Below are 64,634 nucleotides of genomic sequence, written 5' to 3' on the forward strand. Positions count from 1 at the left end.
AGGGCATGAACAACTTTCTCAAGATCTTGAGGAGTAAGAAATCATTTCACTTTTGCAATCACCCGAAGATGATAAAAGCTGCTTTATCCACAAAATTAAATCTGGCTATTGAACCTAAAGTCTGGATTAAAAATTACCCCAAGGTTTCTTAGTTGGATCTTAATGTATCCAGACAAAACCCCACAGACTGCCCCTTAACAATTAGTAGGATTTCGGTGGACCAAAAAGCATGGGAGTGAACCATCCCTATGCCCATGAGCTCTTTCCTGAAGTCCAGTCTGCCTTTCAATGCCCAGATGAGGACAGAGCTGGAGAAATTTTGTACACGCACGTCTGTGGGGCCGTATCAGCACCAGGGTGATGAAAAGCTGTGCCACCTAATACTGTGGGTGGTACAGTACGTTCTCTCTCTCTCTCTCTCCCTACAACTACAGAAGGTCTTGAGGGTCAAGGACTCATGACCTGTTGATCACACCTCACAAATAATCAAAACCCTTTTGAGAGGCTGGTCATAAAACAGCTCAGACCTTTGGCCAGAGACCATCAGGACCCTCTACAGTTTAGATACAGAAGCCCAAAGGCATGGATGATGCTCTTTCATGATTTACAGAGCCCATGCAGAATTGGACGAGGCTGGAGCAGCAGTGAAGATCATGTTTTTTTATTTCTTGTGTGCTTTCAACACATTTCAAACTGTACAATGGGGGAAAACTGAGGGCAATATATATAGAAAGTCTCCTGGATCATGGACTACTTAAACAACAGGGCTTTGTGAGGTTCCAGATCTGTGTTAGAAATGGTGGTGAGTAGCACTGGGGCACAACAAGGAACTTTCCCCTTTTTCTCTTCATCCTATACATGTTGGGCTTCCAGTACAGTTCACGCTCAATCAGGAATGTCAATAAACTGATCAGGAAAATCGCAGGACTGAACATTCCTTACATGACAATATACCTAGTTTTAACCATAGAATGATTACACCCAGGTGTTCTAGGAAGCTCTACTGGAGATCTTTTGTAAGGTGGGCTCAAACCCAGGTCAGCTAGGTGATGACACCAACAGCCTACTGGGTGATCAACCACGTTCTAACAATGGTGGGCCTGTGTGCAGAAGAGTCGCGCATGGAAAAAGGGAGAATAAAGGATGCCACAGGAAGAAATGGCAACCCCGATGCACTGGGGAAAACAAAACTAAAACTCCCCAAACAAAACCGGGAGGAACTTGAATGGCTAAGGGAAGCCTTGGGAGAGAGACAGACTCGAGAGGGAAAACTGGAGAGGGGAGGGAACATGTAAAAACAAGAACACCCATACAGACAAGAAGTGAAGCTTAGCATAAGGGTTCACAGACCTCAATACTTGAAGTTACTGGCTAAGAGTTTTTGCACAGAACTTTGGCAAAGACACTGCACTGTCACCCAGAACGCCTGGGTCACTGGGCTTACAGAAGGGCTATATATCAGGTTATATAAGGTCTAGACCAGCTGTTGGGTGTTAAGCCTGATTAGTGGTGTGCCTGACTCGAGGCCTCCCTCTGGTGGCTGGAGGGGGCCTCGGCCTGGCACCAACCCTTACATCTTTTCTGTCCGCATCTATTTGGCTTCACAACAGCTCCCTTAAATTGTGCTGCTCTCTACCTCACAGAATGAAAAATATACAATAAATGTGCTATGATCAATATAAACAATAGAAATCGTTAATACACACAATACTACATAATTAGCTTTTTTGTGTGAATGCCTGATTAATGCTCTTTGCACTTTGCCTTGTGTCCTGCATTGTGTAAATGGATAACTACGTGCAGTGTGTAATTATGTGTAGTTTGAATGAATATAGTGTCTATTTGTTGACTGTAAATAATGTATTTGCTGCAATCCAATTTGTGAAAATGATACTTTTCAGTCTCCTATTATGCAATATTGGTTTGAATAATATAATCAGTGAAGGTTGGGGGAGTCATGTAATTTCTTGAAACAACATACTTCTTAAAATATCGTAATTACATTTATTACACAACTATCCTGACAGTTCTGAACTTCATTTAATTTAACTTGCTTTAAGTGTTTTAAATTTGGTCAACTATTTAAGACCAATTAGTGATTACACAAGAAGCTAAATAAAAAAATATATATATCTTATTGTGATGGAAAAGTGAGAGCACATCAAACAAACACAGACAGCTTTATGCATTGAGTAGTAAAAGTAAAAAGGTTTATTGAGTTCTGTCCCCTGTATAACAGAGTAAGAGAACTGACCTGCAGTACGGTGTCCCTCCCCTTATGCACAGAACAGAAGAAAGAGAAAAAAAGGAAGAAAAAAAAAGACTCCTACAGGGTATCTGCTAATTCATGTTTTGGTTAGCCTGAGCGCTGAAGGCTTCTTCTATCTCTATGGTTAGAACAGTATGTAAGCAGCTGGTGTCCCTGACTCACACGCTTATCTGCAGACTGTTATGCTGTGACTATAGAAACATAAAGCAAAGTAAAATAAAGCAAAGTAAATTTCCACAAAATGAAGCAAAGTAAATTTCCACGACATTCAAAGACATCTGGCCAATTGACCTTAGAAAGTAGGATAATGATCAGTTATATTATTAGACTATCTAGTCGAAAAATAAGAGTTTTTGTGAAACCAACCTGACAGTACTAAATTACTTAATTTCTCTGGCTAGTTTTGGCTAGTTAACTAATTCAGACCATTTACTGATATTGGTATTGACAATTTATTCCTATACCTCAACTAAAAATTAAATCAACTACCTAAACCACAGTAAATATGGGATTATCCTTATTAGCCAGTACCTTTCATGTTCTCACTTGTTTAACTCATATCTCAAATTATCAGTTTATCTAGGCAACTATAATCCTTATGACATTATATAAGTCGTTTCTTAATAAGCTGACATCTCCTAATTAAGATATAATGTGAGAACGGGCTAAGATTATTTGGTTTGAGTAACAATGCTACTCAGAACAATTCATTTATAAAGAGCACATTCTTTGTGGAGAGGTGCATTTTTTTAAAAACCTTTTCAGCACTTAGAGAATTAATTCATGAACATATCAAAAGTGAAAGCAAAATATTTCTGTACACAATTAATTGTAAGGTCAAATTTCATAGGTAATAGAAGATTTAGAAAATGGCGTGATTTAATCAATTTAACTTGAAACTTCCTGTTATGATTGCTGTGCTCTGTGTTGTGCAATTATATTGTGCTCTGTGTAGATGTGGTTTCTAAAGTTGTGGTTAGTGTAGGTGTGGTAGTTAAAGCAAATATATGTTGACAAACATCACATTACATTTTCTGCATTTTATATGATTTATTTAGAACTGGTCCATTTTAGTTTTGGGTGGTTCCAAAGTCAATATAAGAGTATATTTTGAATGATTGTTTGGTGAAGTATGCATTTGTTATTTATGTTAATACTTCAGAGCATAGGCTACAAAATACAATACTTCTGCTGGTCCCCTTAGAAACAAAGGCTGGAAACCAAGAAAGGACAGCTCAGATAGAAAGCAGCAAACTGCCACATCTCCAAAAGTGCATAAAGAATAAGGATGAAGCCTGACTTCAGAGCACATACAATGGGTGCACAGTAGTGTTCCTGTGCATAGAGAAGTAATTTTTTTATTGAATCCAGGAGAAAATAACCTGCTTAATATATATTATAATCAAACAGCTTAGAAGGCTGTACAAACAAGAAAGGCATCTTAATTTTAACATAAGTTAAAGCTAACATAAGACCATTAATGAAATTTCACAAAGGATACAAAGGTGGTGGAATAAATGCAATTTCTGAAAAGGACATGCTATGATTAATATGGATAAAAAACGGTTTTGTAACCATACCTGTTGTGGTCATCAGTGTGGATGTTGTTTCAGCTGTAGTGGGTGTTTCTGAATAAGTAGAAAAGTAAATTCAGTGCTTGAATCATGCAAACAAAAACCAAGACTCTGAAACAAGAAGAGCATATCTCAGTAGTCAGCTAATTTCCAGAATTGCTCAGGAAAGCAAATGCCCTATCTGGGGATCCACACATGTCTGAAACAGAAGATTACTGGAAGGGCTTTTTTAAGCATTTGGTTTCTACAGGGTTTTTTTGCGTAAATGTTGTGGTTGGCGAAGTCATTTTTGAGATTGAATCCAGGAGACAATAACTTGCTTAATATATCTAGTATTCAAATAGCTTAGAATGTTGTGTACACAAGAAAGCGCTCTGAATTTTTTTGACAAGGTAAGATGAATACAATAATGAAATTTTGCAAAGAATTTAAAGGTTGATGTAAAAAAGCCATTTCTCAAAAGGATGTGTTTAATTAACTCTGACATCGACAAAAGGCTTTTATAACGATACCTGTTGTGGTCATCAGTCTGGATGTTGTTTCAGTTGTAGTGGGGGTTTCTGAATATGTAGAAAAGTAAATTCATTGGTTGAATCATGAAAAACAAAAACCTTTTTCAAGACTCTGAAACAGGAAGAGCATATCTCAGTAGTCAGGCTATTTCCAGAATTGCTCAGGAAAGCAAATGCCCTGTCTGTGGATCCACACATATCTGAAACAGAAGATTACTGGAAGGGCTTTTTTAAGCATTTGGTTTCTACAGTTTTTTTGCGTAAATGTTGTGGTTTGCGAAGTCATTTTTGTGAATGAATCCAGGAGACAATAACATGCTTAATATATCTAATATTCAAATAGCTTAGAATGTTGTGTATACAAGAAAGCGCTCTGAATTTTTTGACAAGGTAAGATGAATGCAATAATGAAATTTCGCAAAGAATTTAAAGGTTGATATAAAAATGCCATTTCTCAAATGGATGTGTTTGATTAACTCTGACATTGATAAAAGGCTTTTGTAACCATACCTGTTGTGGTCATCAGTCTGGATGTTGTTTCAGTTGTAGTGGGTGTTTCTGAATAAGTAGAAAAGTAAATTCAGTGGTTGAATCATGCAAACAAAAACCTTTTTCAAGACTCTGAAACAGGAAGAGCATATCTCAGGTGTCAGGTTATTTCCAAAATTGCTCAGGAAAACAAATGCCCTGTCTGTGGATCCACACATATCTGAAACAGAACATCACTGGAAAGGCTTTTTTCAAGCATTTGGTTTCTACAGTTTGTTTGGGCTAAATGTTGTGGTTAGCGAAGGCATTTTTGTGATTGAATCCAGGAGACAATAACATGCTTAATATAACTAATATTCAGAAAGATCTCTAAATTTTTGTGACAAACTAAGATGAATACAATAATGAATTTTCGCAAAGAATTTAAAGGTTGATGTAAAAAAGCCATTTCTCAAATGGATGTGTTTGATTAACTCTGACATGGATAAAAGGCTTTTGTAACCATACCTGTTGTGCTCATCAGTCTGGATGTTGTTTGAGTTGTAGTGGGTATTTCTGAATAAGTAGAGAAATAAATTCAGTGGTTGAATCATGCAAACAAAAACCTTTTGCAAGACTCTAAAACAGGAAGAGCATATCTCAGGTGTCAGGTTATTTCCAAAATTGCTCAGGAAAGCAAATGCCCTGTCTGTGGATCCACACATATCTGAAACAGAAGATTACTGGAAGGGCTTTTTTAAGCATTTGGTTTCTACAGTTTTTTTGGGGGTAAATGTTGTGCTTGGCGAAGTCATTTTTGTGATTGAATCCAGGAGACAATAACATGCTTAATATATCTAGTCTTCAGAAAGGTCTTTACATTTTTGTGACAAGGTAAGACGAAAACAATAATGAATTTTCGCAAATAATTTAAAGGTTGATATAAAAATGCCATTTCTCAAATGGATGTGTTTGATTAACTCTGACATGGATAAAAAGGTTTTGTAACCATACCTCTTGTGGTCATCAGTGTGGATGTTGATTCAGTTGTAGTGGGTGTTTCTGAATAAGTAGAAAAGTAAATTCAGTGGTTGAATCAACAAAAACCAAGACTCTGAAACAGGAAGAGCATATCTCAGTAGTCAGGTTATTTCCAGAATTGCTCATGAAAGCAAATGTCCTGTCTGTGGATCCACACATATCTGAAACAGAACATCACTGGAAAGGCTTTTTTCAAGCATTTGGTTTCTACACTTTGTTTTGGCTAAATTTTGTGGTTGGCGAAGTCATTTTTGTGATTTAATCCAGGAGACAATAACATGCTTAATATTTCTCGTATTCAGAAAGGTCTCAATTTTTGTGACAAGCTAAGATGAATACAAAATTGAATTTTCGCAAAGAATTTAAAGGTTGATATAAAAATGCCATTTCTCAAATGGATGTGTTTGATTAACTCTGACATGGATAAAAGGCTTTTGTAACCATACCTGTTGTGGTCATCAGTCTGGATGTTGTTTGAGTTGTATCGGGTATTTCTGAATAAGTAGAAAAGTAAATTCAGTGGTTGTATCATGCAAACAAAAACCTTTTTCAAGACTCTGAAACAGGAAGAGCATATCTCAGTAGTCAGGCTATTTCCAGAATTGCTCAGGAAAGCAAATGCCCTGTCTGTGGATCCACACATATCTGAAACAGAAGATTACTGGAAGGGCTTTTTTAAGCATTTGGTTTCTACAGTTTTTTTGCGTAAATGTTGTGGTTTGCGAAGTCATTTTTGTGAATGAATCCAGGAGACAATAACATGCTTAATATATCTAATATTCAAATAGCTTAGAATGTTGTGTATACAAGAAAGCGCTCTGAATTTTTTGACAAGGTAAGATGAATGCAATAATGAAATTTCGCAAAGAATTTAAAGGTTGATGTAAAAAAGCCATTTCTCAAAAGGATGTGTTTAATTAACTCTGACATTGATAAAAGGCTTTTGTAACCATACCTGTTGTGGTCATCAGTCTGGATGTTGTTTCAGTTGTAGTGGGTGTTTCTGAATAAGTAGAAAAGTAAATTCAGTGCTTGAATCATGCAAACAAAAACCAAGACTCTGAAACAAGAAGAGCATATCTCAGTAGTCAGCTAATTTCCAGAATTGCTCAGGAAAGCAAATGCCCTATCTGGGGATCCACACATGTCTGAAACAGAAGATTACTGGAAGGGCTTTTTTAAGCATTTGGTTTCTACAGGTTTTTTTTTGCGTAAATGTTGTGGTTGGCGAAGTCATTTTTGAGATTGAATCCAGGAGACAATAACTCGCTTAATATATCTAGTATTCAAATAGCTTAGAATGTTGTGTACACAAGAAAGCGCTCTGAATTTTTTTGACAAGGTAAGATGAATACAATAATGAAATTTCGCAAAGAATTTAAAGGTTGATGTAAAAAAGCCATTTCTCAAAAGGATGTGTTTAATTAACTCTGACATCGACAAAAGAATTTTGTAACCATACCTGTTGTGGTCATCAGTCTGGATGTTGTTTCAGTTGTAGTGGGGGTTTCTGAATATGTAGAAAAGTAAATTCATTGGTTGAATCATGAAAAACAAAAACCTTTTTCAAGACTCTGAAACAGGAAGAGCATATCTCAGTAGTCAGGCTATTTCCAGAATTGCTCAGGAAAGCAAATGCCCTGTCTGTGGATCCACACATATCTGAAACAGAAGATTACTGGAAGGGCTTTTTTAAGCATTTGGTTTCTACAGTTTTTTTGCGTAAATGTTGTGGTTTGCGAAGTCATTTTTGTGAATGAATCCAGGAGACAATAACATGCTTAATATATCTAATATTCAAATAGCTTAGAATGTTGTGTATACAAGAAAGCGCTCTGAATTTTTTGACAAGGTAAGATGAATGCAATAATGAAATTTCGCAAAGAATTTAAAGGTTGATGTAAAAAAGCCATTTCTCAAAAGGATGTGTTTAATTAACTCTGACATTGATAAAAGGCTTTTGTAACCATACCTGTTGTGGTCATCAGTCTGGATGTTGTTTCAGTTGTAGTGGGTGTTTCTGAATAAGTAGAAAAGTAAATTCAGTGGTTGAATCATGCAAAGAAAAACCAAGACACTGAAACAGGAAGAGCATATATCAGTAGTCATTTATTTCCAGAATTGCTCAGGAAAGCAAATGCCCTGTCTGTGGATCCACACATATCTGAAACAGAACATCACTGGAAAGGCTTTTTTCAAGCATTTGGTTTCTACAGTTTGTTTGGGCTAAATGTTGTGGTTAGCGAAGGCATTTTTGTGATTGAATCCAGGAGACAATAACATGCTTAATATACTTAATATTCAGAAAGGTCTCTAAATTTTTGTGACAAGCTAAGATGAATACAATAATGAAATTTCGCAAAGAATTTAAAGGTTGATGTAAAAAAGCCATTTCTCAAATGGATGTGTTTGATTAACTCTGACATGGATAAAAGGCTTTTGTAACCATACCTGTTGTGCTCATCAGTCTGGATGTTGTTTGAGTTGTAGTGGGTATTTCTGAATAAGTAGAGAAATAAATTCAGTGGTTGAATCATGCAAACAAAAACCTTTTGCAAGACTCTAAAACAGGAAGAGCATATCTCAGGTGTCAGGTTATTTCCAAAATTGCTCAGGAAAGCAAATGCCCTGTCTGTGGATCCACACATATCTGAAACAGAAGATTACTGGAAGGGCTTTTTTAAGCATTTGGTTTCTACAGTTTTTTGGGGGGTAAATGTTGTGCTTGGCGAAGTCATTTTTGTGATTGAATCCAGGAGACAATAACATGCTTAATATATCTAGTCTTCAGAAAGGTCTTTACATTTTTGTGACAAGGTAAGACGAAAACAATAATGAATTTTCGCAAATAATTTAAAGGTTGATATAAAAATGCCATTTCTCAAATGGATGTGTTTGATTAACTCTGACATGGATAAAAAGGTTTTGTAACCATACCTCTTGTGGTCATCAGTGTGGATGTTGATTCAGTTGTAGTGGGTGTTTCTGAATAAGTAGAAAAGTAAATTCAGTGGTTGAATCAACAAAAACCAAGACTCTGAAACAGGAAGATCATATCTCAGTAGTCAGGTTATTTCCAGAATTGCTCATGAAAGCAAATGTCCTGTCTGTGGATCCACACATATCTGAAACAGAACATCACTGGAAAGGCTTTTTTCAAGCATTTGGTTTCTACACTTTGTTTTGGCTAAATTTTGTGGTTGGCGAAGTCATTTTTGTGATTTAATCCAGTAGACAATAACATGCTTAATATTTCTCGTATTCAGAAAGGTCTCAATTTTTGTGACAAGCTAAGATGAATACAATATTGAATTTTTGCAAAGAATTTAAAGGTTGATGTAAAAAAGCCATTTCTCAAATGGATGTGTTTGATTAACTCTGACATGGATAAAAGGCTTTTATAACCATACCTGTTGTGCTCATCAGTCTGGATGTTGTTTGAGTTGTAGCGGGTATTTCTGAATAAGTAGAAAAGTAAATTCAGTGGTTGTATCATGCAAACAAAAACCTTTTTCAAGACTCTGAAACAGGAAGAGCATATCTCAGGTGTCAGGCTATTTCCAGAATTGCTCAGGAAAGCAAATGCCCTGTCTGTGGATCCACACATATCTGAAACAGAACATCACTGGAAAGGCTTTTTTCAAGCATTTGGTTTCTACAGTTTGTTTGGGCTAAATGTTGTGGTTAGCGAAGGCATTTTTGTGATTGAATCCAGGAGACAATAACATGCTTAATATACGTAATATTCAGAAAGGTCTCTAAATTTTTGTGACAAGCTAAGATGAATACAATAATGAAATTTCGCAAAGAATTTAAAGGTTGATGTAAAAAAGCCATTTCTCAAATGGATGTGTTTGATTAACTCTGACATGGATAAAAGGCTTTTGTAACCATACCTGTTGTGCTCATCAGTCTGGATGTTGTTTGAGTTGTAGTGGGTATTTCTGAATAAGTAGAGAAATAAATTCAGTGGTTGAATCATGCAAACAAAAACCTTTTGCAAGACTCTAAAACAGGAAGAGCATATCTCAGGTGTCAGGTTATTTCCAAAATTGCTCAGGAAAGCAAATGCCCTGTCTGTGGATCCATACATATCTGAAACAGAAGATTACTGGAAGGGCTTTTTTAAGCATTTGGTTTCTACAGTTTTTTGGGGGGTAAATGTTGTGCTTGGCGAAGTCATTTTTGTGATTGAATCCAGGAGACAATAACATGCTTAATATATCTAGTATTCAGAAAGGTCTTTAATTTTTTGTGACAAGGTAAGACGAAAACAATAATTAATTTTTCAAATAATTTAAAGGTTGATATAAAAATGCCATTTCTCAAATGGATGTGTTTGATTAACTCTGACATGCATAAAAAGGTTTTGTAACCATACCTCTTGTGGTCATCAGTGTGGATGTTGATTCAGTTGTAGTGGGTGTTTCTGAATAAGTAGAAAAGTAAATTCAGTGGTTGAATCAACAAAAACCAAGACTCTGAAACAGGAAGATCATATCTCAGTAGTCAGGTTATTTCCAGAATTGCTCATGAAAGCAAATGTCCTGTCTGTGGATCCACACATATCTGAAACAGAACATCACTGGAAAGGCTTTTTTCAAGCATTTGGTTTCTACACTTTGTTTTGGCTAAATTATGTGGTTGGCGAAGTCATTTTTGTGATTTAATCCAGTAGACAATAACATGCTTAATATTTCTCGTATTCAGAAAGGTCTCAATTTTTCTGACAAGCTAAGATGAATACAATATTGAATTTTTGCAAAGAATTTAAAGGTTGATGTAAAAAAGCCATTTCTCAAATGGATGTGTTTGATTAACTCTGACATGGATAAAAGGCTTTTGTAACCATACCTGTTGTGCTCATTAGTCTGGATGTTGTTTGAGTTGTAGCGGGTATTTCTGAATAAGTAGAAAAGTAAATTCAGTGGTTGTATCATGCAAACAAAAACCTTTTGCAAGACTCTGAAACAGGAAGAGCATATCTCAGGTGTCAGGTTATTTCCAGAATTGCTCAGGAAAGCAAATGCCCTGTCTGTGGATCCACACATATCTGAAACAGAAGATTACTGGAAGGGCTTTTTAAACATCTGGTTTCTACACTTTTTTGGGGGTAAATGTTGTGGTTGGCAAAGTCCTTTTTGTGATTGAATCCAGGAGACAATAACATGCTTAATATACCTAATATTCAAATAGCTTAGAATGTTGTGTATACAAGAAAGCGCTCTGAATTTTTTGACAAGGTAAGATGAATACAATAATGAAATTTCGCAAAGAATTTAAAGGTTGATGTAAAAAAGCCATTTCTCAAATGGATGTGTTTGATTAACTCTGACATGGATAAAAAGCTTTTTTAACCATACCTATTGTGGTCATCAGTCTGGATGTTGTTTCAGTTGTAGTGAGTATTTCTGAATAAGTAGAAAAGTAAATTCAGTGGTTGAATCATGCAAACAAAACCTTTTGCAAGACTCTGAAACAGGAAGAGCATATCTCAGGTGTCAGGTTATTTCCAGAATTGCTCAGGAAAGCAAATGCCCTGTCTGTGGATCCACACATATCTGAAACAGAACATCACTGGAAAGGCTTTTTTCAAGCATTTGGTTTCTACACTTTGCTTTGGCTAAATTTTGTGGTTGGCAAAGTCCTTTTTGTGATTGAATCCAGAAGACAATAACATGCTTACCATATCTAATATTCAAATAGCTTAGAATGTTTTGTATACAAGAAAGAGCTCTGAATTTTTTGACAAGGTAAGATGAATACAATAATGAAATTTCACAAAGAATTTAAAGGTCTAAACTCTGACATGGATAAAAAGGTTTTGTAACCATACCTTTTGTGTCTAGCAGTGTGCTTGTGGTAGCCATAGTGGGTGGTGCTGCATAAGTAGACAAGTCATTTTAGTTGTTGATGTAAACAAACAACAAAATGTTCGGAAGACATTAAAACAGGAAGAGCATATCTCAGTAATAAGGTTTCTTCCAGAGTTGCACCGTAATGCCCATGCCCTGTCTGTGGATCCACACAGAACTTAAACAGAAACATAAAAAATACAATGTTTATCTGATGGGTCACCTTGAACTGATCGAGTTGACAAGTTTGACTCTGGTATAATAATTGCATTTGTAGTCATTGTAATTATTTATTACTTTGAATTGCAGTGATAAAAATAACAGAGAAGATGTTTTAAGAGTGGTTTAAGATTCATAGGCATGTTATTGCCAGTGATTTTTTTTATCAAGATAATCACGCTTACCAATGTCGAACAGAGAGCCACCAGTTGTTGAGGGGTATATGCTTGGAAAGGCAAATGACAATGACAAATCAATTTTCTAAGTCTCTCTGGATAAGAGTATCTGCCAAATGCTGTAAATCTAAAGGTGCAATTGGCTTTGGGGGCTAATATATATATATATATATATATATATATATATATGTATGTGTGTGTGTGTGTGTGTGTGTGTGTGTGTGTGTGTGTGTGTGTGTGTGTGTGTGTGTGAGACAATTCGAGGCTTAACAGGATGTGGAGAAGGGGCACGACACAGACAACACATCTAACATCGCACACCTCACTAAACACCTTTCAAAGAACAACAACACGTAGTACAACACAAGAGACATATATATACACACACAAGAGGCCAGAGGACCGTGCAGTCCGCCCTGGGCTAGCGCGAGCAGGAGCGCGGGGGGGAACACCAGGACTAACACAACAACAGACACACGAATGCACACACTGACAGGGACTGACATGCACACTGAGGAGAACAAAGGGACAGGCACATTTATGGTAATGGGGAGAGACATGGTGACAAAAACAAGCATAACACTACACAAATTAAGCAGTCCAGGGAAGAGTGGGGAAGCCCCAGCCGTTGGGCTGTAACGCGGGGCCGTAACGTGACTATATATATATATATATATTTTGTTGGACGACCTTTAGCTTTGATGCTGTGGCATTGTTTCCACAAATTTCTGCAATGTCACAACATTTATTTCTGTCTAGAGGTGCATACATTTTTCTCCAAGATCTTATATTGATGATGGGAGATTTGGACCACTGTGCAAAGTCTTCTCCAGCACATCCCAAAGATTCTCAATGGGGTTCAGGTCTGTGGTGGCCATTTTATGTTTGAAAATGATATCTCTTGCTCCCTGAATCATCACGCTTTCACAATTTGAGCCCGATGAATCCTGGCATTGTCATCTTGGAATATGCCCGTGCCATCAGGGAAGAAAAAATGCATTGATGGAATAACCATTCAGTATATTCAGGTAGTCAGCTGACTTCATTCTTTGGGCACATAACGTTATTTGAACCTAGACCTGACCAACTGCAGCAACCCCAGATCATAGTACTGCCACCACAGGCTTGTACCGTAGACACTAGGCATGTTGCGTGCATCACTTCAGCCGCCTCTCTTTTTACCCTGATGTGCCCATCACTCTGGAACAGGGTAAATCTGGATTCATCAGACCACATGACCTTCTTCCATTGCTCCAGAGTCCAATCTTTATGCTCCCTAGCAAAGCCGTTTTTGCCAGTTAGCCTCACTGACAAGCGGTTTTCTTAAGGCTACATAGCTGTTTAGTCCCAATCACTTGAGTTCCCTTTGCATTGTGCATGTGGAAATCACTTACTATCACTTACTTTCATTAAACACATCCCTGAGCTCTATTGTTGTTTTTCTATGATGTGATTTCACTACATGTTTAAGTGATTGCCGATCACGATCATTTAAGATTTTTTCCTGACCACATTCCTTACTCGAAGATAATGTTTCCCCACTATCCTTCTACTTTTTAATAATGCGCTGGACAGTTCTTAACCCGATTTTGGTAGTTTTAGCAATCTCCTTAGATGTTTTCTCTGCTTGATGCATGCTAATAATATGACCCTTCTAAAACAGATGAATATCTTTTCCATGACCACAGGATGTGTCTTTCGACAGGGTTGTTTAACAAATGACAAGCTACTCACTGTATCAATTTGGGTTAAATAACTTGTTGCCATCTGAAACATAATCACCCATGCAGTAATTATGCAATGGGAGGCTCTTACCTATTTGCTTAGTTAAATCCAGGTGGTGACCTTTCTTTTGGCCAGGCAATAATATATATATATGCGACATGCATGTGTGTGTGTGTGTGTGTGTGTGTGTGTGTGTGTGTGTGTGTGTGTGTGTGTGTGTGTGTGTGTGTGTGTCTATATATATACATATATATATATATATATATATATATATATATATATATATATATATATATATATATATATATATAGCTTGCTTACATATAAGGTTGGGCGATATGGCAAAAATATTTCCCCATATTGATCAATATCAATATTTATCACAATATATAATTTGACAAAGCTGCCAATTTGAAGAGTAAGCTGATACTGACTGAAGCCTAAGGAAACCAGAGGGTTCATTAGTTAAACTTTAGACTTGTCTATTTGCAAAAATAAAATAATATAATTTAACTGTGCAAACATGCTTTGTCTGCCTTAACAAAACTTTATTTTAACAAAATAGTAATAGTAATGGCAATAATATTAATTACATACTGGCTTTACATCTCTTAAATATGTGTAAAAAGTGCAAAATCTAAACACTATGAACCTACATCTGAGCTTGTTATATCAATGAAACTGTGTTTTTTGTATTTTTGTATCCTTCCTCATTCCTAATTGGTTTTCATGTGGGGTAATTGCGGCAGAATTACATAATTTATTGTTGTTTAATAATAACGCTTTGAGGTAGGAAATAAGCATGTACTTTGACATGCAAGCCAAAACTGACAGACTAGCTAATGGCATGTTTATTTCTGCTGTGAGATAGACTGTTATATCTTTCCTTATCCGTGTTATTGACAAAAATTTTCGATTATGATAATAATTTCTTTCGAGATCATTTCATCACCTAGCACCACTTATATATTTATAAATGTTGTTTTTTTATGAAAAAGTCCCTTTGAAATAATTTTAAACATTTTATTACTTTTGAATGTCTGAACCTTTCTCTTTGGACACTGTTTTAGTTGTAGTTAGAAGTATTTAGAAGTCTGTTAGAAATTTGTTATAGTAATGACTAAATAAAACTGAGGAGGATAATTATTTTATCACTCTATTATTTATGCTTCATAACATTTACCATTTAAAATATGGTAATCTTTATACCTGATAGCAGTTACAATTACAAGGCATGTTTTGTCCCATGTTTCAAGAATCAGTACATTGTATTCATTACCCATTTTGTATATGGGAATCTGTGGTGTTAGTTGGTGTGTAATTGTTGGAGATGTAATTTCAGTAGTTGAAACAAACATTTCAAGACCCTAAACCATATTGTCAAGGCAATATAACATTAATTAAAGGCAACTGTGTAAAGATTTAGGTAGATTTATGTTTAGTTAAGAAACAGTCTTCCAATAACTTTCAGTGTACGTGCTAGCTAGACTATCCATATAGCTTCAGCTTGAACAACAAACGTGTCTTGGCTTATCATCTACATATGGGGAAAAGATTCTTTGCCAAAGCATTGCTTTAACAACTTTCAAACTACTTGATTAAATAAGCAGCAACATTAAAATGTTACTATGCAAACTGGGACACCAGATTTTCACCGAAATAATCTCAATAACTATTTACTTCTATCTTATGGAGCAGTAATTACTCAACCAAGTCCATGTTGCTTATGTGCTAGCAGCTAATAAAGTAATGAAAATACATATTCACATGCCATAGTTTAAGACCAATTCCAGTTTCAAACTGGATTTCCTTAAAACATACAAAGTAAACTGGAAATTGATCATGTGTCTTGCAAAACCCTTGTATAGGTAAGACTGTCTAAACCAGTTCATTGGTATATTCTGAACCATGAAAACTCAGAAATGAGAGAATCAATTAATTATTTAGGCAAGATTCTTGCTTTCTCTCAAGAAGGCACATGCCATGTACATTACAAACAAGTACCCTGTGTTAAAAATTAATTTGAAAGTGTTTTATTTAATATACAGCAGGGCGTTTAAAGGAAAAAATAGACTTCTTTCTTACCATCTCTTTTTTGTCTTATGTGATGAAGCTGTCCATTCGTATAGCCAAACTGAAATGAAATTGTAAAGAAATTGTTAGAATACTGCACCAGTGTGATAGACACGTTGAACATGATGTGCATACGCACTTAGAGTCATGGTTTTAGAGGTGGGGTCCATAGACAGTTTTTGTGATGAAAAATGATGGACAAAGAACTGAATAAATGATCCCTTCTTTCTGTTTGTTTGCATAATTACCTCTTACCCTTATAAAGGTCTAACATAGCAGCTGAGTCATATGCTCACACACAAACTAAATAGGATTCTCTTAAAAACTATTTTGTCAACAAACAAAAGGATGATTGAAATAGGTCTTAGATGCATAGCAATCTAAGACTACTCATTTTTGCCCACGTATATTTTCTCTCAAATTGTATCTTGAACTGACTTTCAGAGATCTACCTACCTTTTCTTAAAAGATGAAAGTTCTCTGCACCATAATAGAGAGCCTGCTATACTGAAAGTTGAATTTACTAAGCCAGACATTTCTAGTTAAGCCATAATGTGGGTACAATTAAGTGAACTGAGGCTTTAGTCCTGTGCATCTATGTTTTGTTGGCACTTGCTACATATTTGTGATGTGTGAATACAAAAAAAGGCAGGATACAAGCAAGAGTCCCAGAAACACAAAGGCATTTAATTGAAAAATAAATTAAAGCACAAATGTTAGCACAAAGACAGCAATCTACACACATATTTATACATGCAGTGATAGCCATGGGGAAAGTCTGTCACACTGCTGAGAGAGTTGAGTCTTCTATCTTACTTCTGGATCATAAAGGCGAGCTGTGCTGTATGCTGCACAAATTTAAAAGGGGCTGTAATTCTGTGTTTATTGCTTTTAAATTTGCAATAATTTGTTGGATTTTCCAACTTAATTCATATTTATATGGAAAAAAAACACCTGGAGATGATGAAAGGAAAATATATTCTCTCTCTTTTTTCCCCCTGGCAGGTTCCCCTAGAATTAAGGGTGATATGTGTCTGTGTTAACAGGATTGTGTTCTGGGTGGTATGTGTCTGTGTTAATGGGATTATGTTCTGCGTGTTATGTATCTGTGTTAACAGGATTATGTTCTGGGTTTTATGTAACTGTGTTAACAGGATTACGTTCTGGGTGGTATGTATCTGGGGTAGCAAAGTTATGTTCTGGGTGGTATGTGTCTGTGTTAACAGGATTATATTCTGGGTGGTATGTATCTGTGTTAACAGGGTTATGTTCTGGGTGGTAAGTGTCTGTGTTAACAGGATTATATTCAGGATGGACTGTATCTGTTTTAACAGGATTATATTCTGGGTGGTATGTATCTGGGTTAACAGGGTTATGTTCTGAGTAGTATGTATCTGGGGTAACAGGGTTATGTTCTGGGTGTTATATATCTGGGGTAACAGGGTTATATTCTTGGTGGTATGTGTCTGTGTTAAAAGGATTATGTTCTTGGCAGTATACATCTGTGATAATGGGGTTATATTCTGGGCAGTATGTACAGGGGTGTATTTAAGTGTCGGAGACACTGGCAACCGGCGAGGACGGCATGTGGAGTCCACACACACAAAAAATTAGAATGATGATATTGGCACCATGTCATTGGTTGACCTGTGCATTTGCATTTTTTGTTAGAAATAGGGTAATGATTCCATTATTTTTTAAATTTGTATTTATATACTACAATTTGTATACTTTTATAAATATTTGTATCTTTCCAAATATATTAATAAAAATTACAAGGCTAATGTTCCAAACAGTTAAAATTCACTACAAAATGCACTATGCTGTTTCAAAGTGCTCACAGCAACCTCTAATATATGAAAGTATGAAAGTCAAATACTCATAGACAAATAGTTTCCAAGGCTCAGCGTATCAAGAAATTGCTAGACCACAATGGAGGCATCTTTATTCCTCAGAATGACACTGCGTTTTAGCAACGTCCTGCTCTATTAACTACACTCAAAACAACAACTAGGTGACAGTGTATGGAAAGGAAATAACAGCAAAACACCCATTTCTGCAATTGGCATAAATGAAAGACATCACATTAACCAATGTTATATTTTGCAAATATCTACCAAACATCACATTATTGTATTATTATTATTATTATTATTATTATTATTATTATTATTATTATTATTATTATCATTATTATTAATAATAATAATAATAATAATAAAAACAAAAATGATGACAACACCAACAATAATATTGCAGAAATCAATATAAGCTTTTCCTTTACCTCTGTAATGAATTCAGAAATATCAGGGAGTCCTTGTGAGTCCACCACACACATGTGAATGAGCAACAGGATAACTAATTTCATCATGAATTTTGATGTCTTCTCTGCAAAAGTAATGGTAATGAAGCATGTTTTTTTCTTTTTTCAAGTAACAGAATAAACATTGTATGTGCTAACCAACATAATCTAATTTTCTATACACTTTTAACCTTATCTGCAGCATATATTTGCTTAATAACTTTGGAAAATAATTAAATTGACAGGAAAAAATCTATATAAAAATGTTTAAAAATGAAAAACCTGTTGACTTGAAATATAGTTACAATTGTTCAACTTTTCACAACTGTTCATAGGCTTCCATTATAAGTAAAAAGAAAGGCATCAAAATTATAGATAATTATTGATAACCATACAGTATAGATGCAGATAGAGATTATGATGAAAAACACTGTAGTGTTCCTTTTAACACACAGGTAAATGCATTTTGAGTCTAACTGGTCCATACTCATGCTAATAACCTCTTGTCAAGTATTATTATTTTTTATTTACTTTTATTTACATGCTCCATCCAAATTATAAATAGCAAAGGTAATAATAATATTATTAGCATTAGTATTATTATTTTTACAGCTACATAAGAAAAATGTACTGTTGTGTAAATTCCTTCTGGGTTTATATGAACTACTCTCTACTCTCCAGCTTTAAATTAAATTTCCCTTTCCTTTTTTCCTTTTCCAGACCATTGTATGAATAAAGAGCATAATCTTAAAGAGCATAATTTTAAACATGCAGAAAATGCAGGTCTGTTAAGGAAGGGCAGAATCTAAGTGATCAGACACAAGTTAGCACTAGCAGTAGATGGGCGAAAGCATGAAACTGGAGTGGATTTAAGTAGGCATCTTCAGGTTTCACAGGGCACTGCAGTAACCATGCTGAGGCCAGACAACAATCAGGCATTAACAGTACCAGTGGGACCTGTTTCATCACCAGGTAGGCCATTGTGGATTAGTCACTGGGTAGGCCAATATGAATTCCTTTTTGTTATCATTTACATATTTAGTTAGTTATAAGTCCATGATTAATTAACTATATGGAACCGGTGACACAGCATGGTTTAATGGTGCCAGTGAGACTTGTTATGGCCTTAGTCACTGGGGAGGCCACTGTTGAATCACTTCTGGTATTATTATGAACTGAGTTGAAGAAGGTGGGTCTGGGACACTGGACCACAGTGTTGAGCCTTTTGAGGGTAATCCAACAAAACACTGTTATATGGTGGCTCCAAGGTGGTTAAACTGTTGGTAAATGGGAGGGAGAAAGTTTGCTAAGCCTTTATGTAATTATTAATGTCTTGGCGCATCTTAACATATGTATTAAATTATCTGCGGCTTTTTACTGTTGCCTATTTAGGAGTTCTGCTTTGGCTCCAACAAGTCCAAATAGATTTCACTAATAATAAGTGAACACGTTTGACATGGTCTTTTTTTTTTTTTCAACAGGCAGCTCTTTTGCAAGCATAGTGGAATAAAGTAGTTAACCCTAGTGAGTCACATACTTGCTGGACCAGATTTCTTGTTCTCTTCTTTCTTTATTCCAGTATGTGAGCATTCTGTTTTTCTTGGCATCCCCAGTTTTGGAACGCTATGTCAGTCTCTACGCATAACACCATAACATCAGTCACCTACTATCAAACACACACAAGTATTCGTACTTCTACATGACCTTGTCACCTGTTAAACAAATAGACATTTGGCTTACATCAGCTGCCTAAAATATTGAATCTTTTACTATAAACACAGGTATCTAAAAATTCTACAAAATTATACAGAATCACAATAAATATCTATATATTCACATTGATTTTGCCTCAGAAATACTTTTGTACTTTTAGTTGTTTAACCTTTTGTTACATTAGTTACCTATAATTGCAAATTTTGAAACTTTGTATTTTCATCTTTATCAGAAAATAGAACTAATTGAGTATGGCTTAAGTTAAGAATGTATGAGTCAAATTTATTCCCCAGCCTTCTCAGTTGCTACATGTGTTCTGCATTCTATTACACAACAAAACATAAAATAATAAAAACAAAAACCATATACTCACCAGTCAGATCGTCTTAAATAATAATCAGAAACGAATGTATTAGACCTTGTTTCAGGTTCATGCATGCTCACTGTAGTCCAACCCAGAGGCTCCTTGAACCAATTACATACTGGTTTATGGAATGCAGATTCAAAATTAGTCAGCTATAATTACCAGTTGTTCCTTTGTTTATGGAGTATTTACCAAAATTCAAACAAAGAAGCCTCTGTGACATCCATTATATAAGTGAGCTCTATGCTGTATGGAGAAGACTATACATGACTTAAGTGTAACTGTTTGTGTACTGTTTATTGAAAACATCCTCACATTTGGGGCAACTGTAAAAAATATTATGATATTTTATTATAACTGTGTAAAACATTATGTTCAGAGTAAATTTCCCTGTGACTACCCCAGAGAAAAAAAAGTGGTTGTATTTATTTGTTGGTTGCATTCCTCCAAAATCACAAAAGTTTTTAGCTTCTTAGCTTTTAGCTAATAGAGCTTAAGTTGATGTAATAAGTCATTGTGTTTGTTAATATTAATAACGCATTATTCCATGAAGCCTCTCTGTTTTTGTTTTGATGTATTTTCTATATATTAGTTTGGTCTAGAAGAGGCGTTTTTATTCTTTGCTGGTTTAGCACCTTTCTTCAAATGCTTGTAATTTTCTATCAACCAGTCATTTTCTCCTGTGAAACGACATTGGTCCAGCTCTATATTTTTGTCCATACATATTCCATACAGCAAGACTGATGGCCATTCACCTCCATCTTACACTGCTCATCGACCAAAATTAGATTTTTGAACATGGCTAAAACACAGACCATATAGTAGATTCAAATGGAAACTAAATGTAATAACTTACTGTGGAGGTGCCTAATTCTGGTTCTGGAGATCTACTTCCTGGCAGAACTGGTTTGACTTGTTCTTATAAAAAACATCTTAAGCCTTTAAAGCAAGTTACTTTTTATGTCTGTTCCACGGTTACTGACCCTCAGAGACCTATTTATTAATTATAGTACCAGAATGTTATTTACAAGTGTCTTTTAAAATAAATAGAATTATATGGACCTTTCCTACATGGTGATAGACAATTAGAGTATTCCCTGCTGTTCACTGGCCTTTCTATGGATACCAAATGTTCATGTCCAGGACATAAACTATACAACAGAGCTATTTTAACATAACATTAAATCAGATAATAAACTAAACAAATAGAACAACTGAAAAAGCACAGTAAGCCAGCACTCCAGGTGTATGTCCCTGGTGGAGAGCCAGACCATCTGACCTGTCCAATAGGCTGAATGAGAACTCTTGCAGTGGCCCTTCTGTGGTGGTCTCTGTTTTTTATCCACTGCATTAAATGAATTCTCCATCAGCCAGGACCTCAGAAGCCTACTGGGACCACGCAAAAAAGGAGGCACGTAACAACACGCACTGGAAAAGTGTCAGACCTGTGGAGGAGTGGGTCAGTGAGTTCTGAGTGTGCTCAGTCCATGGCAGGAAGTGGCTCTAGTTTTCTTGGTTCCTACATCAGTAGGATCTGAGGAACCACCCAAGCTTCTGATTCAACCTCTCCACCTAACCATGAAATTTTGTCCTTTGCATGAGTCTGACAGATTTTGGTAAGTCTTGGAGGATTGGAAGGTTCTGGCATTACCACTCTCTCCAGGGCATTTTCTCTCCTTCTTGAAAACATGACCTCTCCTTCTTGAGGACATGACCTCTTGTTGATCATCAGAGGACCATCAGCCAACTTTTATTATGTAAATATGTGACATAGAAGCACTGAGGTGGCAGCTGTATTCTGCATTTGGAAAGAGCATTGTATTTATTGGGTGTGACTGTATATATGCAAAATACATCTCTTTACAATCTCTCACTCTAAAAATAACACTGGTTGATGTTGGTATGTTCTGATGCTAGTACTTTCTATATATTGTATCTTCTCTTTTCTCAGACTCCTGAGAAAAAAATATCATATATAATATAATAATATAATAAATATCAGTTAAACTCAAAATGTTTTCTAAACACCAGCATAAACAAACTAAAATTGTGGCAGATTCAGAAAAAGACATTTGATGTCTATCTTCTCCCAAAGGGTACCATCTTATATTAGGGGTGGGACTTTAACGCGTTAATTTCGATTGATTAATTACAGGGAAAATAAAGAAATAAAACATTTAACGCATTGTAATCACACTTTTGCACCGTGGAACGTTTCTCACTGCATGAGCTCCAGGCATACAGATTATATTGATGCACAATGTGATGAGCATGATGGAGATGATGGAAGAGGCTACGCTGGTGGATAGGAAATTTAAATACAAGAAACTTCCAGATGGAAGTACAAACACAAATGTTGTTATTTGCACTTTATGCAGGAAGGAGTTTGCTTATCACAGGAGCACTTCCACCCTTCGTTACCACCTCAACGCAAAACATGTTGGGGCTAGTGCGCAGATCAGTAATGTTAACTTAGCTGCTAAATGTGATAGTATTCCTAGTACGAGCAAACAGTGTCGCCAGTCAACACTCGACCACATGTCAAAGTCCACGTCAGACAAATTGAGCAATTCACTGGCGAGATGGATTGCTGTGGACTGTAGACCGCTCTCTGTGGTTGAAGATAAAGGGTTACAAGAGACGCTGTTCTGAGCATGTACGGAGACAGAGTTGTTTTCAGTAAGTCAAATGCTGCTTTATTAGAGAACACATTTAGTCCACAATCAGAATCCAAATTACTTTCCCAAGGTCCTGATCCAGAAAAGCAGTCCATGATGCAAACAAAAATGGAACAAGCAAAGAGAGTAATTGAAAACACAGGCAGAGATTCCACAAACCAGAAGCACCAAATACAATAACAAACGGCTCAGAAATGTAACATAGGTTGATGAGACTCCTTCGCAAACATGGAGTTGAAATACAGAGACTAATGGGGACTAACACGATTCAGGTGGGTAATGAACTAGTTAGGGGCAGAACCAAAAGAAACCAGAAAAGGAAACAAAACCAGGAAGTAAATAAACGGCCGTTGCTGTGGGAACCGCGAATCCTGGGAGGGGCAAACCTGACAGAACCTCTCCTTAATGCACGGCTCCCAATCTACAAAACAAAAAAACACCAAAACCAAGAAAATAGGGAACAGAACCAAGCCTAGATGGGTACATGCACAGGAGACATGGGCAAACAGGATGCTGAACCATGGAACAGACTACATATTGCACAAAAGACGCTGGAATTGGAACAAAGACAGATATAGGCTTGGGAACAGATATAGTCAAGGGCACAGGTACAGACAATGGGATTGATACAGGTATAACCACAGGAATGTGGACCTGAATTACAATAGACATTAACATGGTGTCCTGAACAGGTGATGGGGGTAGTCATGGGTGCAGACTTGGCAGCCACAGAGGGTCAAGGAAACACTGGGGTCTGGGAAGCCAACAAAGAGGCCTCCAGAGTCACTGGCCAGCTGTGGTATTTGGCCTCAAGGGTCCTGAGCATCATGGGCGGCACCCATTAGGAGCACAGGAGAGCCTCGAGATGCGGCCAATGGAACTGGCCGGTGCGAGGTGCTGGGACAGGCCTGGTATGAGGCATAGAGACAAACAGAGCAGCTTCCTCCATAACAGAGACAGGAAGTGGCAGGGCATCCTCCACTACACCAGAGACAGGAACAAGCTGAGTGGCATCCTTCAAGCCAGAAACAGGAGCAGGAGCAAGGGTGGGTGATGAAGCCCCTGTGCAGTCCCTCAGGACCGTGGTCGTCCCATATATTCCATGGTGCAGGCCTGCTGGGTCTTGAAGGCTTGATGCAGTTACATCATTTGCTTTTACGACTTGACTTTGGCTTAATATCTATGGTGGCTGAGGCTGGAAGTCGAATGGAGGTTGGCTGACAGGTTCCACTGCGGATCATATTTTACCAATAATGTCCGAGCTTCAGTCATGATATAGTGAATCAGGCTCTCTGCCGACCCGGAAGTATCACTTTCATAGAGCCAGTCAAGTGTGTCCACCAGTCAATGTGCTGCCAGCCTCCAGAGACATTTCTCCTCCATAGACTGGTTGACAAAATTGCAAATCATTGGATGTTTCCATTTATTGCAGGGAAAATTTGTAATCCTACTGCAAATTGTACGTATAAATGAGAATGCATACTTCTTTACAGTATTACAGCATTTAGAGTATTACAGTATTTTCCCCAGCATAATCTTTTTAGCATAATAGCAATGAAACTAATATTCTTTATCCATTAACAATGAAGTTATAATGAAGTAAGTTGTAGTAAGTTGTTAAACATTGTTGTGATGTTTTAGTAAGAAAAGAATCTTGCACACTCAATAATACGTGAGTGATGACTGCATTGGGAGAAGTTTTTGGGCACTTTGGAGATGTTTAGGCCAGTGGAAGCTCAGTGGTTATGGTACTTGACTTGTGATCAAAAGACTGTAGATTCAAGACTCACCACTGCCAAGTTGCCACTGTTGGGCCCCTGAGTGAGGCCCTTAACCCTCAGTTGCTCAAAATTGTATTTAATCATAATTGTAAGTTGCTTTGGACAAAAGTGGATATGGTGTAGCACCTGAGTAATTTCATGTATACGCTCAAAATTGTTCACTTGTTCTGACAAGACCCTGGTGACTCAGGAAATGAATCTCCAGCATCCAAATACACAATATAAACCCTCAAAATAAAAGGCGCTTTTTGACATTTTCTTCTGTATTAATTGAGCACAAATGGAACCTAAATGACAGAAAAATAAATCTGGATGTGAATGGATGTCTAGGCCAAGCGTCTACTTCAATTTAAATTCTGAATGATCATTGTATTGTGTGTTACAGTTAACAAGAACAAATCATTCAAATAAGAGCTTAAAACTGGAGGTGGATTGTGGGGTTAAAGCTCCCTTATTTATTCATAAATTATTTAATGTTTTTTACATAAACAGTCATCATAAAACAACCAACCAAAAAATTTAGCTATATGACAAAATTAACTGTGGATATGTGTGCGTGTGTGTATGTGTGTGTGTGTGTGTGTGTGTGTGTGTGTGTGTGTGTGTGTGTGTGTGTGTGTGTGTGTGTGTGAAGCTTACAATTCATTTAATTCTTAATTAATAATTGTTCAAAATGGGTTATTGTTATTGAGCCTCCCAACTTCCACTTTAAGCTTAAAAGGATAGCCCCCCCCAAAAACTGCAGCAGCAATAATATCAGCAGTAATAGAAGCTGGTTATGTGATGTGTCTGTAACACTTTGTTGCAGTAGCTTAAATATTCATAGTTGTATCCAAGTTGCTTGAAGAAGGAACTGCAGAGAACCCATTCCGTTCTGATATGTTGAATGCATCTACAAAGAATCAGTATGTTTGTAGCATGCTGTTCACAAAGCAGGAATATTCTTACATATTTGCTGGATTTTGGCAAAGTAACAGCCAAAAGGCAAATGGAACTGCACTGCAAAATATGTTTATGAAAATATAAAAGGAAATGTTGTAAATTTATAGAGGAGGTAAGTTTATAGAGGAGGCAAAAAGCAACTAAATATGACTTTCTGACAAACAGAAGTGACTGTGCATTGAGTGCATACTCTGAATACAAGTGTACTCTCAATAACAAAGAACTATCCCTGCCACATGATTTTCTACAAAACTGAAGGGATGATTTAGGGTGTGACAAGTACATTATGATTACATGACCACCAACAATGTGATGAAGCAGTCTCATAGAATAATTTACAAAAGTATAATTTGTAGGTGCATATAAATCAAAGTTGAGATCAAATACTTACTTCTGAGCCGCAACCTCTGAATGAAAGGAAGTCCACTAGAGGATGATGGTCCTGCACTAGAGCTCTGTAATTGACAAACACCAGCCATTGATTGTTAAATATTAACATGGATATTCATCCATTCTAATGGATTCATAAATTCTAAATAAAAACCACATGAAATCCTATACTGATCTTATATAAAAGGGAATTTACCATTGTGCGGTTAGAGCTGTTTGCCAGTGACAACTTTGATGCCAGTGCCTCTCGGATCTGCAACCACAAAACAAGTAAAATCTCAAAGTTTACATGCCTCTAAAAAGGATGTGTTGCCTATCAGTAATACCACTAATATGTCAATTTTTGGATTTGTTTCCTTTTAGAGAAGGGTTTGGTCAAGAGTGACAGTACATACCTTACTGTCCAATAAGGTTCCAAACACCAGAATAAAGAAGCCCTTTCAAAAGATAAATGACATTTTTTTTCTGTAAGCACATTAAGCATAACCGTTGAAGCTTTGTATAATATCTAAAGTGATATAAAATAATTCATAAATGAATGCTCATATAGTGGAGAATGCAGATATCTCTGAGATAACCCACAACACCCATCCTGGAGGACCTCTGTTATCAAATTGTAGCAGAGAACCAGCCTACTACCCCCCACTAGTCTTCAATCTCACCCCTAAGATAACTCACAACACCCATCCTGCAGGACCTCAGTTGCCAAAACCAGGACCCTTTTGGCTCTGCCAGTTTGGCACCTCAACCCTCTTATCAGGTCTTCAAAGCTCATCTGTAAGGAAGGTTTATCACCTCTGCAAGGACACATGGCCCAACTTTACTACCCTCCAGACTTATTAAAAGTCCATAATCCTGAAGGACATCCGGATTTGAACATTTCCCACATGAAGTGTCCTTCTGTGAGCATCGCAACAAGACCAATCTCAAATAAGGCATATGTTCTTTATTAATTTTAACAAATGAGACAGAATATTTGATTCTGTGGACTATGAATCCACAGTGACTCTTGGTGACTATAAAAGGTTCCTCAACCTGGATTGATTAACCATGTGTGGTTCATCGCCAGAGACTGTGATACATATAACGCTCCAAAGTAAAATTAGGGTTAGATCTGTTTGCCCAACAGAAATTGTTTAATTTTGCCAACTTCCAACCTTAGGTTTAAAATAGTCTGTATCAGAGGACTCTCAAATGGCTATACACGTGTGAGCTTCTCAGAACACCTTTTCAAAATCTCAGGGACTTTGTCGAAGTTCAGGGATGTCCAAATGAATCAGAACAGCTCATTTCACCATTTTGGAACAACATGGGTGATGAATTAAGATCACTGACACCGCAGAAGAAAGTTTGGGATTACGTGTGGCAGAGTCTGCACAGTTCTTCCCATTTAGTTATGCCGAAGCTCTCCTACCTCTCATGCAATCGGACTAATTATCTGGCCCTTCATTGACCCTGAAACATAAGATCTTCTACTTCATTCACATGCTAAGCACTGGGTGCCTGCCGTGAGCCATCCTTTCCATAGATAACTCTACAGATGTATACACTGCCTGGCCAAAATAGGTCACCAGCAAATAGGTAAGAGCCTCTCATTGGATAATTACTGTATGGGTGATTTCAGCTGGCAACAAGTTATTTAACCCTAACTGATGCAGTGAGTAGCTTCTCATTTTTTAAACAATCATGTCAAAAAACAAATCCTGTGGTTGTGGAAAAGATGTTAATCTGTTTCAGAAATTATTATTGTCAAATTATTATCTGTCAAATTATTGGCATGCATCAAGCAGAGAAAACATATAAAGAGCTAGGGAGCATAATGATTGGACTCTGGAGCAATGGAAGAAGGTCATGTGGTCTGATGAGTCCAGATTTACCCTGTTCCAGAGTGATGGGCGCATCAGGGTAAAAAGACAGGCGGCTGAAGTGATGCACCCATCATGCCTAGTGTCTACCGTACAAGCCTGTGGTGGCAGTACTATGATCTGGGGTTGCTGCAGTTGGTCAGGTCTAGGTTCAAATAACGTTATGTGCCCAAAGAATGAAGTCAGCTGACTACCTGAATATACTGAACGGTTATTCCATCAATGCATTTTTTCTTCCCTGACGGCACAGGCATATTCTAATATGAGAATGCCAGGATTCATCGGGCTCAAATTGTGAAAGCGTGATGATTCAGGGAGCAAGAGATATCATTTTCAAACATAAAATGGCCAAAACAGAGTCCAGATCTGAACCCCATTGAGAATCTTTGGGATGAAGACTTTGCGCAGTGGTCAAAATCTCCCATCATCAATACAAGACCTCGGGGAAAAATTAATGCAACTCTAGACAGAAATAAATATTAGAGTTTGAGACCTTTTTTTTGGCCATGCAGTGTATTTCTCCCTTTGATAGCTGAGGTAGTAACCAGGTCTAATTTCCTGTTAGTATTTCCCCAATAGGTGTTCCTTGCTTACAGGCATTATCTTAAATTCTAGCTAATAGACTTAGCTGTAGTAGCTTTTTGGCTAGTTAGCATTAGCTAACGTGTGTGTGTATAGGTCTCGGTCCCATAGTTTACTCAATCAGCTATTAATTGCAAGTCACTCTTCTATGCTCATCTTATTTAATTTTTTTATTTTTATTTTTTGTATTATTTTTTCTTCTCTCCTTCCTTTACAATATTTGAAGTATATTTGAAACAATTCAAATTTTGTGCAGTTCCTGTACAAAATGTTTATTTAATTTTTTTATTTTCAAAAAATATTTATTATGTTAATAAACCGGTTAATAAATGATAATCTTTTCTCTACATTTAGGCTGGTGCACCCTGCTAATAATTATTAACTTTATGCATTTTTGTTACACTCATTTCTTAGTTAAATATTTTTAAGCTGTATTACCAATGATTAATTGCCTTGTAGTGTGCACAACACACTGAGTGTGTGCCATTTAAATTATAGGGAAAAAAGTGAAGTAAAATTATTACCTGCAGTGAATTAAGGGTTGCAAACACCACATGAATTCCCAAAGCAGAGGTCACCATGGTCCCGATGCCGAATCCCCAGGTCAGACCAAAGAGAGGGGTCAAAATTGCCACACATCTGGCAATGACCACTAAGGCATGTTTCTCATCTGGCTGAGTAGAAGCACCAACTCCTCTCCTCAACATCTTGTATAAAACCACGACAAGAACCAAAAGATTTATAACTACAATCGTCAGAGCAGGAATCACAAATGCCAGGAGTGCCTTCGTTTTATTCCAGTTCAGCCAACATGAGTTCATTTCTTGAACATATCCTCTGTTTCCAGCTGTTGATGCCACAGTGATGACAGCTATGAGTAATGGGGCTCCATAGCCCACACTGAACGCTATAGCCAACATCCTGGACCTGGACATTCCTGAAAAGACCATGATGGTGCGGTAAAGGAGCAAGAGTGCTGACAGGAACATCCAGAAGAAGAGAACAAGATAAAAGAAGTGGATGAAGAATGTCACTGCACTGCAGGGACCCACTGGTGTAACCTGTCCTCGTTCCACAACGGATGCTCCAATGAAGAAGCATATGTCTGCAATCAGGAGGGACAGAGCGATGTTGACTATGGAGACATGCCGCATGTAGGATGTGTCATTCCTTGTCATTGACTTCCAAATAATGGTTTCAATAATGAGGCATAAAACCAAGCTGGCCATCGAAATGCTAACACCAATGTAAGTTATGTAGGCCAAAGCAGGATTATCCAGGGAATATGGTGACATCAGGATGGAAAATGAGGTTGTGTGATTGCATTCACATGTAACCAGGTCAGTGTGATTTGCTAAAGACTTTAGTTCACATCCAGTTGAGTCCCATCCTCCAATACCATCCAAGAGATCAAAATTCCAAAAAACACACTGGGGGTATATCAGTGAATTATTTATAAGAGAAAAGGAAAAGGATATATTGTTAACTGTTGTTTGTGCCTTGACTGCAATTACATCTCCATTAATACTGGTTCCACTTTGACTGCTGTCATTGTTTGTTGCAATTCGAACAGGCAAGACGGTGTTAAAAGTTGAGAAAACAATAAAGGTGAAGAATGTTGGTACAGGAATCTGAGGGATATCTATTAACAGAGTTGAATTTATACCAAATGGTTCAAAATATGGTCCAGAAATTTGAGTTCTATTAAGGTAAGAGGATTTTGTTACTATTCCAAAGGTCTCATTTGAGAGTTGCTGTCCCAGCTCCTCAAGAGATTTCAGCAGTACAGAGCTGGTGTTCTGGGTTGTATTGCCTGTGTTCAGAGTTTGCCATGTTTTCCCTGCATCAGTTGATGCAATAACATCAACTGTTTGCAGGACATCCTTTAAATAAAAGAAAATTAGTAAAAGCGTAACCTTATACCTAAACAGCATATATAATGTTGCATATATGATATCAGATATGAACTTAGCTACAAAGTAAAAATGAATGTACATACCATCATAATGGGTTTAATGATTTCTATAGTTGTTAGTGACACATCAGCAATTTTTTTCAGTATATAAACAATTCCTAATATGGTTGCTGGAGACTGTACTATGATAGAAGCATATGTTGTAGTAGCATTGTTGAGATCAGCCGCAATTTGTGGGATGTCTGCTACAGTTAAGCTCTACAGACAAAGAAAAAGGATAAACCATGATGGACCTTAACACAGTTCATATTGTTCTTTATCACATAAATATTTTGTTTGAAATTAGCAACTAAAACAAAAATAATATTACCATAGCTCGCTCTATCAGATTCTCAATAACACGCAGGATACAATTGTTTGCCTCGTTCCGAGGGTCCCATTTGTTAGATGAGTTACACAGAGCTTGTCGATTGCCAACCATGTCTTGAGTACAGTCGCCAACTCTTATTTCACTGACATTTCCTCCTCCAAAGTATTCGTCAAAGCAGGGGTATGCTAAAGAAGAAATTACAAATCACACACAAGTAAATCACAAACTAGTAATTATTTGAAAATGTAGACATTTGTTTTAAAAACAAAAAAAATAGCAAAGATGTTTTTTCTTGAGTTTCTGATAATACTTCCTATTCTTGGTTATTCACATGCAAAATATGTGCATGTTTCAGTGGTTTTGTTTCCTGGAATTATTAAACGGATTTAGACGCCAGCTGTTTAACTCAATGTGTGCAAGCAGTGGGTGTGTAACATCCCCTCACCACCATCCAGTTTGTTTGTTTTGTTTCATTGTGTAGATACAGGCTCTATGTGTGCACTCCTTTCGACATAGTTTGCCATGCCCCCTTCATCGGTCTTCATCAATAGTGTTCCCAGCTTCATCTGTATCTAGTTTCCTTTCTTGTTTGTATGTGAATATATAACCCTGTGTTCCTTCTGTTTGCAGCCAGTTATTGTTTAGTTGTTTGCATGTTTGGATGTTGTGACTATTCCTTTCTTTTGTGTATTCAAGAGTAGATTTGTATCACTACTCATTTATATGTGCAGGTTTTACTTTTGTTTTCATTGAACGGTTTAATCCAAACTTGACTGATGTTTGCATCATCACAGTTTGAATGCCCTTTGTAATAAAACCTCTAGTATTGTATTAACATTTTTTTCAAATTTATGCTTTTCAGCCTTTATATAATATTGGTTGAGTAATTTAATTAGTAAGAATATGGTGTGTCATCTTCAAATTGAATGCAGTGTTGCATTACAAATGAGGGCCTACACTAACATGAGTAATTAGTGCTGGCCAAGTCCTGTATTTTTTAAAGGATATGTTGCTGTTTTTATTACATATCTATTTGTTGATTATGTAGTAAAGATAGATTAAAAATTATTCCGCTGATGAAGTTCTAATCTAGTAAATAGTTTTAACCTCTCTTACACCCCTGGGCCACAGGCCATACCTGGAACACGCTGGCTTCTTAAGGATTAGCAACAAAGCCATAAATGACCCAGTTATCAAGATGGCATGGCTCCTAACCCTCAACCCCCTCTCCTTAAGGTTCATAAACCAATGGATGGTATGCTAAAAAGCTCTTACTAACCTGGGTAGAGTAAGGAAGACTGTAAATTCCATTGGACTCAAATTCCTACCGGGGCAAGTAACTTTGCTCATCCCACATATTCACAAAGTAACAACTTACCATTTAATCTACCATAATGTCAAATAATCAACCTGTAATGTATAGAGATTTTAATATAATTTCCAGATTGTGATGTGTGCTCCTGTTATTTTATAAATACCTGTTGTCACATTATTCTGTTCATTACTTGTCCTTCTTTCATTTGTATTATTCACTCATATTACCTCATCTGTATGTTGCTTAACCTCATGCATATTGTAAACAAATTGTTACTCACTCCTCTTGTTTACCAGAAATCCTATATGAACCAATTAGACAATATATTAAAGTTAGTAGTTTGTAACATCTAGAAACCAGGAAAGTAATTAAACTGATTATCCAAATGCTCTACCGTCATTCTAAGACCAGGAAGTAGAAATGGAATTTTCTTTATTTATTTATTTTTTCTTTATTGCCACTGAATTTTGGCAGAGACAAAAGTGTCCCTCCCCATTTCTTAACAAGTCAGTAACCTCTTAATAAGAAGCTAGAAATACTAGATTTTCTTAGTTTACTATATTTTAATTTGATGTCTTTGTTTCTTTTATCATCTTACTACTTTCTTCTTGTTAATGTGTGTTCATTGCAATTGACCCATCACGGCTCTTATTGAACACACCCGTCTGGTTGAGACCAGAATTTCAATACACTGCCTGTATAGAACCCACTCCAATTTCAGAAAACGTCTGCCCGCCTATGTGACTCTCACTAGAGCCAGATCCAAAGGTCCAATTCCCCAGCCTGAGAACCCTGGTCTCCACACCGTAACCGGATGCCAAGAACTACAAGGAACAGCAGACTGTTTCAGAGTCATGGGACAATCTCACAGTAAGGACACTACATTCATCGCCATTCAGGCAGTTGGATGAATGATTGTTCTTAACATCTGGCATGCCTGACACCCGAAGTCAAATGAACACTCCCTCGCACTCTCTGCGCTGTCCACACAATCCAATGGAACACACGCCTGAATCTCCAGACTGTTCAACAGGGTCAAACACCAGAGAATAGTAAGAGTTGGTATCATTATTAGCGTTAGTGTTTATTAATCAAATTAGATGAGGTAACTCTTTTCCCTCACCTACAACACAGCCTCAGAACTCTTAATTAGCTTATCTACATACCTGTATCCACCACTAGTAGTTGTTTGTGTTAACTCTAATGTTTACAATGTTAGGCTTGTGATTATAATGATTATAGTGAACTAGTCACTCTTAGTCATTAATAGTATCTGAGTCAGTGATTGTTGAACATGTTTTTCTTCTCTCCGCAAGGTAAACATACCTTGGTTTTTACGTCTGTGAGCCCCAAGTGATATTCTAATGTTTGGTAGACGAAAAATAATCACGTATTGAATTGGCGACTTTCATGACACTGACTTATTAGTCATTAATACATTCATTAAAATTAATACATTTTCCCTGTTAGTCAGGGTGGTGCCCAAATTAAATTGACCAACTGTAATTGACAATTCATTAAAAGTACGAAAATCGATACATTTACACTGCTGTAGATTTCAATGGGAGGGTCATATTAAATTTAATAAATGCTGTTAAACTTGCTTATAGATCTGGCTCATTTTAAACTCAGAACATATTTAAGAGCTTTATGGGTCGACGCTGACAAGGGAATAGGTCAGCCTGACCCAATACACATGTTCTGTCTGCTGTAGTTCCATCATGCAGCAGACCTGCTGGCAGCCAATGGGAAGAAATGGTGAGCAAGAGAATTCTATTAAGCCAATCAGGCATAGTGAGAAGGTTCCCTCTCTGCAAAACATTTTAGATATTTAAGTTTAACATAATTAAATGTTGGCTTTTCCTTTTGAGAGAACTGCTCCTTGTTACAGAGAATGGATTCTTTGTGATAGATGGCTGTTGATTTTTTAAATACTTGTGCTGTGTTCCTCAATTATCCTGAACCTAAATTGGAGAAGAGAAAAGTCTCTTCAGGACAGGAACATCAATGAAATATTTCACTTCTCTCCTGGTAACAGGACTATGGCTTGAAATGGATTCCACCTTAATGGTAATTTTTTTTAGATCGATTAAGAGTGTGTTCATACTTATAATTTGCGTATATTGGTCCAGACCAAGGAAGAAAATGATACATTTTTACATTTTAATCCTGGTTCACACTTAGAAAATTTTAATTAAAACCAAAAAAAAGTGATGTACGGTGCACATAGTGGGCTTAATGCACTTATTGGGGTTGTGTATACCTGGGGGCATTTTTACCATCTGGAAACACAGCATGGGTTGGTAAAATGGATAAAGGAGTCAAAACCATGCTAGAAATTCCTCCATTGCACATATAAAGGAAGGTACACTGTAAAGAGGAGATGTTTCTGATGCCTGTACTGAACTGTCAATGTAAAACATTTTTTTTTTAATGCACTGTTCTGTCATGGCACATTTAGTGTCATATCTTGCGGGATCCTGTTCTGTGTTTAGTTTGTTTAACTGCCTTTGGTTCATATTGTGTTCATACACCACACCAGATTTTTTTTAGAAATGGATCAAGACCCACCTGCTCAGGCGGTCTCTGTCCGCTTATTTTCTGCACACCAGAGCTTGAAAGGAAGTGTTCACACTTATTGTAATGTACCTCACTAATGGAGCAATCACATTGGGGGTGGGGGTTCGTACAAATCCACTCACTCTTTGTACTGTTTGTCCACTCTTTGTCCAGTTTGGGAAAGTCATAGTATGGTCACATGTAGATTTGACTATGAATAGCACTTCATATCAATTTGCATTTAGGGACTAAGATTGACCTAGTGCTTCAACCATTTGTAACACCTAGACAAATAAATTCAAGTAAACCTATGCTGATTTTTGCCCATATTAAAAAGGAGGTTTAACAGTTTTTTAAGGGGTTTTGTGTCTTCATGCTCAAGTTATCAAGAATTGTTTGCAATGATGGGGAAAATATTAGCTATGTGTTGAAAAATCTTTTAATCCATCACTTGGTATGACAGAATCTAATGTTCTTGGTTTATTTCAAAATATTGAAGGGATAATGATACTCACCTGTATTCGTTGCAGTTATCTTCATATTTGCTGACTTGTAAGAATATAAGTCAGTTCCAATGGCTTCACATTTGGCCTGTATTATTTTATCATAAACCTGACAGTCCTTTTTCCTGATAGAACAGTTGCATGTGCTGCACCCTGACACTGGGTCTGTGAAACAGAAACAATTGGTTTCATTAAAAAATAAATGAAAGTCTTTGTGGATTGTAGGGAGATGCACACATTTGCATTTGCATTTGATATACATTTGATACAAGCATTTGATAAAAACAAGAAGTCAACAAAAGTATCAACAAGTAATACTGATAATAAAAATTTTCAAAGTTGGACTTTTAAATATTGTCAGTCATTTTGTCATGATTTAATGTTCTTACTTTAGTCTGAGTGTGTATGAGTGTGTGGCAGAGATATGTATACATATGGTTCAGGATAGGAACCAGATTTCTGTGTGATTATTTGTGTGTGTGGTTCCAAAGGGGATGGGAAGCAGAATTTGTGTCTGTTTATTTATTTATTTGTTTATTTAAATTTGGACCTGTAGACTGTAATTTATAACACTCCAGTCAAATTTAAAATTGTGTGAGCGTGTGCATGACCTGTTTTCAACTGGGCACAAGCAGTGGTGTCCAAATCCCATTTCACGCTATAGTTCGGGTCGGCACAACACCATATCTTGACTGATGTGTTATTGCATGCCACAGATTTGTCACTACTTGCTTGGAGATTGGCGTTTGGCAGAACTGTAATTTTGATCCAAGCTAAGTAAGGAATTGATGCCACATTCATTGTGCATGAGTATTGACCTGTGAAGGTAAAGTAAATGATCAAACCACATCGCTTACTACAGCTCACTGCAGTTACTCACCTGGAATCTTCTTCAGATGACAGCAGTAACAGCACAACACAACAGACAGTGACAAAGTTAGACCGGTCCTGTTATGCTGAATGTGACCAATGTGAAGTACAACATCAAGATCAAGAATTCTGAACTGATGTACCCCAAAAAGGCATCTTACATTTACATTTACGGCATTTGGTAGACGCTCTTATTCAGACTGACTTACAAAAGTGACTTACAACAATCTTACACCACAAATGTAAGATAAAATGTAAGATACACTACAAACAATCTTACACACAAACACTGCTTGGTGTAAAGTTGTTACACTGGACAGATTAGAAAAGTCTGTAATGATATGGCAAATCTATGGTAACAGTTGGAACTGATAAAATGTCTAATTTATTTTAATATAATTTCTTTTAACATCATTCTGTTACTGCAGGTCTGCAAACACATCAACTGGATGCATTTGTGTGTACTTCAGGTGACTTCATATCTCTCCAACCCCCACTTTTTAGCAGTTTGTAAAAGTAATGTCCATCACAACACAATACAGGACAGTACATAACGCATGCAACTTTCTTGGTATTCCCTCACTTGGCAGTTCAGTCTGCTTCCTCTGACTGCTCGCTATACACCAGCTGTATCTTGTAGATGAACTTCTGAGCTGAGCCAATTCAACTGTATTGCTACACAAACCTCAAATTTAAAAACACTGCTTAGTACAAATGAGATAAGAGTACAAAATTATTGTGACTTACCACCGTCAGATAAATTCACATCTGTCACAGTGAGTGTGCGTCCAGTGATTACGTTTTTAGATGTGCTTGCCAAGGCAATTCCATTTTTAGTCCAATTGATATTTCCAGTGTTAATTGATGATATGTTACATGTCAGTGACACATTTCTTCCAGGATATATTGGGCCGCTTACCAGTATGCCACCTGGTACTAAAATCGAGAATGGTTTACATGTTGTAAAAATGCATTTAATACATATACTTAACTAAGTTAAGACCAGGAAAGCCTTTATGTGGTATTAGAGTTTGTAGAAAAAGACCTAAAAATACCAAATACTCCCCTGCCAAAAAAAACAAAATAAAAGAATCACTGGTTTTAGCTTTGTCTACAGTATCACTACAGTGCACTCCAGGATTACTGGCACCCTTGGTAAAGAAGAATAAAAAAACTAAATGTCATTATTGTTTATCATCTTGATTTTTCCATGCAGCAACATGCAGGTCAAACCCACTTAGTCAACAACATGGAGAAGGTCAGAAAAAAATGCAATAAATAAATAAATAAAATGATAGGAAGTCACCAAGAATATTTCACTACAAGGGCAACATTAAACAACATTTAGCTACAAATGTGATGAACGTGTCTGGAGTCTTGTGATTGCCACCTCCATGCCTGCAAACTGTTCAGAAAGCTTCTCAGAAGAAAGCTGTTTCCAGGGCTTTGTTAAATATTTTGGGGACTTGAGAAATATTTGATTAAAGCCTAATTTTGTGGTCAGATGAGGCAAAAAGATTGTGTTCTGGCAATAAAAGTTAGATGTCATTTTGGCATAAATAGTGTTATGATCATACAGAAATTTTTCCTTGTAAATTGTGGAGTTAGATCAGCAAAGCTGTGCTTCTTCCAAATGCTTCAGGAATCATGCTAGGATGCATGAGATCATTGACTCCTCAAAAGAGACTTTAGATCAAAATATGGATGTTTCTTCCATGAGGCGAACACTGATTGCTCTTATGTTTTCACTAAAAGATCAGTGCCAGTGGAGTACATTGTGCTAAAGGAAATTCTTAAAAAGGATTTTAAGTAACAGCGTAACTCAGGTTATCCAGTTCTACCACTGCAGTATTTGTTATTGCCATTTATATTACAACAACATTAATTATAGTTAAATAAATATAAATGTATTGCAAATATAAAATGGAATTACAACCCTACCAGTCTGAATGATGGCATTTTGATTCACTGGAAATCCTAGACTAATGAGTTTGTTAATAAGTTGTTCATTTGCTGATGCCAAATCAGGGTTACCACTTGTTGCAGTTATACTGTAGTCTACAATCACACTGCCAGGCCTGTTTAAAACACACAGAACACAATTCAAAATGTGTGATTTTAAAGAAACTGAACAAAAAATTTCAAAAATTCAAATATTTGATAAGCAAATGTAAAGCTTATCATTTTCAATCAGTAGTTTCTGTATCCAGTTTCCCAGGGTGTTAGGTTATGTATTTGACCTTCCAGACATAATACCACTAATGTTTTCAGGAGCATCAGGATATCATTCCCTAATTACACTTAATAGTTTTTTTCATACCTTGAAAAATTCTTCCTTTTTCTGATTATTATTTTTGCACATTCTAAATTCTGCAATATGGACCTGTAAATATGTATTTAAATTAAAGATGCTGATTGTAAATAGCAATACCTGAAATTAGTCACCACTGCAGAATTGTTCTGGTAGGAAGGTACAATTCTGTAACTAGCATCAATCTGGAAAAAAGGTCAGAAAAAAAATCAGATGCCCCATGTGTCATTTATTTCATTGTGAAAACAGATTTATATGATTTATAACATAACATAATAACAGTTACAGCCATATATTCAAAAACAACAAAAACAATAAATAAATAATAACATAATAATAATAATATTAATAATAACCACAGCTGAAGGCTTTCAGCATTAAAAGGGCCCAGCAGATTAATATGTGAAACACTTACTGACTGTTCAAGGGTTGTTTTATAATATGTGTACTTTGGAGTATCTTTGCTGGTGAGTGCAAGGTCAAATTGTTCATATATCATCAAGGATAAATGTATGATATAGGTGCCTGTTAAAATATCAATATATAAATGTTAAACAATGTAAAGTGTAGAAATATTGTAGAAGACATAACTATTAACAATAAGTTAAACAGTTGAATCTACTATCTTTAACTGGATCAAAGTCAAGGGCAAGGCAAGTATAGTTGTTCAGAACATTTCATACATAAAGACAATTCAATATGCTTTACATAAACCAGAACAAGAGCTTAAAAGTACAAAATAAATACATATAGATTTATAACATGAAGGTAAATGGAAAGACCAAATTTGGTGATAAAAACAAATATATGTTCTAACTGAAGTAAATTAGGATACTTCATTTGTGTGTGTGTGTGTGTATATATATATATATAAAATACATTATATATTGTCTTTTTCATCATTTCTCATATCATATAATCATTTCTAACTAGGAATTATTCCATCCTACAGACCTCTCATCTGCAAAGCCTGACCAGCTGTAAAACCTGTCCAAGTCTGGAGTGAAAAATGCATTTTACTGCTGCTGCAATTGTTTTGAAAACACAGACTGGAAGGTGTTTGCACAAAACACGGCAGAATACAGCTCATCTATTTTGGATTATATAGTCTTCCCAAATCAAAAACCACGGCTCATCAGAAATGGTCTCTTCTCAGGGCACAAGGTGCTGCCTACAGATCAGGGGACAGCCTGGTTTACAGTAATGGAGCACCCCAACACATATGTCAGGATGCTATTTGTTGATTATAGCTCTGGTAAATACATCATATACACAATACATAATAGCCCCCCATAAATTGGAAGACAAAGCAGAAAGGAAGTGCAAATTGATGTTTGTTGAAATAAAATTAATTAAAAAAAAAAAAAAAACGTATATACAGTGGGGAAAATAATTATTTGATCCCCTGCTGATTTTGTAAGTTTATCCCCTTACAAGACATGAACAGTCTATAATTTTCAGGTAGGTTTATTGTAACAGAGAGAGATAGGATATCAACAAAGAAATCCAACATAAAAACATTAAATAAAGGTTATAAATTCATTTGTATTTGATTACGTGAAATAAGTATTTGATCCTCTAGCAAAACGTGACTTAGTATTTGGTGGAGAAACCCTTGCTGGCAATCACAGAGGTCAAACGTTTCTTTTAGTTGGTCACCAGGTTTGCACACGTTTCAGGAGGGGTTTCGGTCAACTCCTGCTCACAGGCACTTTCCAAATCCTGAAGGATTTGAGGCTGTTTCAGCTCTCTCCACAGATTTTCTATGGGATTGAGGTCCGGAGACTGGCTAGGCCACTCCAGGATCTTAATGTGCTTCTTCTTCCACTCCTTTGTTGCCTTGGCTGTATGTTTTTGGTCATTGTCATGCTGGAAGACACATCCACGACCCATCTTCAGTGTTCTGGCTGAGGCCAGGAGGTTCTCATTCAAGATTCTATGCTACATGGCCCTGTTCATCAGGGTTTTCTTTCTGACTGTGCTCCCAGCTCCCTTGGGATCATTAACAAGCTCCTTCTGTGTAATTCTGGGCTGACACCTCACCTCTCTCAGAATCATCCTTACCCCATGAGGTGAGATCTTACATGGAACTCCAGAGTGAGGGTGATTGACTGTTGACCATTTTCAAATTATCACGACAACAGTGGTCTCTTTATCACCAAGCTTCTTTCTGATGTTCTTGTAGCCCATTCCAGCCTTGTGCAAATCTACAATCTTGTCCCTGACACCCTTTCACATCTCCTTGGTCTTTCCCATGGTGGTCGAGAGATTTGAATGGAAGAGACTGATTCTGTGACAGGTGTCTTTTATACACATAACAAGGTGAGATTAAGAGTACATTCTTAAAGGGGCAGGACTAATTTGTGTGCCTCATGGGCACATAACTGGTCAGTGGGGGTCAGATTTCTTGCTGGTTAGAAGGGGATCAAATATGTATTGCACTTAATCAAATACAAATTAATTTATAATCTTTATTTAATGATTTTTAAAATTATTATTATGTAGACATTATTATGTAGATATCTCTGTTAAAATAAACCTACCATGAAATTTATAAACATGTTCATATCTTTGTAAAGGGGTAAGCTTACAAAATCAGCAGGGGATCAAATAATTATTTTCCCCACTGTATACCCCCCCCCCAAAAAAAAAAACAAAAAAACAAAACAAAACAAAACAAAACAAAAAACATAAACCAAGTCCGGGGTGAAACGACATAAAATATGAGCTAAATTGATATATTATGATGGTGTGAGCAACCGAGACGAAGCACAGAATGCAGGTGGGAGTCTGCAAACCAAAAAGGCATTTAATCAAGACCAAAAATAAAACAAACAATAGAGCACAAAAGTAACAAACAGTACATGAACACTTACAGTTGATACAGCGATCGTTGCAGAAACATTACAAAGACAATTAACCAACAAACTAGACGTTCACAACAGGAATATGTTTTGCACACTAATCACCTCTGTTGTTGAAAGAATTCAACTTTATTGTCCTTATACCAATACAGTGTTTTATATAATGAAGCACTGTCAGGCTACTTCTCTAGTGCAGTGATTTACAAAAGTGCAAAAACAAAAGAAAAAAATCAGGGACAGTAGGTACATAGCTAATAAATACAGATGGTGTTCGTGAACAGTAACTGTAGGTCAGAAGGTAGAGGTAGAATTATAAAGTGGCAGTGTGTGATGTGTTGATTGACTAAGTGAGATTCTCAGCTGTGTGGACACAGAGGAACTTGAAGCTGCACACCTTTTCCACCAAATTTCCCCCTGAAGGATCAGTGGTGTGTGCAATCTGCTCCCACACCTGAAGTTGGCAATCATCTCCTTGGTTTTGCTAGGAGTTTGAGGGAGAGGTTATTGATGGTGCACCACTTGGTTTTGTTGGTGATGTTGCTGATTATTATTTTATCGTTGGCAAACTTGATGATAATGTTGTTTTGCAATGAAGTCATAGATGTAGAGCATGTAGAGCAAGGCTGAAGAGATGCAGCTTTGGGGGTATCCTGTGCTGAGTATGAGGGATGTGGTCACCGATCCTAACAGACTGTAGTCTGCAGGTGAGAAAGTCCAAAATCCAGTATGTAATAATGCATGGCTTAGTCCATGAGTTTTCAGTCTGAAAGGGATGAGGGTAGAGCTCAAATCATCAAACAGCATTCTGACATAGGTGTTTGTTCTGTCCTGGCGGTTGAGGGCTGTGTGCTTTGCCACAGAGACTGCATCATCAGTTGATTTGCTTGTGCATTAGACAAACTGATGGAGGTCCAAACTGTTAGGAAGACTTCCTTTAATATGGGCTAAGATCAGTCTCTTGAAGCACTTCATCATTATGGATGTAAGAGTGAGGGGACGGTAGTCATTTAGGAATTAGTTTATGGGTTTCTTAGGGACTGAAATGATGGCTGTGGTTTTAAAGCATACAGGAACAGTGGACTCTGTCAGAGAACAGTTGAAGGTGTCCATAAAGGTGGCAGCCAGCTGATTGGCACACACTTACAGGACCCAGCAAGGGATGCCATCTGTACACTCTGCTTTCTGACTTGAGTCTCTCATCAATGCTCTCTTGACCTCATCTGAAGCCAGTATGAGTGCTGGCTCCTCTGCAGGGGGGGTGGGGGGAATCAGGGCAGTGGTGGTTAGCTGAGCCTAAGCAGTTGTCTCAAAGTGAGCATAGAAAGTGTTCGGTTCAGTAGGGTGGGAGGCATCTCTGGTCGCTGAGTTACTGACTTTGCAGTCTCATTGATTGTTTGGCTCTCTTGCCACATGATTTGTGGATTTGTGTTGGTGCTGAAGTAGACTACAATTTGTATGCTGCGGTTGTTCTTTGCAGCTGTTATGCCAGCCTTTAGGTTGTGTCTAGCAGCTTTTGGTTCCACATTGTTTCCAGATTTTTAGGCTGCCTCTTGTGCTTTCAGTAGACTGCAGAATTTCATTGTTCATCCTTGGTTTTTGGTTTGGAATTGTGCAAATTTGTATTGTTTGATTTACATCATCTAGTCTCTGGTGGCTGCAGTTTTAGACATGTCCCAATGACTGCATTGAAAGCAGTCCTGACTCTACTTTCAGGTCACACCAACACTGTTTTCTCTCTAGCTTTAAAACCCATTTCAGCAGTTCTTGGTATGTCGGCTTCATCAGTAGAGAGATGTGTTCACTGTTACCAAATAAAGCCAGAAGGATGGGATGTAAGCCTCCTTGACAATTGTGTAGATGTGATCCATCATGTTTTCTCCTTGTCTCGGACAGGAGACGTGCTGTTGGAACTTAGGTAGCCCTGATCTGAGATCAGTCTGATTGAATTCACCCATGATGAGTGTGTAGGGTGACCATATTTTGATTTTTAAAAAAGAGGAAGGGCATGTATATACAACTACTTTTAGCACATTTATTTATTAGACTTCCTTACAGGACCAATAAGAATTGCCTTCAGGGACTGTATGGACAGATAGTTATCACTCTCCATTCAGCTGTTCCTTGGAAATAAAATCACATTTTAAAAATGCATAGATTAAAAAAAAAATTATTTTCATGGTCACAGATTAAATGAAAATCAGTTGCCATAAATATTCCCTACATCACTAGACCCCTTTCAGTAGTTCAGTAGTCTGAACTAGAGTGAAAGTGATGGGATGTGAGGGTAAGGAGACTGATTCATATCAAATTATATTGTCACAGGGATGCTGTACACGGACAAAATGGACATCATAAAAAAACCACGCCCAGTCGTCACTATCATCACTATCAGCTGTGATTGGACATGATTAGGCTCAGCTGTTTTTGGGTATTTTTTTCTACACATAGTTCAAAGGTAAAAAAAAAAAAAAAAAAAAAAGAAGGACATGATTACCAGTGAGATCTTTGTTGATGAAACAAATAATTTTACAAATTGTGCTTTGATTAACTATGATATGGAATAAAAGGATTTGTAAACATACGTGATGGGGTCATCTGTGTGGATGCTGTTGGAATTTTTGAAATTGTTGCTGTAGTGGCAGTGGTTGGTTCTGTATAAGTACAGAAGTAATTTGAGTGGTTGAAATAAACACAAAAACTCTTTCAAAACTCTGGATTATTACATTGTTTTCCCCAACTCATTGTTTTTATACATTTTTGCCATACCTCCTGCTAAAAAATGGTATATATTTAATAATAAACCACTAATACACTATTCATGATGTCCACAGAAACCAACTGTTTTCAAGTGATGTGATGGAAAGCTTCAGTTTGAAGCCTCTAAATTCTACATGTGTAAGGCAAAACCTCAGTGTTTGTTAAGCTGTTTCTAGGCTTTAGTCAACATAGCTCTTTATTTCCCAACAATATAAAAGTTATTTTAGGAGGTGAAGTTAATCACTGAGACTTTTAAATCTTGACAGAGAGAGAATCAGGAAGAAACAGAAATTTCACCACCAACTAACAGGACATTTAAAACAAATTCGAGAAAGGACACTAAAATCTTTGTCAAAATAAAAGCAATTTTACAAAATAATATGCATTATTTGGTATAAAATGTGTGGTAACCATACTTGTGTGTGTTGTCCATGAGTCTCCTGTGTTGGCTGTGGTAGGTGTGGTTGGTGCTGTGGTTCAGTGGTTCAATCAAACAAAACAAACAAAAAAACATTTCAAGACTTAGTAACAGGATATTAAATCTCAGGATGAAAAGTTCTTACAGAGCTGCTCAAAAAAGCAAATGCATGTTAGTGAACATTACATTAATTTTGTAATGCTTAATTTACTAAGACCCTCATTGTAAGCAATGCCCAATTTAGGACTTCCTCTTGCAGGAACAATGGCATATGTTTAGTCACTGATGCAAAACACATAAAACATGATGTCAGCAGAAGCCAACTGACTTGAAATATGATAACTAATAATGGGCAGATGAGATATTAATGAATTAATAAGGACACTTTGTGGAAGGGTAATGAGGTTTGGGGGCATGCCTGAGACATTTAGTCAACACAACTCTTCATTTCCCAACAAAATAAAATTTATTTTAAGGGGTCAAGTTAATCAGTGAGACTTTTAAGGCTTGACTAAGAGAGAGAATTGGGACGAAACAGAAATTTAATAGCTACCTGACAGGTAGAAAAAATCGAGAACTGACAGTGAAATCTTTGTCAAAATAAAAGCAATTTTACAAAATAATATGCATTATTTGGTATAAAATGTGTGGTAACCATACTTGTGTGTGTTGTCCATGAGTCTCCTGTTTTGGCTGTGGAAGGTGTGGTTGGTGCTGTAAATGTTTATGTGGTTAAACCAAACAAAACACTTTTTCAAGACTTAGTAACAGGATATTAAATCTGAGTATTAAAAATTATTAAAGAGCTGGTCAAAAAAGCAAACACCTGCTACTAATACTATTAAATTCAATATATAATATATAATACTATTAAATTCAATATATAAAAATGTATAATATTTAAGGAACTCAGACATAATGAAATGATTTGAGTCACATTTACTTTGAATCCAAAAATGCTGAATCCAGATACTACTACTAATAATAATAATACCGTTACAGATGATCTTATTCTCATGGAAAGCTTATACATACTAGTTAGCTCTGTCATTGGTTGGCAGAATTGTCCATCATTTGGAATAGCACTGATGCAGCCACAAGTGCCATTGATGATGTCATCACAGTGCTGATATACTGAGCACTTATTACATGGCCAGAAATACTGATCCACACACCTGCACTGGTATCCAGTATTATTCAGGAGACACACTGGGAAATGACAGGAACACATCAGAGTTTGCTGATTTTGAAAAACGAAAATATCGTGGAATGTTTTACAACAATGTGCTGAAATTAAAAAACAATTGGAAATAATACACTAAGAATATTCTATTCAGTACTTTCTAATTAGATCTGAAATACTTATAGCTTGCATGTCTACAGTGTTCTCTGATTTCCTCTGTTAATAATCTTCAGCGGAGAGTGAAATGTCATTTACCTGTAGTAATGTTAATTTCAGTGATGGCTATGTCACTAGTGACAAAAGGAAAACTGACTGTCTTCAGTAGGTTCATTAGGCTGTTAATGACTGAAGTATCCACTATGTCAAGCTCAACCTCAATTAAGTATTCCATCTCAATAGGAGTAACTGTAGGACAAAGGGAAAAGTCATTTAGTAGCACTTTAGTTCACGAATAAGTGGGAATCAACATGGTAATGGCACTGTAGAATAAGCTCTAAATAAATATCGAATATTGACAGAAAAGAGAAATGGCCAAAAAATAAAGAAATAAGACAAACACAAACTTTTAAATGACTTCTTCTGGCTGTAAATCTGATATTATATGTTTACCTGGTGGTGATGGAGTTGGACATGTTGCGATATCTATAAACAGAGCGCAAGAGAATGATTTAAAAACACTCTAAAATGTATAATATTTAAGGAACTCAGACATAATGAAATGATTTGAGTCACATTTACTTTGAATCCAAAAATGCTGAATCCAGATAATAATAATAATAATAATAATAATAATAATAATAATAATAATAATAATAATAATACCATTACAGATGATCTTATTCTCATGGAAAGCTTATACATACTAGTTAGCTCTGTCATTGGTTGGCAGAATTGTCCATCATTTGGAATAGCACTGATGCAGCCACAAGTGCCATTGATGATGTCATCACAGTGCTGATATACTGAGCACTTGTTACATGGCCAGAAATACTGATCCACACACCTGCACTGGTATCCAGTATTATTCAGGAGACACACTGGGAAATGACAGGAACACATCAGAGTTTGCTGATTTTGAAAAACGAAAATATCGTGGAATGTTTTACAACAATGTGCTGAAATTAAAAAACAATTGGAAATAATACACTAAGAATATTCTATTCAGTACTTTCTAATTAGATCTGAAATACTTATAGCTTGCATGTCTACAGTGTTCTCTGATTTCCTCTGTTAATAATCTTCAGCGGAGAGTGAAATGTCATTTACCTGTAGTAATGTTAATTTCAGTGATGGCTATGTCACTAGTGACAAAAGGAAAACTGACTGTCTTCAGTAGGTTCATTAGGCTGTTAATGACTGAAGTATCCACTATGTCAAGCTCAACCTCAATTAAGTATTCCATCTCAATAGGAGTAACTGTAGGACAAAGGGAAAAGTCATTTAGTAGCACTTTAGTTCACGAATAAGTGGGAATCAACATGGTAATGGCACTGTAGAATAAGCTCTAAATAAATATCGAATATTGACAGAAAAGAGAAATGGCCAAAAAATAAAGAAATAAGACAAACACAAACTTTTAAATGACTTCTTCTGGCTGTAAATCTGATATTATATGTTTACCTGATGGTGATGGAGTTGGACATGTTGCGATATCTATAAACAGAGCGCAAGAGAATGATTTAAAAACACTCTAAAATGTATAATATTTAAGGAACTCAGACATAATGAAATGATTTGAGTCACATTTACTTTGAATCCAAAAATGCTGAATCCAGATAATAATAATAATAATAATAATAATAATAATAATAATACCATTACAGATGATCTTATTCTCATGGAAAGCTTATACATACTAGTTAGCTCTGTCATTGGTTGGCAGAATTGTCCATCATTTGGAATAGCACTGATGCAGCCACAAGTGCCATTGATGATGTCATCACAGTGCTGATATACTGAGCACTTGTTACATGGCCAGAAATACTGACCCTCACACCTGCACTGGTATCCAGTATTATTCAGGAGACACACTGGGAAATGACAGGAACACATCACAGTTTGCTGATTTTGAAAAACGAAAATGTCGTGGAATGTTTTACAACAATGTGCTGAAATTAAAAAACTATTGGAAATAATACACTAAGAATATTCTATTCAGTACTTTCTAATTAGATCTGAAATACTTATAGCTTGCATGTCTACAGTGTTCTCTGATTTCCTCTGTTAATAATCTTCAGCGGAGAGTGAAATGTCATTTACCTGTAGTAATGTTAATTTCAGTGAGGACTATGTCACTAGTGACAAAAGGAAAACTGACTGTCTTCAGTAGGTTCATTAGGCTGTTAATGACTGAAGTATCCACTATGTCAAGCTCAACCTCAATTAAGTATTCCATCTCAATAGGAGTAACTGTAGGACAAAGGGAAAAGTCATTTAGTAGCACTTTAGTTCACGAATAAGTGGGAATCAACATGGTAATGGCACTGTAGAATAAGCTCTAAATAAATATCGAATATTGACAGAAAAGAGAAATGGCCAAAAAATAAAGAAATAAGACAAACACAAACTTTTAAATGACTTCTTCTGGCTGTAAATCTGATATTATGTGTTTACCTGGTGGTGATGGAGTTGGACATGTTGCGATATCTATAAACAGAGCGCAAGAGATTGATTTAAAAACACTCTAAAATGTATAATATTTAAGGAACTCAGACATAATGAAATGATTTGAGTCACATTTACTTTGAATCCAAAAATGCTGAATCCAGATAATAATAATAATAATAATAATAATAATAATAATACCATTACAGATGATCTTATTCTCATGGAAAGCTTATACATACTAGTTAGCTCTGTCATTGGTTGGCAGAATTGTCCATCATTTGGAATAGCACTGATGCAGCCACAAGTGCCATTGATGATGTCATCACAGTGCTGATATACTGAGCACTTGTTACATGGCCAGAAATACTGACCCTCACACCTGCACTGGTATCCAGTATTATTCAGGAGACACACTGGGAAATGACAGGAACACATCACAGTTTGCTGATTTTGAAAAAGGAAAATGTCGTGGAATGTTTTACAACAATGTGCTGAAATCGAAAAACAATTGGAAATAATACACTAAGAATATTCTATTCAGTACTTTCTAATTAGATCTGAAATACTTATAGCTTGCATGTCTACAGTGTTCTCTGATTTCCTCTGTTAATAATCTTCAGCGGAGAGTGAAATGTCATTTACCTGTAGTAATGTTAATTTCAGTGAGGACTATGTCACTAGTGACAAAAGGAAAACTGACTGTCTTCAGTAGGTTCATTAGGCTGTTAATGACTGAAGTATCCACTATGTCAAGCTCAACCTCAATTAAGTATTCCATCTCAATAGGAGTAACTGTAGGACAAAGGGAAAAGTCATTTAGTAGCACTTTAGTTCACGAATAAGTGGGAATCAACATGGTAATGGCACTGTAGAATAAGCTCTAAATAAATATCGAATATTGACAGAAAAGAGAAATGGCCAAAAAATAAAGAAATAAGACAAACACAAACTTTTAAATGACTTCTTCTGGCTGTAAATCTGATATTATATGTTTACCTGATGGTGATGGAGTTTGACATGTTGCGATATCTATAAACAGAGCGCAAGAGAATGGTTTAAAAACACTCTAAAATGTATAATATTTAAGGAACTCAGACATAATGATATTATTTGAGTCACATTTACTTTGAATCCAAAAATGCTGAATCCAGATACTACTACTAATAATAATAATACCGTTACAGATGATCTTATTCTCATGGAAAGCTTATACATACTAGTTAGCTCTGTCATTGGTTGGCAGAATTGTCCATCATTTGGAATAGCACTGATGCAGCCACAAGTGCCATTGATGATGTCATCACAGTGCTGATATACTGAGCACTTGTTACATGGCCAGAAATACTGATCCTCACACCTGCACTGATATCCAGTATTATTCAGGAGACACACTGGGAAATGACAGGAATACATCAAAGTTTGCTGATTTTGAAAAACAAAAATGTCGTGGAATGTTTTACAACAATGTGCTGAAATTAAAAAACTATTGGAAATAATACACTAAGAATATTCTATTCAGTACTTTCTAATTAGATCTGAAATACTTATAGCTTGCATGTCTACAGTGTTCTCTGATTTCCTCTGTTAATAATCTTCAGCGGAGAGTGAAATGTCATTTACCTGTAGTAATGTTAATTTCAGTGAGGACTATGTCACTAGTGACAAAAGGAAAACTGACTGTCTTCAGTAGGTTCATTAGGCTGTTAATGACTGAAGTATCCACTATGTCAAGCTCAACCTCAATTAAGTATTCCATCTCAATAGGAGTAACTGTAGGACAAAGGGAAAAGTCATTTAGTAGCACTTTAGTTCACGAATAAGTGGGAATCAACATGGTAATGGCACTGTAGAATAAGCTCTAAATAAATGTCGAATATTGACAGAAAAGAGAAATGGCCAAAAAATAAAGAAATAAGACAAACACAAACTTTTAAATGACTTCTTCTGGCTGTAAATCTGATATTATATGTTTACCTGATGGTGATGGAGTTGGACATGTTGCGATATCTATAAACAGAGCGCAAGAGAATGATTTAAAAACACTCTAAAATGTATAATATTTAAGGAACTCAGACATAATGAAATGATTTGAGTCACATTTACTTTGAATCCAAAAATGCTGAATCCAGATACTACTACTCATAATAATAATACCGTTACAGATGATCTTATTCTCATGGAAAGCTTATACATACTAGTTAGCTCTGTCATTGGTTGGCAGAATTGTCCATCATTTGGAATAGCACTGATGCAGCCACAAGTGCCATTGATGATGTCATCACAGTGCTGATATACTGAGCACTTGTTACATGGCCAGAAATACTGACCCTCACACCTGCACTGGTATCCAGTATTATTCAGGAGACACACTGGGAAATGACAGGAACACATCATAGTTTGCTGATTTTGAAAAAGGAAAATGTCGTGGAATGTTTTACAACAATGTGCTGAAATCGAAAAACAATTGGAAATAATACACTAAGAATATTCTATTCAATACTTTCTAATTAGATCTGAAATACTTATAGCTTGCATGTCTACAGTGTTCTTTGATTTCCTCTGTTAATAATCTTCAGCGGAGAGTGAAATGTCATTTACCTGTAGTAATGTTAATTTCAGTGAGGACTATGTCACTAGTGACAAAAGGAAAACTGACTGTTTTCAGTAGGTTCATTAGGCTGTTAATGAATGAAGTATCCACTATGTCAAGCTCAACCTCAATTAAGTATTCCATCTCAATAGGAGTAACTGTAGGACAAAGGGAAAAGTCATTTAGTAGCACTTTAGTTCACGAATAAGTGGGAATCAGCATGGTAATGGCACTTTAGAATAAGCTCTAAATAAATATCGAATATTGACAGAAAAGAGAAATGGCCAAAAAATAAAGAAATAAGACAAACACAAACTTTTAAATGACTTCTTCTGGCTGTAAATCTGATATTATATGTTTACCTGGTGGTGATGGAGTTGGACATGCTGCGATATCTATAAACAGAGCGAAAGAGAATGATTTAAAAACACTCTAAAATGTATATTATTTAAGGAACTCAGACATAATGAAATGATTTGAGTCACATTTACTTTGAATCCAAAAATGCTGAATCCAGATAATAATAATAATAATAATAATAATAATAATAATACCATTACAGATGATCTTATTCTCATGGAAAGCTTATACATACTAGTTAGCTCTGTCATTGGTTGGCAGAATTGTCCATCATTTGGAATAGCACTGATGCAGCCACAAGTGCCATTGATGATGTCATCACAGTGCTGATATACTGAGCACTTGTTACATGGCCAGAAATACTGACCCTCACACCTGCACTGGTATCCAGTATTATTCAGGAGACACACTGGGAAATGACAGGAACACATCACAGTTTGCTGATTTTGAAAAAGGAAAATGTCGTGGAATGTTTTACAACAATGTGCTGAAATCGAAAAACAATTGGAAATAATACACTAAGAATATTCTATTCAGTACTTTCTAATTAGATCTGAAATACTTATAGCTTGCATGTCTACAGTGTTCTTTGATTTCCTCTGTTAATAATCTTCAGCGGAGAGTGAAATGTCATTTACCTGTAGTAATGTTAATTTCAGTGAGGACTATGTCACTAGTGACAAAAGGAAAACTGACTGTCTTCAGTAGGTTCATTAGGCTGTTAATGACTGAAGTATCCACTATGTCAAGCTCAACCTCAATTAAGTATTCCATCTCAATAGGAGTAACTGTAGGACAAAGGGAAAAGTCATTTAGTAGCACTTTAGTTCACGAATAAGTGGGAATCAACATGGTAATGGCACTGTAGAATAAGCTCTAAATAAATATCGAATATTGACAGAAAAGAGAAATGGCCAAAAAATAAAGAAATAAGACAAACACAAACTTTTAAATGACTTCTTCTGGCTGTAAATCTGATATTATATGTTTACCTGATGGTGATGGAGTTGGACATGTTGCGATATCTATAAACAGAGCGCAAGAGAATGATTTAAAAACACTCTAAAATGTATAATATTTAAGGAACTCAGACATAATGAAATGATTTGAGTCACATTTACTTTGAATCCAAAAATGCTGAATCCAGATACTACTACTAATAATAATAATACCGTTACAGATGATCTTATTCTCATGGAAAGCTTATACATACTAGTTAGCTCTGTCATTGGTTGGCAGAATTGTCCATCATTTGGAATAGCACTGATGCAGCCACAAGTGCCATTGATGATGTCATCACAGTGCTGATATACTGAGCACTTGTTACATGGCCAGAAATACTGATCCTCACACCTGCACTGGTATCCAGTATTATTCAGGAGACACACTGGGAAATGACAGGAACACATCATAGTTTGCTGATTTTGAAAAAGGAAAATGTCGTGGAATGTTTTACAACAATATGCTGAAATCGAAAAACAATTGGAAATAATACACTAAGAATATTCTATTCAATACTTTCTAATTAGATCTGAAATACTTATAGCTTGCATGTCTACAGTGTTCTTTGATTTCCTCTGTTAATAATCTTCAGCGGAGAGTGAAATGTCATTTACCTGTAGTAATGTTAATTTCAGTGAGGACTATGTCACTAGTGACAAAAGGAAAACTGACTGTTTTCAGTAGGTTCATTAGGCTGTTAATGAATGAAGTATCCACTATGTCAAGCTCAACCTCAATTAAGTATTCCATCTCAATAGGAGTAACTGTAGGACAAAGGGAAAAGTCATTTAGTAGCACTTTAGTTCACGAATAAGTGGGAATCAGCATGGTAATGGCACTTTAGAATAAGCTCTAAATAAATATCGAATATTGACAGAAAAGAGAAATGGCCAAAAAATAAAGAAATAAGACAAACACAAACTTTTAAATGACTTCTTCTGGCTGTAAATCTGATATTATATGTTTACCTGATGGTGATGGAGTTGGACATGTTGCGATATCTATAAACAGAGCGCAAGAGAATGATTTAAAAACACTCTAAAATGTATAATATTTAAGGAACTCAGACATAATGAAATGATTTGAGTCACATTTACTTTGAATCCAAAAATGCTGAATCCAGATACTACTACTACTAATAATAATACCGTTACAGATGATCTTATTCTCATGGAAAGCTTATACATACTAGTTAGCTCTGTCATTGGTTGGCAGAATTGTCCATCATTTGGAATAGCACTGATGCAGCCACAAGTGCCATTGATGATGTCATCACAGTGCTGATATACTGAGCACTTGTTACATGGCCAGAAATACTGATCCTCACACCTGCACTGGTATCCAGTATTATTCAGGAGACACACTGGGAAATGACAGGAACACATCACAGTTTGCTGATTTTGAAAAAGGAAAATGTCGTGGAATGTTTTACAACAATGTGCTGAAATCGAAAAACAATTGGAAATAATACACTAAGAATATTCTATTCAGTACTTTCTAATTAGATCTGAAATACTTATAGCTTGCATGTCTACAGTGTTCTCTGATTTCCTCTGTTAATAATCTTCAGCGGAGAGTGAAATGTCATTTACCTGTAGTAATGTTAATTTCAGTGAGGACTATGTCACTAGTGACAAAAGGAAAACTGACTGTCTTCAGTAGGTTCATTAGGCTGTTAATGACTGAAGTATCCACTATGTCAAGCTCAACCTCAATTAAGTATTCCATCTCAATAGGAGTAACTGTAGGACAAAGGGAAAAGTCATTTAGTAGCACTTTAGTTCACGAATAAGTGGGAATCAACATGGTAATGGCACTGTAGAATAAGCTCTAAATAAATGTCGAATATTGACAGAAAAGAGAAATGGCCAAAAAATAAAGAAATAAGACAAACACAAACTTTTAAATGACTTCTTCTGGCTGTAAATCTGATATTATATGTTTACCTGATGGTGATGGAGTTGGACATGTTGCGATATCTATAAACAGAGCGCAAGAGAATGATTTAAAAACACTCTAAAATGTATAATATTTAAGGAACTCAGACATAATGAAATGATTTGAGTCACATTTACTTTGAATCCAAAAATGCTGAATCCAGATACTACTACTAATAATAATAATACCGTTACAGATGATCTTATTCTCATGGAAAGCTTATACATACTAGTTAGCTCTGTCATTGGTTGGCAGAATTGTCCATCATTTGGAATAGCACTGATGCAGCCACAAGTGCCATTGATGATGTCATCACAGTGCTGATATACTGAGCACTTGTTACATGGCCAGAAATACTGATCCTCACACCTGCACTGGTATCCAGTATTATTCAGGAGACACACTGGGAAATGACAGGAACACATCATAGTTTGCTGATTTTGAAAAAGGAAAATGTCGTGGAATGTTTTACAACAATATGCTGAAATCGAAAAACAATTGGAAATAATACACTAAGAATATTCTATTCAGTACTTTCTAATTAGATCTGAAATACTTATAGCTTGCATGTCTACAGTGTTCTTTGATTTCCTCTGTTAATAATCTTCAGCGGAGAGTGAAATGTCATTTACCTGTAGTAATGTTAATTTCAGTGAGGACTATGTCACTAGTGACAAAAGGAAAACTGACTGTTTTCAGTAGGTTCATTAGGCTGTTAATGAATGAAGTATCCACTATGTCAAGCTCAACCTCAATTAAGTATTCCATCTCAATAGGAGTAACTGTAGGACAAAGGGAAAAGTCATTTAGTAGCACTTTAGTTCACGAATAAGTGGGAATCAGCATGGTAATGGCACTTTAGAATAAGCTCTAAATAAATATCGAATATTGACAGAAAAGAGAAATGGCCAAAAAATAAAGAAATAAGACAAACACAAACTTTTAAATGACTTCTTCTGGCTGTAAATCTGATATTATATGTTTACCTGGTGGTGATGGAGTTGGACATGCTGCGATATCTATAAACAGAGCGCAAGAGAATGATTTAAAAACACTCTAAAATGTATATTATTTAAGGAACTCAGACATAATGAAATGATTTGAGTCACATTTACTTTGAATCCAAAAATGCTGAATCCAGATAATAATAATAATAATAATAATAATAATAATAATAATAATAATAATACCATTACAGATGATCTTATTCTCATGGAAAGCTTATACATACTAGTTAGCTCTGTCATTGGTTGGCAGAATTGTCCATCATTTGGAACAGCACTGATGCAGCCACAAGTGCCATTGATGATGTCATCACAGTGCTGATATACTGAGCACTTGTTACATGGCCAGAAATACTGATCCTCACACCTGCACTGGTATCCAGTATTATTCAGGAGACACACTGGGAAATGACAGGAACACATCACAGTTTGCTGATTTTGAAAAAGGAAAATGTCGTGGAATGTTTTACAACAATATGCTGAAATCGAAAAACAATTGGAAATAATACACTAAGAATATTCTATTCAGTACTTTCTAATTAGATCTGAAATACTTATAGCTTGCATGTCTACAGTGTTCTCTGATTTCCTCTCTTAATAATCTTCAGCGGAGAGTGAAATGTCATTTACCTGTAGTAATGTTAATTTCAGTGATGACTATGTCACTAGTGACAAAAGGAAAACTGACTGTCTTCAGTAGGTTCATTAGGCTGTTAATGAATGAAGTATCCACTATGTCAAGCTCAACCTCAATTAAGTATTCCATCTCAATAGGAGTAACTGTAGGACAAAGGGAAAAGTCATTTAGTAGCACTTTAGTTCACGAATAAGTGGGAATCAGCATGGTAATGGCACTTTAGAATAAGCTCTAAATAAATATCGAATATTGACAGAAAAGAGAAATGGCCAAAAAATAAAGAAATAAGACAAACACAAACTTTTAAATGACTTCTTCTGGCTGTAAATCTGATATTATATGTTTACCTGGTTGTGATGGAGTTGGACATGTTGCGATATCTATAAACAGAGTACAAGAGAATGATTTAAAAACACTCTAAGATGTATATTATTTAAGGAACTCAGACATAATGAAATGATTTGAGTCACATTTACTTTGAATCCAAAAATGCTGAATCCAGATAATAATAATAATAATAATAATAATAATAATAATAATAATAATGTTACAGATGATTTTATTCTCATGGAAAGCTTATACATACTAGTTAGCTCTGTCATTGGTTGGCAGAACTGTCCATCATTTGGAATAGCACTGATGCAACCACAAGTGCCTTTGATGATGTCATCACAGTGCTGATATACTGAGCACTTGTCGCATGGCCAGAAATACTGATCCTCACACCTGCACTGGTATCCAGTATTATTCTGAAGGCACACTGTGGACATGTCACATTTATTTGATGTTTAAAAGCATAATTTTACAAGCATAAAATCATTTTAAATATGTTTGCATGAATTTTCTATAGTAACTTCATTATTATATGCTAATTATTTTTAACAATATTATAAAGAAATGATCATGATTAGGATTTTATGCCATTTAAATTTATGCCACTACAAATTACTGATTACCAATTTTTTTCATATTCAAAGTAAACAGTCCAATGGACTACTATTTAAAATGCTGCAATCTAATTACTTTCCTGCTGGTACAACCATCAACAAAATGCCACAAGCGCCCATATTTTCTCCATTCAGACTCATGAACAGCTCAGCAAGCCTTTTTTTCACCTGTTGTTATGTTCATCTCTGTGACATCCGTTGTGTTATCAAGTATAACTGGGAAAGGTATTCCTTCCAGCACGGTTTTCAATTCATCTATCACTGCATTTGTGGTATTCACTTCTATTTTAACCAAAAACTCAAAGAATGGTATTTCTGTAGACAATACAGTGGTCATGTAAATTTAAGGATATCCATTTTGCGAGAAATTCTAAAAGCAGTTTTAAAACATTTTCTTACCACTTCTTGGTACACACATCTCCCTATCACTTGGAATTCCACTGATACAACCGCATGTTCCCAAAGTTATTTCACCACAGGCTTCATAGGCAGTACAATCATAATATGGCCAAACATATTGTTCCTCACAAATGCACTGGTATTTAGTGTCATTTGGAAAGCACACTAGTGAAGACAGAAATCATTTTAAAGTATATGACCAAATATAATATTGTGATTATACACAGTAACTTTACTTTAGGCGAATTAACTCTAGTTCTGTGTTAAGATTTGTGAGGCATCTCACTATGAGAGTTGCAAGCAGTTTTGAATAGAGTCATGACAAAGTAGTCAACACAAACTCTCTTAGGCTCTGTAATCATCAATGAATGGTCTGGCACCAATCTAAAGCCTGTGACCCCTAATGACTGTAGATAAAATCCATGAATGAGCTGCACATGTGAGACAGCTTAAGACATGAACAGTGAAAGTGTCCTCCTAACTGTGAAAGGACCAGGCTCACTGGAAGCACTGTGGCACCCTCTGGTGACACAACATAGAGATGCAGATATCGTGGTGTAAAGAGTGAACTAGATTCTCTTTTGACTGTTATAATATGTGTCAGTGGAGCAAGGAAGTGTAGCACACACAGAGCTGTCTTATCAGGGATCCAGAAATGTTCTTTTTTTGGCATAAATCTTTCCATGCTTGTTGTAATGAAAATTAAAGCCACTCTCACTGATATACAGCCATCTAGAAGCCACTGGCAGATGTGGTATGTGAAAGAGAAGCATATGCATCATCCTTAGATAAAACTGCTACTAGTCTTTGCTCCAGTACTGTTGCTGCTTTTTAAGTCTTGTAGTGTTTCTCAGACTCAGTTAGAAGGAGAAATCTAAGCATGATGAATAATGCATAGATTTGAGACAAATCTGACAGAGAACTCACAGAGTAACTGATTACATACAACAGAGGAGAAAAACTGATTGACTACAAACAGGCATGGACTCATTAGTACTTCCAAGGTTAGACATGTCTGAGATGATTCCCATAGCGAGATGCCAAAGAGATTCCATGAACAGCCAAGAAACGAATAATTAAATACATCTTAAAAGCCACACATTTGAAACTTGTTTAAAAGGATTGCCTTTATAACAGATTACCTGTTGTAATGTTCAAGGCATCAATTTCTGTTGTGTTGTCTACTTGAAGTGGAAAACTTATTGATTCCAAGGATGTTTTCATTTGTTCTATGAAAATCACTTCTGACACATTTACCTCCACCTCTAAAATGTATAGTAGTTGATCTGTGCTGACTGGAAATAATAATATTGTGATTTTGGTTTAGATGGCAGATTAAAAAGCATTTTAGATACAACCCCATGTTCAAAATGACTTGCGTTTTACAAGTTTTAAAAGCATCCTTGATTCTAAGAAAGGTGCTATATAAATGTAAATAATAATAGTATTATAATAATAAATGAAAAATAGATGTCTTTCTTACCATCTCTTTTTTGTCTTACGTGATGCAGTTGTCCATCCGTATAACTAAACTGAAATGAAATTGTAAAGCTGATTAGAATATAGCACCAGTGTGAAAAACACTGCTGAAAGTATTGCAAGACAGAGATAACAAAAGACTGGATGAAACAGAAACAAACAAATACAGCAAACACTATGGAAACATGATGCCAGAGGGAGACACTGTGACTCTTGGTTTCATAATTTCCTCCATATCCTTCTAAATGTACGATATAGCTACAGAGTCCTATCCTCTCATATCACTATTATCAAGATCCTATATCTGTAATATTTCTAGCAGGCAGTTATAGAACAGCATCAGATGTACCCCTATTCTTTGTAAAACTAAATCTGGCAATCTTAATTTAAAATAACCTTTTTGTCAAATGATTATTAGCCCAGGTCAAAAGCAGCCAGCATAATACAACAACAACAGCAACTGTCACGGAACGCTCGCCTCCCGCGAGTCACATGGTTTGGCCCAGCATGTGCAGTGATCTGTATTTGTGGCCACGCCTGCACACACCTGCACCTTGTCTACTCTAAATGTATATAAACCCTTGTCAAAGTGTGCAGTGTGTTGGTCATTGTTGAAGTAGCGTGTTGTTTGTGTGGTAGTGTTCAAACGTAGCATTCATATCTGTTAGTCTAACTCATGCTAATGTAAATAATTGTTAATGTTAGTCATCGTCAGTGTTCATGTAGTCTGCATTACTGTTTACATTGTTTGTGTTACACGTGAGTGCCCTGTTGTCATTGGTGTTTTGTGTTGTGTCTCACACGTCGAGAGAGTCTGTGCGTCCTGCCCCACGCCCTTCGGCACTCGGGCTCATGTTACAGCAACAACAACAACAATAATTATGTACAAATCAAAGTAAACTTTTCCTTTACCTCTATAATGAAGTCAGAAATATCAGGGAGTCCTTGTGTGTTGTCCAGACATATGTGAATGATCAAAATTACAATAGTTCTCAGCAGGAATTTTGTTGTCGTCCCTGTAAATGTAAAGGTAAGGAATTAAAAAATGTTTACAATTCCATTATCCATATTCCACTATAAGGAAACTTCAATAATCAACATAATCAACCACACACTACAGATTAGATAAAGATTAGGTTGATTAAGACTGGTGTATTCCATTAACACACCGATCAACACATTATAGGCCTAATGTTAACCCTCTGGTCCATACACATGATCTGAACATCTTGTCCTAACAGCAAATAATGTTCAAATGTTTAAACTCTCTAGTGTGTGTAGGTCAAAATGTAAGCAAACTATGGATATATTATTCACTGTTAGCTCAAGAATACAACAGTACAGTAACTGAACACCATAGTCATATTATCAGTGCAAATCTATTTTAAAGGGATTTTTACCATGCATTTTAGCAAAACTATTTAAACATTCTTTTCAAATTTCTGATAATAAAGAAAAGCTCAACATAAGCATGATGTATAACATTATAAAAATATATATAATACATAAAAATGTAATGTCACAAGAAATCTCAAATTAGTTGGCATAGGTTGGCATAGGTGGCATAGCTGTAAAAAGGCCACATTGGATTTTATTTCAACAAATAGCACATTCATCACAATAACATTCTTGGGACACTACAAGTAGAAAAATACAAATAATAATATGATTACCTGCATGACTTAAAATATAATAACTTACCCTTACTGCCCATGATGAAGATTCAAAGAGTCAGGCTGATGCTGTGAACTGTGTCACAACAGTTTCCTTTGCCTGAGATATACATGAAAATGCCAGTATGCCATGTAAATGTTATGTGTGAGGTTTGTGCAAATGTATAAAATAAGTTAGATTAACTACAGAGCATTCATAATATACTTCAGTTGTATGACTTCCTCAAAAAGTAATTTTGATCTTTCAATCTATTTTTCATATTGTGGAGGTAATTAAAAAGGTGTATTTGTAGGTCTGGGCATTGAATAAGAAACCATAAGGTAAAGCCTAGGAATTAGAACACAGAATAGAGGCCCCTGTGGGTCTCTGGATGCAGGGCAGAGACTTTGATGTAAGTGGTTTCAAGGTCTCCATTCGATCCTAAGGCAGATCTCTGTGGACTGGTCCCATGAGAAATAACTTAATTAATGTTGGGGAAGACCATTGTTTTTTTTAAAGACTTTAAAGTGTCTTTGAGAGTTCTGTAACTAATCAAGGTTCATTATCTTACCCCCAAGGACAGGGTGATACTGACCTGCACCTTCTAAACTTGCTCAACCAAGCACCTGCAAGATGGTGCAAAAAAAAAGGGGATATTCTTCACTTACACAGTATTGGATTCCATTTTGCATAATGATATGTAACTTGCACATTATAGAATCTCAATTTGCATATACTGAATAATGTATTTTTTGTTACATTAGTATGTTAAAGAAGGTGGAATGATTATATAATCACTTTGTATGATTATCAGACATTCTTCAGAGGATGCCCCAATATTACTTTGACCTGCAATAAAGAACAGGACCTGCTATTCTCTTCAATGATTTCTCAAGTCTGCATCTTTATTCTTGAATGTAATAGAAATTATTATACCAGCATATAATCGATTTTACAAAGGACATTATCGTCCTCACATAGGAACAACAAAAGTCTAAAGTGATAAATGAAACAAGAAGTTACATTATTTTTGTAAAGAGAAAATGTAATATCGTTAAGCACAGATGATTTTCAATAGCAAATAAAAATAATGGAATAATAAATGTAATTAAAACTAGAAAGAGGATATTTATAATTAAATTTATCCTTGCTCAACAGTTTGTTTGTTTTTTTATTTCAGAGGAGAATGACATACACAAGGATATTTGTAAAAACTAATTTCTACAAATATCTTTGTGTTTGTGTTAACCATTTTTGTGAACAGATGATTTAACACACAATGCTGTGAAATGCTAAATAAATGAATAAGTAAATCGGGTACAGTCTGTAGGACACCACCACCTAGTAAAAACGTGATGACAAAGTTTGCTTCACTGATGGTTATTGTAGTCTGGAAGTCATTGCATAGATGTGCCAGAATTGCCATTACTCTAGGAAATAAGACTTTTGATAAGTATCAATAGATTGATACACAAGAATGGAAATACCCCTGTGTAAAATTTAACATCTGTGAACCTGGCTACCTGTCAGGATTTCTCAGTGCACTCGATTGTTCATCTATGAATAATGGTGACATATTGGTGTCCTGGTTGGTTTCTGTACAATGCCTGTACAACACCTACAATTATCATCTGCAATATGTAATATATGTAATATAATCATAAATATAGTGCTTGTCCAAATCACACAACCTTGTTTTTTTTTACTTTTGGTTTCAGAAGGGATTTTGTTGTTTTACTTTTTGTTGTAGAAGTTAAATGTAGTTTGGAATTTGTCAGTTCTTCTTTCTTATGTGATAGGATTGGATAGGGAGGTTACTTTGTAGATGAAAGATTGTTCACATATGTTGGATTCCATAGAGTCTCTGGGTATGGTGATGTAACAAACAGGTTTTTTATAGTGTCATAAACTCTGCTGTGAAAGTATTAGACACATGACATTTATGGTGTTTATTACAAGAAATTAACACTTCTAAAAGTGTTTCGAAATCAGGAGGTACAAGTTCAAAAATCAATAAAACTGTAAAAATCTGACTCAATCAATCTCCAGTTTGACCAAACTCAGGTTTTGATTAAAGATCCATGATCTTTGCCATAAATATGAAGACAGGAAATTAAGAACTGGGAAAATGCTTTTATAGCACTGTATATAGGTATTAATGAAAAAAGTAACCAAATTTAGTTCGTTGTGAAATTGTAACATGGAATATAATCATTGAATATAAACATATTCAGGAACAGTGAGAAACCTAAGTAATAATAATAATAACAATAATAATAATAATAATAATAATGTTACACTTTCAACAGTTAAATTATATTTTGGAAGCTATTGTTTTCAGGTTTAGCATAAGATATATGCCTTTTGTCCACTGCATTTTGAAGACTTTATCTTGTAATCCACACAATAATTTAAGGTTGCCTCTAAGGGATTTGTGCAAAAGGGCTATCTGTTTTATTCACCTCACGCCATTGGTTTACAGTGCCACACAGACTAAGAAACACATTCCCAATCATACTTGTAATGTGTGTGTTTTTGATGTTGACTGCTCTTATATATTACTGAGTGCAATGCATTTTAAAGTTCAAGTTCGGTTTATTTGTCACATACATAGTCATACACAGTATAACTCGCAGTGAAATGGTTTGAGAAAGCATGATTAAAGCTACTGTTTACTCAGTTCAGCAATACTTGTATTGTAATATGTATAAGCCAAATCATGCTTTCTCACCAAAAACCAAGAATAAAAAGAACAGAAAGTGTATAAAACCTGTTTAATTAATCGTAAATGATCCATGGCTTTTGTAGGCTGTTTAGGAGTCATGTCTTGGCTCCACTGCATATTGATTTCACTTAGCTAACAGGTTTGCCAGGAACTTTTTTTTAAATTTTATTTTATTGACACCTTTCTGTTCAACAAGCCTCATGGAACAGAGCAGTGAATCTCACTGAGATGCACTTACTGGACTAGTTTAGTTTTCTATCCTGTTTCACTATTCCATTGCTTGAGCCTGCCCTTGGTGTTTGGCACCCAGAGTTAGAGAGCACTATGTCAATCTCTGCTCAAGTGCATCATAAGTGCATCAGTCACTTGCTTTTAAATAAACAAATTTTCAAGCTTTCATGTAACATCTCTACCACTAAATAAATCATTTTGTTGACTACATCTTATTTTATGCATACAATATTGCATCTTTAAATAAATGTCTGTACCTATAAGTGATTTCAAAGTACATAGTCATTATGTTTTAAAATTAATGACATAAGATTGCAGTACATATCTGTATATTCACAGATCTGTATATTATCACAAATGCTCTCAGACTTTGAGTTTCTGTAATTTCAAATTTCAGGAAATACTTCCTGAGTGTGTCTTAAATCTCTTTATAACATACATTAGTCATAGTTTTAAAACTATGACTATCATGTGCTACATTGTTACACAATTATTTATCAATTGTTACATACAGTGTGTACTGTAGGTATTGTACATTCTATGATACCATCACAAGAAAAAAAAAACAAAACAAAACAAAGCAGTATACTTACCAGTTGTTGAATGGTCTAATAATTGGAGACTACTGGATCAGACCTTGTTTCAAATTAATACCTGCTCACTGTAGCCCAACCCAGATGCACAATAAACCATTTAAGCACTGGTATTTGGAATGCAGATTCAAAACCAGGTCTCCTACATTCTTTTATTTAAGGAATGTTTAACAAAATGTTAACAGAGAAACCACAGAGACATCCAGTATGTCAGTGTAGCACATAACACAGAGAGAAAACTACTGAACAGATTTGAAACATATATGAAAACAGAAAATTATTAATAATATTTGAATGATTACAACATTATGAATACTTCCCATGCTGTGTACCCTTACTCAGAGAACTACATCTGTGAACCTGGCTACCTGGCTACAAACAAACAAACAAACATCACCAAATCAACAAAACACTGGAACCTCAGGTGTTTTTTCTACAGGTTGAGGATATAGTTTTATCACTGAGACCCTAACTTAATTTCAATCACCCCCACCACCACCACACACCCTTGTCATGGATAGATTTTTCTCTTCTCCAATTTAGGTTCAGGGCAAGAAACAAATACAGCACAAGTAATTAAAGCACAAGTAATTAAAAAACTCAGTTATAAACTTCATTACAAAGAATCCATTCTCTGCAACAAGGAGCAGTTCTGTTCTGAGAGGAAAACCTAACTTTTAACTGTTTGTGTTAATCTTAAATACCCAAAACATTTTTGCAGAGTGTGAACTTTCTCACCATGTCTGATTGGGTGGCTAGAATTCTCTCCTCCTCACATGTCTCCATTGGCTGCTATCTGGTCAGCTGGCTGATGTGGCTACCGCAGATGTTTTAGGCTTTAGGCTTTCTTTCTTCTCAGCATTAGCACATATTAC

The 64,634-nt window shown here is 35.9% G+C and overlaps 3 protein-coding genes across 3 annotated transcripts; all 3 read right to left on the reverse strand.

Annotated features, from left to right (window-relative positions):
* Positions 1 to 25,195: 25,195 nt before the first annotated feature.
* LOC145658811 (adhesion G-protein coupled receptor F1-like) lies at positions 25,196 to 45,996 on the reverse strand. Its single transcript, XM_081718525.1, has 18 exons — positions 45,850 to 45,996; positions 45,447 to 45,620; positions 45,072 to 45,125; positions 44,410 to 44,463; positions 43,819 to 43,887; positions 38,788 to 38,897; positions 38,493 to 38,557; positions 38,003 to 38,139; positions 36,809 to 36,997; positions 35,803 to 36,009; positions 35,204 to 35,356; positions 30,815 to 30,999; positions 30,529 to 30,702; positions 29,054 to 30,412; positions 26,478 to 26,519; positions 26,279 to 26,335; positions 26,084 to 26,147; positions 25,196 to 25,642 (listed from the first exon to the last, which is right to left on the reverse strand). The coding sequence occupies exons 1-18, from the start codon at positions 45,983 to 45,985 to the stop codon at positions 25,563 to 25,565; spliced, it is 3,309 nt and encodes a 1,102-aa protein (XP_081574651.1). The 5' UTR covers positions 45,986 to 45,996; the 3' UTR covers positions 25,196 to 25,562.
* Positions 45,997 to 47,170: 1,174 nt separating this feature from the next.
* Positions 47,171 to 49,034, reverse strand: LOC145658736 (uncharacterized). Its single transcript, XM_081717616.1, has 6 exons — positions 48,844 to 49,034; positions 48,441 to 48,614; positions 48,208 to 48,240; positions 47,854 to 48,003; positions 47,451 to 47,624; positions 47,171 to 47,247 (listed from the first exon to the last, which is right to left on the reverse strand). The coding sequence occupies exons 1-6, from the start codon at positions 48,977 to 48,979 to the stop codon at positions 47,171 to 47,173; spliced, it is 744 nt and encodes a 247-aa protein (XP_081573742.1). The 5' UTR covers positions 48,980 to 49,034.
* LOC113588851 (uncharacterized) lies at positions 48,981 to 60,320 on the reverse strand. Its single transcript, XM_081717617.1, has 30 exons — positions 60,259 to 60,320; positions 59,470 to 59,573; positions 58,562 to 58,610; positions 58,221 to 58,373; positions 57,079 to 57,243; positions 56,848 to 56,994; positions 56,319 to 56,492; positions 56,080 to 56,112; positions 55,726 to 55,875; positions 55,323 to 55,496; positions 55,078 to 55,110; positions 54,724 to 54,906; positions 54,321 to 54,494; positions 54,100 to 54,132; positions 53,746 to 53,895; positions 53,343 to 53,516; positions 53,122 to 53,154; positions 52,768 to 52,950; positions 52,365 to 52,538; positions 52,144 to 52,176; positions 51,790 to 51,939; positions 51,387 to 51,560; positions 51,154 to 51,186; positions 50,800 to 50,949; positions 50,397 to 50,570; positions 50,176 to 50,208; positions 49,822 to 49,971; positions 49,559 to 49,592; positions 49,198 to 49,230; positions 48,981 to 48,993 (listed from the first exon to the last, which is right to left on the reverse strand). The coding sequence occupies exons 1-30, from the start codon at positions 60,269 to 60,271 to the stop codon at positions 48,981 to 48,983; spliced, it is 3,276 nt and encodes a 1,091-aa protein (XP_081573743.1). The 5' UTR covers positions 60,272 to 60,320.
* Between the last annotated feature and the right edge of the window lie 4,314 nt (positions 60,321 to 64,634).

This window comes from Electrophorus electricus, chromosome 7 (genome assembly GCF_041902795.1).
Source record: "Electrophorus electricus isolate QZ-2024a chromosome 7, ASM4190279v1, whole genome shotgun sequence".
NCBI classification, from domain to species: domain Eukaryota; kingdom Metazoa; phylum Chordata; class Actinopteri; order Gymnotiformes; family Gymnotidae; genus Electrophorus; species Electrophorus electricus.

What these genes read in the sequence shown, in the direction of transcription:
- LOC145658811 (XM_081718525.1), bottom strand. Translation starts at nt 45,985, where the DNA reads ATGGAATACTTAATTGAGGTTGAGCTTGACATAGTGGATACTTCAGTC. An exon ending in CTCATGGACAACACACACAA is followed by an intron (nt 44,464 to 45,071) that starts GTATGGTTACCA and finishes ACTGAACCACAG; the next exon opens with CACCAACCACACCTACCACA. An exon ending in GAACCTTATTGGACAGTAAG is followed by an intron (nt 26,336 to 26,477) that starts GTATGTACTGTC and finishes TTGTGGTTGCAG; the next exon opens with ATCCGAGAGGCACTGGCATC.
- LOC145658736 (XM_081717616.1), bottom strand. Translation starts at nt 48,979, where the DNA reads ATGGAATACTTAATTGAGGTTGAGCTTGACATAGTGGATACTTCAGTC. An exon ending in TGAAATTAACATTACTACAG is followed by an intron (nt 48,615 to 48,843) that starts GTAAATGACATT and finishes GTCATTTCCCAG; the next exon opens with TGTGTCTCCTGAATAATACT. An exon ending in ACCAATGACAGAGCTAACTA is followed by an intron (nt 47,248 to 47,450) that starts GTATGTATAAGC and finishes CTCTGTTTATAG; the next exon opens with ATATCGCAACATGTCCAACT.
- LOC113588851 (XM_081717617.1), bottom strand. An exon ending in GATGTGTGTACCAAGAAGTG is followed by an intron (nt 56,995 to 57,078) that starts GTAAGAAAATGT and finishes TATTGTCTACAG; the next exon opens with AAATACCATTCTTTGAGTTT. An exon ending in TGAAATTAACATTACTACAG is followed by an intron (nt 53,517 to 53,745) that starts GTAAATGACATT and finishes GTCATTTCCCAG; the next exon opens with TGTGTCTCCTGAATAATACT.